Genomic DNA, 72,089 nt, shown 5'->3' with positions numbered 1-72,089 from the left:
TGTGTGGCCATTTCCTCAAGTCAGACAAAAGGCATACCATTAAGTCTAACCATTCTTAAGGGGAACAAAACCAATGTGGTCAGAAAGGTAGCATTCTGATTTTCTAATTTGAAGTAGTATAGTTATATGCTTGCATCCTCAGTTATACAGATAAACTATGCCCTGAGTTCCCAGGCCTAGCCTGCTGGTAAATAGATACAGACATGGAATCCAAGCAAATTTTATCTTCATGTTGCCTGCTCATGTAGATGACCTCAGAACCCTGACAGATCAGCTGTACTCCCAGCATATCTGTTAGATACCGCCCAGGCTCCTGCAGACCCCATAGTGCAGCCCTCTCCACACCACTCTGCCTCTGCTGTCTGTGCTGGAGGTCACTGTGGCTCAATGGACAACTTACACTGCTGCTCTCCAGCCTCTGGGAGGCCTGATTTGTTCCATGGTCTGCAGCAAAGCAGAGAGGAACATTCCTCACTCCAATTATGTCACACACTGTTACTAGTTCTGCTGGGACCCAATGCTTTGAGCTTTTACTGGAAAACACTTGTCATTTCTGTTCACAGTCCTCTCTCCCCCTAGGTCTAATATTTGCAAATGTGACACTAGGCAGGGGACAGAGTGAAGTGAATACTCCCAAAAGCAGAGCTCATGGCCTTTGTACCTGGGTATGCCTGGCTCCTTCCTTCTTGGGGATGGATTCTTCCCTAAGAAGTTAATCAGCCCCTCCTCCACAAGAATTTTGCTTGTTCATCTGACTCATTCCCCAGAAATGACTGACCATCTCCAAATCCATGGAGTTAACATAATAAACACAAGTGGTCTCAAAGTTTGTCACATGTTAGAATCACCTGGGCATCTTTGAAAAGTCCCTATGTCCAGGGAGTACCCAAACCAGAAGATCTTCGATGGATCCCAGACATCAGTATTTTTCAAGAGTTTCCAAGTGATAACAATGTGCAACTAAGCTTGAGAACCTGTGATCTAGACAGAAGCTGAAGTCCATGCTACAAATACACCTGACAATTCTCTTTTGTCTCCCAAGACAAACGAAAACAAAACTGAGAGATAACTCACTCTGGATAGCCATCTCCTCATTTTCAGATTATAAATTCATAGTCTAGATGCAAGGAAGCTGAGGAATATTTAATAGAAAGAGAAATGCAAATTAAAAAAACCAAGGAGTGTGAAAAGTCTCAATACAATCAGAAAAACAAATTTTATGCTCAAGTAAAACACATACCAGGAATCACCTACTCCCAACTTTGCTTTCCACCGTTTGTTTGTTTTGTGCTGAAATGATAAGTTTTGTAATGAAAGCATATTTCAGACTCAGCCTTCACAGGAAGCCTTCTACACTTTCTCTTTAAATGACAGCACTTAGGATGATGCATGAATTTCAAAGAGGCAACGTCCAAGCTCATCTCGGGTTTACTGGGGCATTATTATTCATGAAGCCCTTTCTGAGCTCTATTTGAGGATATCTGTAAGCTGTTTCAAAAGACCAGGGACCCCTACTGTAATAAACAAGTCATTTACATGGGGGAAATGAAAAAACCTGCCATGTCTGCCAAATGAAGGCAGATGTGTCTAAGCAGAGGAGGATTGATGAAGTGAGATTAGAGAAAGCTAAAGGCTGGATTAAAATACATCAAATCTGCCAAGTGATGGAGAATATACTACCAACCAACAGGAATGGATGTTAGTGCCTAGATGATGTTGCCATTGATTTAAAAAAAAAAAAAAAAAAAAAAAAAGCAGTACATATGAAAGCTTCAAAACCTAAGATTTAGCCAAATCACAGCCCAAGGATTTCAGACATCTGCCAGGTGCTGGTGAAGCATAACTGCATTTCTTGATGCTTTCTCCTCCAGCAATCAGAACAGCACAGGTGTCCATCCTGCTTCAATAGATAAAGATTTCTGTACTCTGCATCTGGTCCCTCAGCTTCTGGGAGAACTGCTCTGGCCTGATACATAGGCTGTGGTCACCAGCAGGTAGTAGCAAAGGGTACTCTGCAAGGTTTGTGCATTGCTTCGCCCACCTGCCTGTGTCTCTCTTACGGTAGCCTATCCTGGAACACTTCTCTTGAAACCTTCGGTTTCAAGTTCACTTATTTTGCCAGGCATAGTGGCTCATCTCTGTAATCCCAACATTTTGGGAGGCCAAGGCAGGAGGATCACTTGAGGCTAGGAGTTTAAGACCAGCCTGGTCAGCATAGTAAGACCCCCATCTCTACAAAAGAAAAATGTAAAAATTAGCCAGGTACGATGGTGCATGCCTGTAGTCCCAGATAGTGGAGAGGCTGAGGTCAGAGGATCGCTTGAGCCCGGGAGTTTGAGGCTGCAGTGAGCCATAATTACAGCACTGCACTCGAGCCTAGGCAACAGACTGAAACCCTGTCTCAAAAAAAAAAAAAAAAAAGAGTTTATCACTTACATAGCACTCTTTCTGTGCTGGACATTGTTGTAAGCACTAATGAATAGGAACTCATTCATTCCTTATAACAACCCTCTCTATAAGGTAGGTATGACTCTGTGATCTGAGTGACAGAGATGAGGAATTGAGGAATCAGAACCATGGTGAAACTAAGTACAGTGTTCCAGGTCACAAAACAAGTGAGCAGTGGAGACAGGATGTGAATGCAAGCCAACTCTGGCTTCAAAGCTTGTCTCCTAATGACTGTTCTCCACCTCCTTCCTGGCAGCTATGAGACCTGGTAGTATCTTGCTCTAGCATTGCCGTATGACTGTTAAAGGTCTAAAGCACTGGTTCTCACACTTTGGCATGCAGCAGAATTAATATCCCCTGGAGAGTTTGTTAAAACACAGATGATTGCGGCCCTAGAGTTTCTGAGTCACTGAGTCTGGGGTGAGGCCCAAGAATGTACATCTTTAACAAGTTTCTGGGTAATCCCTATTGCTGCTGCCTTGGGAACCACACTTTGGGAATCACTGGCCTAAAGCACTATTTTTAACTATTGAGAGACATTGGGCTAATAAACTGATAAGCTTTTGGATGTTAAAGGATCCCATCCTATGTCATTTTTATATCATTGGAAAGAAGGACAATCTCTCCTAGAAAGAAAAAGAAAAACTAAAGGATACTCATAAGATTGTGTATAGACTGAGAGTGAAGACACATGGTTTTGTTAGCTTTTCTGCTTTTAAGAAGGAAAAAAAATTAAAATTAGTGAGTACACCAGAAGGAAGTTTCAAGACTTCCTCCTAATTGGCAGGTGCAACTCTCCTGGGTCCTTGGCTGCTGGAGAAAGATTGGACTAACCAGCATCACCTGGTGGCCATGTGGCATTGACTCCACTGAAGGGGAATGAACATGGCCCTTGGTATTTGAGCCTTTCTACATATGTCCACGTGTATGACCTTGTTCATGTAATTAGTACATTATTATTGCTAGTTTGTCACACCCTTATTTTAAAAGAAAACATTATATAGTTCAATATAAGTAATCAGAATATATGCTGCACTTAGTCCTTCATTGATGAAACAATATTTACTGGAATTTTGTTATACACTCAACACTCTGGTAAGGACCAAGTGGGCACCAACCAAGTATAAAACATGGTCCTTGTCCATATAAAACTCACAGCACAGCTGGGAAGGCAAGTCACTCTCATTAAAACAGAAAAAAGCACACAAGAATCATAAGTCATGTTATCCATTATTTACAAAACAAATCCTTTTTTCTTATAGTTATACTATATTATTGTTTTCCTCATGTATTCAACAAATATGAATAGGGCCAAGTACTGCGCTGGACTCTGGGAATAGAAATAGAGACACGCTCCTTGCCTTTAAGAAGTTCACAGTCTAGAAAAGAAAGGCACTTAAAAAAGCATATACCAAACAAACAGGAGGATACAGCCAATCTGCCTGGACTCAGAGGGTACTGAAAAGTTTCATGGAGAAGGTGACCCTGAACTGAGGTCGGAAAGGTGAGTGGGAAATTGTTCAGTGTACAAGCTGTACACTGTAGAGGACTTAGCATTCTACTGAGGAATGGCACATGCAGATGCAGAGAGGCCTCACCAGAAGGGCAGATTCCAGAATGGCCAGTGAGGTTGTGTAGCCAGAACAGGGTGTATTTGAGGGAGCTGCAGTAGAAGCAGTCACCCATCAGCAGGATGGGCTTCATGCCACAGGAAGGCAATTAGACCTTCATCTAAAACAAAATGAGAAGCCATTGAAGAGTGGTAAGCAAATGACGTACTGTTGGGAGTATTCTGGGAGACAGAAGAGGGTGGAGTGAAGAAAGGTTAAGATACTGCAATCATTGTGGTGTAGGATGATGAGGGCCTAAACTCAGATAAAAGAAGGCAGATCACAGAGTTTATTAAGAATATAGACTCATTGAAGCTTCTATAAACATAGCTCACAAGGAACAGGGAGAAGTGTAGGACAGCAACGTTAAAAGAAAAACATTAACATAACAATGTGGAATAAATAAAATACACTATTTCTCTAAAATGAAATGCTACAATACCAAGACAGGAATGATGAAGAAAGGAAAGGATAATTAGAAATGAGAAGAGTAAAAATGTTTTAAGATTAATAAATTTATGGAATGCCAATAATCAGTATAAATCAACCTGGGAAAGCATTAGTCAGAAACCATGCTATAACAGTTGAGCACTGCAATGAATTTGGAAATTGTTCTTGTCCTATCCATATCTCTAACTTCACCTACGATACAAAAAGATGCCTTTCATCTTCAAAAGAAAATAGTTTCCTTTCCATTCAGTTTTTTTAAATGACCATCAACAAGTCATTGGCACAGACTTTGGAAAAAGTCTACTTACAGATTCTAAAATCTAATTTAGGCATAGACATCTATTCATAGATCTCTCTTCAGAATTTGAATATTAGATTGCTGGGAAGATGGCTGAATAGGAACATAACCAGTCTTCAGCTCCCAGCAAGATTGACACAGAAGGCAGGTGATTTCTGCATTTCCAGCTGAAGTACCCAGTTCATCTCATTGGGACTGGTTGGACAGTTGGTGCAGCCCAAGGAAAAATGAAAGAAAAAATGCTAAGGGCAGCCAGAGAGAAAGGTTGGGTTACCCAGAAAGGGAAGCCCATCAGACTAATGTTGGATATCTCAGCAGAAACCCTACAAGCCAGAAGTGAGTGGGGGCAATATTCAACATACTTAAGGAAAATAATTTTCAACCCAGAATTTCATATCCAGCCAAACTAAGCTTCATAGGCAAAAAGAAATAAAATCCTTTTCAGACAAGCAAATGCTGAGAGATTTTGTCACCACTAGGCTTGCCTTACAAGAGCTCCTGAAAGAAGCACCTAAACATGGAAAGAAACAACTGGTACCAGCCACGGCAAAAACAAACCAAATTGTAATGACCATTGACACTATGAAGAAACCACATCAACTTATGGGCAAAGTAACCAGCTAACATCATAATGGCAGGATCAAATTCACACATAACAATACTAACCTTAAATGTAAACTGGCTAAATGCCCCAATTAAAAGACACAGACTGGCAAATTGGATAAAGAGTCAAGACCCATCAGTGTGCTGTATTCAGGAGACCCATCTCACATGCAAAGACACACATAGGCTCAAAATAAAGGGATGGTGTAGTATTTACCAAGCAAATGGAAAGCAAAAGAAAGCAGGAGTTGCAATCCTAGTCACTGATAAAACAGACATTAAACCAATAAAGATCAAAAGAGACAAAGAAGGCCATTACATAATGGTGAAAAGATCAATGCAACAAGAAGAGCTAACTATCCTAAATATATATGCACACAATACAGGAACACCCAGATTCATAAAGCAAATTCTTAGAGACCTACAAAGAGACTTAGACTCCCACACAATAATAGTGGGAGACTTTAACACCCCACTGTCCATATTAGACAGACAACGAGACAGAAGGTTAACAAGGATATCCAGGACTTGAACTCAGCTCTGGACCAAGTGGACCTCATAGACATCTACAGAACTCTCCACCCCAAATCAACAGAATATACATTCTTCTCAGCACCACATCATACTTATTCTAAAATTGACGACATAATTGGAAGTAAAACACTCCTTAGCAAATGCAAAAGAACAGAAATCATAACAGTCTCTCAGACCACAGTGCAATCGAATTAGAACTCAGGATTAAGAAACTCACTCAAAACCACACAACTACATGGAAACTGAAAAACCTGCTCCTGAATGACTACTGGGTAAATAACGAAATGAAGGAAGAAATAAAGATGTTCTTTGAAACCAATGAGAACAAAGATACAACGTACCAGAATCTCTGGGACACATTTAAAGCAGTGTGTAGAAGGAAATTTATAGCACTAAATGTCCACAAAAGAAAGCAGGAAAGATCCAAAATTGACACCCTAATATCACAATTAAAAGAACTAGAGAAGCAAGAACTAATGAATTCAAAAGCAAGCAGAAGGCAAGAAATAACTAAGATCAGAGCAGAACTGAAGGAGATACAGACACTAAAAACCCCACAAAACATCAATGAATCCAGGAGCTGGTTTTTTGAAAAGATCAACAAAATACTTAGACCGCTAGCCAGACTAATAAAGAAGAAAACAGAGAAGAATCAAATTGATGCAATAAAAAATAATAAAGGGAATATCACCGATCCCACAGAAATATAAACTACCATCAGAGAATACTATAAACACTTCTATGCAAATAAACTAGAAAATCTAGAAGAAATGGAAAAGTCCTGGACACATACACCCTCCCAATACTAAACCAAGAAGAAGTTGAATTGCTGAATAGACAAATAACAAGTTCTGAAATTGAGGCAGTAATTAATAGCCTACCAACAAAAAAAAGTCCAGGACCAGATGGATTCACAGCCAAATTCTACCAGAGGTACAAAGAGGAGTTGGCACCATTCCTTCTGAAACTATTCCAAACTTAGAAAAAGAGGGAATCCTCCCTCACTCATTTTATGAGGATACCATCATCCTAATGCCAAAACCTGGCAGAGACAAACAACAAAAAAAGAAAATTTCAGCCCAACATCCCTGATGAACATCAATGCAAAAATCCTCAACAAAATACTGACAAACTGAATCCAGCAGCACATCAAAAAGCTTATCCACCATGATCAAGTCAGTTTCATCCTAGGGATACAAGGCTGGTTCAACATAGACAAATCAATAAACATAATCCATCACATAAACAGAACCAACGACAAAAACCACAATTATCGTCATCCCAGCACACTGGGCAGCTGAGGCAGGAGGATCCCTTGAGCCCAGGAGTTTGAGACCGGCCTGGGTAACACGGTGAGATTCTGTGTCTACAAAACATTTTTTAAAATGAGCCAGGCGCGGTGGAACTACTTGTCTATAGCCCCAGCTACCGAGAGGCTGAGGCGGGAGGATCACCTGAGCTGGGGAGGTTGGGGCTGTGGTGAGCCGAGACTGTGCCTCTGCACTCCAGCCTGGGCAACAGAGTGAGACCCTGCCTCAAAAAAATAAATAAACAAAAAATAAATAGGTGAAACTCCCTCTCCCTCTCCCTCTCCCCCCTCTCCCTCTCCCCACGGTCTCCCTCTCCCTCTATTTCCACGGTCTCCCACTGATGCCGAGCAGAAGCTGGACTGTACTGCTGCCATCTCGGCTCACTGCAGCCTCCCTGCCTGATTCTCCTGCCTCAGCCTGCCTGATTCTCCTGCCTCAGCCTGCCCAGTGCCTGCGATTGCAGGCGCGCGCCACCACGCCTGACTGGCTTTCGTATTTTTTTGGTGGAGAAGGGGTTTCGCTGTGTTGGCCGGGCTGGTCTCCAGCTCCTAACTGCGAGTGATCCGCCAGCCTCGGCCTCCCGAGCTGCCGGGATTGCAGACGGAGTCTGGTTCTCTCAGTGCTCAATGGTGCCCAGGCTGGAGTGCAGTGGCGTGATCTCGGCTCGCTACAACCTCCACCTCCCAGCCGCCTGCCTTGGCCTCCCAAAGTGCTGAGATTGCAGCCTCTGCCTGGCCGCCACCCCGTCTGGGAAGTGAGGAGCGTCTCTGCCTGGCCGCCCATCGTCTGCGACGTAAGGAGCCCCTCTGCCTGGCTACCCAGTCTGGAAAGTGAGGAGCGTCTCTGCCTAGCCGCCCATCGTCTGGGATGTGAGGAGCCCCTCTGCCTGGCTGCCCAGTCTGGAAAGTGAGGAGCGTCTCTGCCCAGCCGCCATCCCATCTAGGAAGTGAGGAGCGCCTCTTCCCAGCCGCCATCCCATCTAGGAAGTGAGGAGCGTCTCTGCCCAGCCGCCCATTGTCTGAGATGTGGGGAGCGCCTCTGCCCCGCCGCCCCGTCTGGGATGTGAGGAGCGCCTCTACCCGGCCGCGACCCCGTCTGGGAGGTGAGGAGCGTCTCTGCCCAGCCGCCCCGTCTGAGAAGTGAGGAGACCCTCCACCTGGCAACCACCCCATATGAGAAGTGAGGAGCCCCTCCGCCCGGCAGCCACCCCGTCTGGGAAGTGAGGAGCGTCTCTGCCCGGCAGCCACCCCATCCAGGAGGGAGGTGGGGGTCAGCCCCCACCAGGCCAGCCGCCCCGTCCGGGAGGGAGGTGGGGGGGTCAGCCCCCTGCCCGGCCAGCCGCCCCGTCTGGGAGGTGAGGGGCACCTCTGCCTGGCCGCCCCTACTGGGAAGTGAGGAGCCCCTCTGCCCAGCCAGCCGCCCCGTCCGGGAAGGAGGTGGGGGGGTCAGCCCCCCGCCCGGCCAGCCACCCCGTCCAGGAGGGAGGTGGGGGGGTCAGCCCCCCGCCTGGCCAGCCGCCCCATCCGGGAGGGAGGTGGGGGAGTCAGCCCCCCGCCCGGCCAGTCGCCCCGTCCGGGAGGGAGGTGGGGGGGTCAGCCCCCCGCCCGGCCAGCTGCCCCATCTGGGAGGTGAGGGGCGCCTCTGCCTGGCCACCCCTACTGGGAAATGAGGAGCCCCTCTGCCCAGCCAGCTGCCCCATCCGGGAAGGAGGTGGGGGGGTCAGCCCCCCGCCCGGCCAGCCGCCCCATCCGGGAGGGAGGTGGGGGAGTCAGCCTCCCGCCCAGCCAGTCGCCCCGTCCGGGAGGGAGGTGGGGAGGTCAGCCCCCCGCCAGGCCAGCCGCCCCGACCGGGAGGGAGGTGGGGGGGTCAGCCCCCTGCCCGGCCAGCCGCCCCGTCCGGGAGGTGAGGGGCGCCTCTGCCCGGCCGCCCCTACTGGGAAGTGAGGAGCCCCTCTGCCTGGCCAGCCGCCCCGTCCGGGAGGGAGGTGGGGGGGTCAGCCCCCTGCCCGGCCAGCCGCCCCATCCGGGAGGTGAGGGGCGCCTCTGCCCGGCCGCCCCTACTGGGAGGTGAGGAGCCCCTCTGCCCGGCCAGCTGCCCCGTCCGGGAGGGAGGTGGGGGGGTCAGCCCCCCGCCAGGCCAGCCGCCCCGACCGGGAGGGAGGTGGGGGGGTCAGCCCCCCGCCCAGCCAGCCGCCCCGTCCGGGAGGTGAGGGGCGCCTCTGCCCGGCTGCCCCTACTGGGAAGTGAGGAGCCCCTCTGCCTGACCAGCCGCCCCGTCCGGGAGGGAGATGGGGGGGGTCAGCCCCCAGCCCAGCCAGCCGCCCGGTCCGGGAGGTGAGGGGCGCCTCTGCCCAGCCGCCCCTACTGGGAAGTGAGGAGCCCCTCTGCCCGGCCACCGCCCCGTCTGGGAGGTGTACCTGGCAGCTCATTGGGAATGGGCCATGACATTGGCGGTTTTGTGGAATAGAAGCGGGGGAAAGGCGGGGAAGGGATTGAGAGATCGGATGGTTGCCATGTCTGTGTAGAGGGAGGTAGACACGGGAGACTTTTCATTTTGTTCTGTACTAGGAAAAATTCTTCTGCCTTGTGATCCTGTTGATCGGTGACCTTACCCCCAATTCTGTGCTCTCTGAAACATGTGCTGTGTCCACTCAGGGTTAAATGGATTAAGGGTGGTGCAAGATGTGCTTTGTTAAACAGATGCTTGAAGGCAGCATGCTCCTTAAGAGTCATCACCACTCCCTAATCTCAAGTACCCAGGGACACAAATACTGCGGAAGGCCGCAGGGTCCTCTGCATAGGAAAACCAGAGACCTTTGTTCACTTGTTTATCTGCTGACCCTCCCTCCGCTATTGTCCTATGACCCTGCCAAATCCCCCTCTGTGAGAAACACCCAAGAATGATCAATAAAAATAAAATAAATAAATAAATAAATAAATAAAAAACCACAATTATCTCAATAGATGCAGAAAAGGCCTTCAATAAAATTCAATACCTCTTCAGGCTAAAACTCTCAATAAACTAGGTATTGATGGAACACATCTCAAAATAATAAGAGCTATTTATAACAAACCCACAGCCAATATCATAGTGAATGGGCAAAAACTGGAAGCATTCCCTTTGAAAACTGGCACAAGACAAGGATGCCCTCTCTCACCCCTGCTTTTCAACATAGTACTGGAAGTTCTGGCCAGGGCAATGAGGCAAGAGAAAGAAATAAAGGGTAGTCAATTAGGAAAAGAGGAAGTCAAATTGTCTCTGTTTGCAGATGACATGATTGTATATTTAGAAAACCCCATCATCAGGCAGGGCGTGGTGGCTCATGCCTGTAATCCCAGCACTTTGGGAGGCCGAGGCGGGCGGATCACGAGGCCAAGAGAACGAGACCATCCTGGCTAACACGGTGAAACCCCATCTCTACTAAAAATACAAAAAATTAGCCGGGTGTGGTGGCGGGCGCCTATGGTCCCAGCCGCTTGGGAGGCTGAGGCAGAAGGGCATGAACCTGGGAGGTGGAGCTTGCAGTGAGCTGAGATCATGCTACTGCACTCCAGCCTGGGCGACAGAGTGAGACTGTCTCAGAAAAAAAAAAAAAGAAAAAGAAAACCCCATCGTCTCAGAAGCAACTTCAGCAAAGTCTCAAGATACAAAATCAATGTGCAAAAGTCACAACCATTCCTATACACCAATAATAGACAAACAGAGAGCCAAATCATGAGTGAACTCCCATTCACCATTGCTACAAGGAGAATAAAATACCTAGGAATACAACTTACAGGGGATGTGAAGGACCTCTTCAAGGAGAACTACAAACCACTGCTCAAGGAAATAAGAGAGGACACAAACAAATGGAAAAACATTCCATGTTCATGGATAGGAAGAACAAATATTGTGAAAATGGCCATATTGCTCAAAGTAATTTATAGATCCAGTGCTATCCCCATCAAGCGAACATTGACTTTCTTCACAGAACTGGAAAAAACTACTTTAAATTTCATATGGAACCAAAAAAGATCCAGCATAGCCAAGACAATCCTAAGCCAAAAGAAAAAAGCTGGAGGCATTACACTACCTGACTTCAAACTGTACTACAAGGCCATAGTAACAAAAACAGCATGGTACTGGTACCAAAACAGATATATGGACCAACGGAACAGAAGAAAGGCCTCAGAAATAACACCACACGTCTACAACCATCTGATCTTTAACAAACGTGACAAAAACAAGCAATGGGGAAAGGATTCCCTATTTAATAAACAGTGTTGGAAAAACTTGATGGTCATATGCAGAAAGCTGAAACTGGATCCCTTCCTTACATCTTATACCAAAATTAACTAAAGATGGATTAAAGACTTAAACAGAAGACCTAAAACCATAAAATCCCCAGAAGAAAACCTAGGCAATACCATTCAGGACATAGGCATGGGCAAAGACTTCATGACTAAAACACCAAAAGCAATGGCAACAAAAGCCAAATTGACAAATGGGATCTAATTAAACTAAAGAGCTTCTGCACAGCAAAAGAAACTATCAGAGTGAACAGGCAACCTACAGAATGAGAGAAAAATTTTGCAATCTATCCATCTGACAAAGGGCTAATATCCGGAATCTACAAGGATCTAAACAAATTTACAAGAAAAAAAACAACCCCATCAAAAAGTGAGCAAAGGATATGAACAGACACTTCTCAAAAGAAGACATTTATGCAGCCAACAGACATATGAAAAAAGCTCATCATCACTGTTCATCAGAAAAATGCAAATCAAAGCCACAATGTGATACTATCTCATGCCAGTTAGAATGGCGATCATTAAAGTCAGGAAACAACATATGCTGGAGAGGATGTGGAGAAATAGGAACGCTTTTACACTGTTGGTGGGAGTGTTAATTAGTTCAACCATTCTGGAAGACAGTGTGGCAATTCCTCAAGGATCTAGAATCAGAAATACCATTTGACCCAGCAATCCCATTACTGGGTATATACTCAAAGGATTATATATCATTCTACTATGAAGACACATACACACTTATGTTTATTGCGGCACTGTTCACAGTAGCAAAGACTTGGAACCAACCCAAATGCCCATCAATGATAGACTAGATAAAGAAAATGCAGCACATATACACCATGGAATACTATCCAGCCATAAAAAAGGATGAGTTTTTGTCCTTTGCAGGGACATGGATGACTCTAGAAACCATCATTCTCAGCAAACTAACACAAGAACAGAAAACCAAATACTGCATGTTCTCACTTATAAGTGGGAGATGAACAATGAGAACACACGGACACAGGGAGGGGAACATCACTCACCAGGACCTGTCGGAGGTGGGGACTAGGGGAGGGATAGCATTAGGAGAAATACCTAATGTAGATGACAGGTTGATGAATGCAGCAAACTACCATGGCACATGTATACGTATGTAACAAACCTGCACGTTCTTCACCAGAACTTAAAGTATAATTTTTAAAAAAGAGCTTGAATATTTTCTCATTAATTATGAAGAATGAGATTATGTGCAAATATGAATACATAAAACACATTAGCACTTTATTACTGTATTACCAGTAGTTTAAATAAAATGTTCATTTTTATTAATGACAAGAACCACTGTAATGGTACAGTTTATCATGAGTACATCTGGTAAAAATATAATTGTGTTTCTCCATAGATTTCTTCACTGGTGGTCAAAGCAGGGTTCATTAGGCTTTGGTAAATAATGTGTAACTGGCTCTGTCCCTCAGATTTCTGTGATGGAAACCTCAAGGAAGGTCCTACTCTACTACAATAATCCCCAACTATTTGGAGACAATTCATCAGGGGTGTTTCTGCTGTGATTAATAAAAATAATCTGATACATAATTATTTTTCACCTCCTCTGCACTCACTCTCAATCTGGTTCTTTGAGGTCCAAGGCAAAGCACTGTGTCATGGTGCATCCCCATCTCCAGCTGACACCCAGCAATGTAGTGTACAGAGGGACCCAAAACACCTGTTGTGTGATGGTCCCACAGGAGGGAAAGACCAGTGACAGTGTCTGTACTATGTCACAGCCACACTGGGGGTGGCCGACTGGACCACATGCAGGCACCCAAGCCAAACCTGTCCAATTAGAGCACTGCTTGTGTGTTTTCTACACTGGAGGTGGAGGAGCGGGGAGCTATGAGGAATGGACACTGAGAACTTGTGTCTCTCATTGATTTAGACCTTGGCACATGGGTAGGGACTCTCACTGAATTAAAGAAAGAATGAATAAATTGAGGCACTGTCATTGGCACATCTTGTCAGCCTAAAGTCGTCTCCCCTCAAGGTGAGGGTCTACAGGACTCTCATTTTATCATTCCACAGGTGACACCTACTCTATTAACCATTAATATATTTACATACAGAGTCAAATCTATATAAGCATGGTTTAGGTTTCAACTGGGATCCCACTACCTGACAAAATACACCCCAAAATGAAACAGGGTATTGTGTAAGGAAGGGAGTTCCTCAACTCTCAGAATATTTAGGCAGAGGCTGGAAGACCATCTGTCCCTTCCTTAGGAGGGAGGCTGGGTGAAATGACTCCTAAAGACATTTCCATCTCTAATGTTTTATTTTTCTAGTGACAGCAGAGTAATAAGTATCATATTTCTAGGTCTTCTAGACCTCAACTTAGCTGAGAATCAGGGCTTCCTTGTGGCAATACCAATTCTAGATACGTTTGCTCTGAAAAACCAATCGTAGTCTTCAGTTCTAAGACACAAATTTTTTGTACTAATATCTCTAAAATAGTGATGTGTCTTCTAACCAGTGACTTGTCATTGTTAAATTTCCAGCACTTCGCTTTTTATTCCTTAGTGGCATATAAAGATAGCATGCCTAACAATTGATGATGTCTTAGATTTAATTGAATATGTTAGGTCTTTCACAGGTTCCTCTGATGCAAGCATAGTCAATCTGTTCTGTTGTTTTTCTTGTGATTCTCGAATATGTATATATAATCTACCCTTTTAGCTATATACACACACGGGTTTTGCAGGCAAGCCTGCTGGATACTCTAAGTTCTCAGATGAAAATTTTACCCATCTTGAAAAAAGAAAAATTTTTTTACCCATCTTGTTAACAAAGACTCTTCTACTTCTTAAGTAGTAAGGGACCCAAGTCCCATCTAACTCTCTCCTTGAAATTTCTTCCTCACCAGAGAGAAACTAAAATCCAGAGAGAGATTCCAAATAATGTGAATCATTAAGCAAGCCACCAATTCCAGACCTTGAGAATTTCTAAACTTCCTAGGACTGGGGGCTTCCTAACCTAAATCTGTGAGCTGTAGGATATTCTGATTTTGAAATGGAGGGTAAATTTCATAAGAAGAAATGCTTGAAAAACAAAACGCCACATCTCTTACTCCCTGTTCATTTATATTCCTTCCTGGATTCCTATGGCAGATATGCCCCAAGGTGCCCCTAGTGAGTCCCACCCTTCTACAATCGCCTCCCTTGAGTTGGGGCAGAATCTGTGCATTGCTTCTCACCAATAAAATACTGCCAAGGTGACAGGATGTCACTTTAATTATGTTACACTATATAAGACCATCTTAGCCTACTAGAATACGCAAACAGCCATGTGTGACTTGCCTGTGGCAGGACCATGTGGCAGAGAATAGCCTCCACTCAATAACAGGTTAAGAAGCTGAGGCCTTCAGTCACACTGCAAGAAAATGAATCCTGCCAACAACCTGAGTGAGCTCAGAAGTGGATATTTTCTCAGATAAGCCTCCAGATGAGAACACAGTCTGGGGAGACCCTGGCAGAGGGACTAGTCAAGCAGTGCCCAGATTCCTGACCCATGCAAACTGTGAGATAATATGTGTTGTTTTAAGTGACTACATTTGTGGTAATTTGTTATTGCCATAGTAGAAAACTAACACAATCTCCCTTCTGCTCCTTTACCTCCTTCTTTCCTTTTTGTCATTGTGTCTGCAAACATTCATTCATCCACTAAATTTATACATATATTTAGAATCTACACTGTTTAAACAGAGGACAAAATGGACCAGGCTTCAAGGATACAATAAGGATTAAAACAAAGTATTTGCCCTCTTCGAATTTACATTCTGATGGAGGAAGACAGACAATAGACACATAAGCAACGATTTTTGATGATAGTGGTAGTTTGAGAAATAAAAATAACAGGGGAATGTGGTTTAATCCCCTCTTATGATTTGCTTTTAATTTTTATTCCCCTTTCCTGTCTCTTTTTCAGTATGGGTGACAACTCATTGGATAAAATAAAATTCATGCTATCAACATAGTATATGACCCAATAATTATTCATTTACACACAAAGATGAACAAGTAGTTGAAGGATAAATTATCGTGAGAAGAAAACGTTCCAGGGAGGCTGGAAACATAGAAATGAACAAGAGCTGGTACCAGGACTGTTTTTAAATAAGAAGGTTTTTAATTACATACTTCAACCAGCCCTCTTTTGGCTTTGCTTTTCTGCATAAAGATTTATACCAGCACATTCTGCACATGCAGACAACTTGCACAATCCCCACCAAGAACAACTAACTCTTCTCTCCTCCTCACCTCTTTCTCTCTGTCTTTTAACCAGTTGTATGCAGCGTTAAGGAATCTGGGAACCATGTTACAGAAGGATCAGGTGGAGGAATTTGAGTTTTTAGCTAAGCAGAAAGCTAAACCAGTGTGCTAATAGGAAATTTAAATCAATGGGCTCAAGTTACAAATAGGTTTCAGACAAGTCTAATTTCTTTAATAGTTGGAATTTGTTCAAAATGGAATGAGTTCCCTAAAAAACTTATCCCTGGTGGGATTCAAGCAGAACCTATCCACCTTCCTCTTATGGTTGTGAGAAGCTATTTCTCTATGGGCTAGAAAATAGGTCCTTTAAGGCCCTTAAATGACTTTAATCATGTAATCTGAGCTGGAATGTTAAAAGCTAGTGATGAATTAATTTGTTATCCCTCTGTATCTGGGTTCAGTTGCAGAAGACAGAATCTTCTCCAGCTACTTGAGACAGAAAAAAAAATTATTCTGTGTAATTAGGTGGCTGGCAGAAATGCCAAAAGAGCAGGCTCAAGGTTGAGATTTCAAGAACAACTTTTAAAACTACCCATCAGAACTTACCCTCCGAGAGAGCCTCTGCCACGTCAGAAAGCAAGCCAAGGGATCAGGGAGCGGCACCACAAATGCTGGTTCCAGTACCACACTGCCTCTGCCATAATTGGCAGCAGCAGAATGGAAGCACCTCCCTCCCTGTGTCCATGCCACCTTCCCTGTCCCATGGACATGTGTCTGCTTGGTGAAAGAGGGCATTTGCAGAGCCCAAGATATAAGAAACATAGGCTTCTGGTACAAGGGCGACTCAGTAGGATTGAGAGATACAGGGTTCTCCAAATCCTCCCAAATGTGGTAATTCCCAATTTTAGATTCCTACTCCTTCTCATAAATGCTCAACTTTCACAGGTGATCTGGTGAGGCTGTGAGCTCCACCTGTGTTGTAATTAATATACACCCCCTCCCCCAACACACACACAACAGACACTGCAGATGATTTTGATTATATAAACTCTGCAACAACAAGGGATAAGAGATTATTTTAGGGCAGAAGAAACTCACTAGTTCTCTAAGCCTCAAAATAAAAATTTGAAACGCCAAGTCTTTTTAAGTTTTCAAATGCTGTTGTAAGTAGCCAGCACATCCCCATGGTCCACATATTGCTATTGCAACTATATTGTCACTCAGTCCATGAGAGCCATGAGTCCAATTGGCACTTTTTCCAGATTACCCTGGAACTTATGTAACAAAGTTTTGTTTCTCCTGGTCATGATCTACCAGGAGCCCCTTCTGTACCGGTTACTGGAACCCAGGGGCCTTCAAACCCAACTAACCCATGGAATCCGCCCGTTTCCCATCCCTGAATGTTTGTTACCTACAATCACTTCTAGCAGTGATTACTCTGGGTTCAGGGCACACAGCAGAATTCATTCTGGCAAGTTTTAGTATAAAGGAACTTAGAATTTATTATTAGGTGACTTATTAAAAAAAAGCTAGCGTAATTGAGCTGAGCTCCCAGGAATGACTCTCAGAACAATGCAGAACTTGCCCTCCTAGACAACTGCTGCCTATGCTGTGATCAGGAAACTGGGATCAAGAAGCTACCAATTAGCACCAAAATTGCCTACTTCTGGTGTTATCAGAAATTAAGTATTAATATTTGCTTCTCAATACCCACAAAGCTGAAACCAGACACTAGGCCCTCTGCTACAGATGCTATAGAATTTTTTTAAGCACCTCCACAACTATATTTGCCTCACAGTGTTCACTTCTTCTAATCTTGCATGAGCGTATCAGCTAGGAGAAAGCTGGGTCATTTGTAAAACCAAAACACAAGGGAGTCTAAGAAATGCAGCATTATGTTCAGATTTGCAGCCCCTACCTTTCAGTTAGACACGATATCTGAGTCTCATCCTCGAAGAATCAGCAGCCCGGACATCAGGAGTTTTAAAAGCTTCTCAGGTGACTTAATGTTCAACCAGGTGAAAATCATTGACTCATCAGAGCCCTACTCAGCCACACATAGGCTGTCCTGGGCCAGAGACTTAAAACTAAAGTCATCACAAAGACTCCAAACATCTGTGTGATCAAGAAACTCATGGGAAGTGATCAAGAAACTCACGGGAAGTTTGTTTAGTGAAGACAACCCTATATGCAACACACTTGCCTTCTATCTGGCGAAATTAAGGTATACCTTCTAGTTAGAAGGATTTGCCTAACTTTATAAAACGGACTGGTTGGATTCACATTATGCCAATGTGTAGGAATGCTTCATCTAAACAAGGGATGTCCAATCTTTAAAGGCTTCCCTGGGCCACATTGGAAGAAGAATTGTCCTGGGCCATAAGGATAGCTGATGAGCTTTAAAAAATCACACGCACACACAAAAAACCTCATAATGTTTTTTAAAAATTTACAAATTTGTGTTGGGCCGCATTCAAAGCCACCACAGGCTGCAAATTGGAGAAACTTGATCTAAACACTTTTTACATCCATTACAAAATAATTTTTAGGAAACAATTCAGTTCCACACATGTTATTAGGATATACTGCAGGGGTTGAGTATAGGAACACCAATAAAAGTATTCCTACTGTCACAGACTCTACAACCTAGCCATGTAAAGTATTCAGAGAGCTTATATTTGCTTTTATTATTACCAACAGATACCATTTGTTGAGTATTTGCTATGTACTCAGTACAATCATTTTACAAACATTCTTCATTTAATCCTCACAAGAAAATCTAGTGATATATATACGATTCTTTCCATTTGGCAAATAAAGATTTTGAGGCTCAGAGAGTTAAGTGACTTGCCCAGAATCACACATATGGTAAGTATTAATGTTGAGAATCAAACCTAGGCCTTTTGATTGCAAATTGAACGACCACCTAGAATCCCAGTTTGAAAGGCCTAAGGCTAGATAAATGTCACTTTTGTTTCGCCTGGTGACAATTCCATTGTAAATATTCTGACTCCCCAAATAATCAAGTTCCAAATCACCTTGGCCCCACAGGCTGCAGACCTCATTTAATCCTGCCTGCTTTGCTGACTAGAGTGAGAGTATAGGGAATCAAAGGAGAAACCCCAGGCCCCAAAGCTCTACTTCTCTTTCAAAGTTTTGCAAGCCACAGGGACTTTGGGGGGTTATTCCTTCCACATTTGTGTATGACAAAAATGGATCATAGCCTGGAGCAAAGCTTCTGTGCTTGAGTTTGTAACAGAAAAATTAGACCAGTTTCAGCAGAGACTCTATAAAAACATCTCCAGAAGATGCCACAGCCATGTTTGTTTCTCCAAGGCAATAGTCTCATCCCTGGCTGCACATTAGAATCACCTGGGAGAATTCAAAACACCTAGTCGCAGACCCACCACCTAGATCATGCTGTAATCGCACTGGTGTGAGGCCCAGGTGTTGGAAGCTTCCCCAGCAGTCTCCTGTGCATAATCTGAGGATCACAGCTTCAGTGTATTAGGTGCTTCTTAGAACTGCCAACAAAATAAACGTGAATTTCTTGCTTCCTCACCAACAAGGACAGGGAAGAAGATACCAAGAGTAGCAGGAGCTCATAGATTCTTTCCCTAGCTCAGCTACTAAAGTGGAAAACAAACCATGCATGCCAAAGTAGGTCCTAGACACTTTAGAGCAAATAGTTGGCAAAATCACAACATGTGTACTGCAATAGCACTGGGAGAGCATAAGAGGACTTTTTAAATTGTTACGTCTTTAAGCACTTATCTATGTCTGACACAAATGATAAAAAAAAAAATAAGGTAAAAACATGCAAAATAAAAGCAAACTAAACCATAATGCAATGTGATTTCACTCAGTGCCATGGGAGTATCTGTTCATTTATTCATTATTCAATATGCACATACTGTGTGCCAGGCAGAGTCCACCATGGCCAATGCGGGTGAACAAAACAGTTTATCTCTACTTTCATCAACCTTACAGCTTATGGGAGAGATACATATTAAACAGATAAGGATGTATATAACTCTGTATTAGTCTGTTCTCACACTGCTATTAAGAACTACCTGAAACTTGGTAATTTATGAAGAAAATAGATTTAATTGACTCACAGTTCCACAGGCTGTAGACGGAGCACAGATAGAAGGCCTCAGGAAACTTACAGTCTTGGCAGAAGGCGAACAGGAAGCAGGCACAATTTACCACGGCAAATCAGGAGAGAGGAGAGAGAGAGAAGGGGAAAACGCCACACACTTTTAAACAGTCAGACCTCATGAGAACTCATTCACTATCGTGAGAACTACGAGGGGGAAATCAACCCCCATGATCCAATCACCTCCCACCAGGCCCCTCTCCTGACACGTGGGGATTACAATTCCCAATGAGATTTGGGTGGGGACACAGAGCCAAACCATATCAAACTCTAGGTCAAATATGTATGATAATTGGTAGAGTAGAAATGAGCAGGCTGCTACTCTGAAAGAAAATTAGTAAAGGCAGGGAGAGGGTCAAAATATAGATTTGGAGGATCTGAAAAGACAGACCTAAAGAGTGGCTGGGAAGAAACTCACCAGTCTAATAGCTTATGTAGGCTGAGGAAGAAAAGAGAATAACATATGAGGTATCCCAGAGGAAAACTGCAAAAAAAAAAAAAAAAAAAAGCTAAAAGCTTTTCCTCTAAGATCATAAGCAAGACATGTGTACCTGCTCTTGACTCTTCTATTCAACATACTACAAGAAGTCCTTGCCAGGGCAAATAGGCAAGAAAATGAACAAAAAGTACCCAAATTGAAAAATAAGTTATATTGTCTGTTTGCAGATGACATTATTTTATGTATAGAAAACCCTAAAACCCTAAATACTCCACCAAAAACTATTAGAGCTAATAAACAAATTCAGTAAAGTTGCAGGATACAAAATCAACACGCAAAAATCAGTAGCATTTCTCTATATTAATAATGAACAATCTCCCCAAAATTAAGAAAACAAGCTCATTTACAGCAACATCAAAAAGAATAAAATACTTAGAAATAAATTTAACTAATAAGGTAAAAGATCTGAACACTGAAAATTGTAAGGCATTCAGGAAAGAAATTGAAGACGCTAGGCCCAGTGACTCACACCTATAATCCCAGCACTTTGGGAGGCTGCAACAAGAAGATTGCTTGAGGCCAGGAGTTCAAGACCAGCCTGGGTAACCTAGTGGGACCCCGTATCTAAAAAAAAAAAAATTAAATTAAAATTGAAGAAGACACAAATAAATAGAACAATATCCTGTGTGCATGAATTGAAAGAATTAATATTGTGAAAATGTCCATGTCTCCCAAAGCAATCTACAGATTGATTCAATGTAATCCCTATTAAAATTCCAATGACATTTTTCACATTAATAGAAAAACAATCCTTAAAATGTGTATGAAACTAAAAAGGACCCCTAATAACCAAAGCAATATTGAGCAAAAAGAACTAAGATGGAGTCGGGCACAGTGGCTCACGCCTGTAATCCCAGCACTTTGAGAGGCCAAGGCGGGTGGATTGCTTGAGCCTAAGAGTTCAAGACCAGGCTGGGCAACATAGTGAAACCCTGTTTCTACAAAAAATACAAAAATTAGCTGAGCATGGTGGCATGCACCTGTAGTCCCAGCTACTCAGGAGGCTGAGGTTGGAAGATCACCTGAGCCTAGGAAGTCGAGACTGCAGTGAGCTGTGATCACACTGCTGTAATCCAGCCTGGGTGACAGAGTAAGACCCTGTCTCAAAAAGAAAAAAAGAAAAAGGAACTAAGATGGAGGCATCACACTGATTTCAAACTATATTACAAAGGTATATTTATCATAACAGCATGATACTAGCTGGGATTTCAAACTATACTACAAAGGTATAGTTACCAAAACAGCATAGCACTGGCATAAAAATAGACATATAGACTAATGGAACAGAATAGGAGCCCAGAAATTTATCCTCTCATATACAGTCAACTAATCCTGAAAGTCTTCAGAAGTACACAATAGGGAAAGAATAGTGTCTTCAACAAATGATGTTAGGAAATCTGGATAGCCACATGCAAAACAATGAAATTGGACCCTTATATTACATCAAAATGCATTAAAGTTTCTTTTAGGAGTTTTACAGTTGCCCCTAAAAGAAAATGGGAAAACTCCTTCACATTGGTCTTGGCAATGATTATTTAGACATGACACTAAAAGCATACAGAAGCAAAAATAAACAAGTGGGACTACACCAAACTAAAAAGTTTCTGCACAGCAAAGAAAACAATGAAAATGAAAGGGCAATCTACAAAATGGGAGAAAGCATTTTCAAACCATGTGTATGACGAAGGTTTGATTAAAATCCAAAATATATAAGGTACTCACACAATTCAATAGCAAAAATCAAATAGCCCAATTAAAAAATGGGAAAAAAACCTGAATAGACAATTTTTCAAAGAAGACATACAAGTAGCCAACAGGTATATGGAAAGGTGCTCAACATCACTCTACAGCGTGGTGACTATAGTTAGTAACACTGTGCTGTTTACTTAAAATTTGATGACAGCATATTTTAAGTGTCTTCACACCACACTCACACACACACACACACATACACACACACAGTAACTATGGGTAGTGATGAATGTGTTAATGAAACATTTTTTTTACAGGAATGCAAGGTGGGGAATGCAGAATCGCCAGGGCCCCTCACAGAGTCTTGGAAGGGCAAGGGCAATAAGAAGCCTTGAGGGTTAAGCTTGATTGGCTTCATGGTAAGCCTGCCTAGATACCTCTATTTGCATCCTGCTCCTATTGCCTTGAGTTGGGTGAATGCTTCCCAATGGAACTGCCTAATTAAGACCTAACACTCCCTTCTAACCACACTCATTCCCATTTGGGCCAGCATCCAGAAGAAAGCAATAGTGTAGGCAGTCAGGACTCATTTGGTCTTTAACAAATGTACATGTATTTATTAGATTAAATCTTAAAGTATCATCTTCATTGACTATTATAAAGCACTTAGCAGTCTATGGACATGACCCAAGGAGTATTTCACATCTACTGTGTACCAGATTCTGAGGCTACAGCTATGAATTAGATAGACACACTTGTTGGTCTCAGAAATTGAGCATTTTTCATCTGTCTTAGCAATTTTTGATAAAGAGAAAGCTGAGATTGTGACATCCTATAAAAGCAGGACAATCTCCAAGACTTTCATAGAAAGACTGACTTGTGAGAGAAATGGGTGCACTTGACCCCCAGGATTCTGCTGCTTGCTGCATCTTTGCAAATTGTGTGTGTGTGTTCATATACACATATATATTATGTACAATAAACAACCATTCCTCTGTGTAAGACAGTTTAGGTGGAGTTAGCAATTAGTTAAGTTTGATTTTATAAGTGGAAATAGAGCCTGGATTAGGAAGTAAAGGGCAGAATTTCTGTAGGTGGGGTTGTGGTCATGTGGTAATGGTCTTTTTCAGCAAAGAAGGCTAGGAGCAGGATTTGGCTATGGCTGGCTGAAAGCTGGATTCCTGTGAGCTGATTCTGAGTAACCAACTGCCCTAAAGTAACTCAGGTGACTAATGACTGTGAGAGAGAAATGGGTCAGCTCTCATTTTTTAAAAAACGCTTTTAGAGGGAGATATATCCTCAATTATTATCATTTATCTACTTACTGCGTAAAAGTAAAGTGTAGGTTAATACGAGTTCAGGTTGAAGGTTCAACGGATTGACTTTGAATGCCCCTGCAATGAGGGCAAGTTGAAGAGTTTATAAGTTTAAATACCTTGGACACAGAATATGAATCATTTAAAATCTTCTGCTGTTTTCTCCCTTTCCTCTTTTCCTACTGTATAGCAGTATCTCAAATGGCATCTGTTCAATGACCTCCAAATAGTGCCTGGACCAGAATGATATATAGTAGTTTCTCCCAGAGTAATCCTAATCATCATTGTCTCAACTGGCTGAAGTACATTCAACACACCCAAAATTCCTGTTGTTTCCTTCCAGTATGAATTAACTTTATAGTGCCTAATTACCTGGTGCAAGGTAAATGCCTTTAATAAAATGCTCTGGTGTGATCTGTCTTTGAGATTACTCTGACAGATTTTGGTATATGACTCTAGGTGACCGGGGCTCTGTATCCTTACATGTCACCTCCTATTTTTAGATAAAACAGAAATATAAGGTAATTTGGAATATATTAGGGGCATAAAGAATCTAGAAAACCACACCTTAGAGACTTCATCAAAATGAAGAATGCAAAAGAAAGTGATTTTGCTGGAGTTTGGCTTTTTATTTCTTAACTTTGTGCATAAAACAATTCCTTTGAGCCTGCAGAGTTGGGTCTAAAAAGTACCATTTATTCTTTAATATTTATTGAACACCACATAGGTATAGGGCATGACTCTGAGAGACACACAGAAACATAAAATGCAGGCTCTGCCCTTGAGAAACATAGTCTGCTTTGGAAGCACAAGACAGGTAGATGTAGGAAATATAAATTGCAGGCCCAGCTGAACACCATGAGGAGCACAGATAATTTGGGTCACAGGAACTCAAACACCAATCATAGTCCCTAAGAGCTTTTGGGTGGACATTGGTGTTGGAAAATATTGATGGAAAGGAAGGGGGGTATTTGGGTTAAAGTATAGACTTATAAGAAGATGGATTTTAAGCAGTTGAGGTGGTCAAGGGAAGCACAAAACATACATGGTTTGTGTTAGGGTTTGGCCAACAATATAACACCAGGCTTGGATGATATTTGAGGATGACTCTCCTGTGGGTACCTCCTTCACTTCATCCCATCACTGGAAACCTGTCACCAGCAGATGCCTGGTTGGAGGAGACATACTCTTCTCTGAGCCAATGCTTAACCTTCCCCAGCTGCTAGGAATTGCCAGAAACAAACCAGATAGTATTGCAGAGGCCTTCCCTACCCTGTTTTGAAATTAAAGTTCTCAAATATTGAAACGTCATTAATTCAGCCATTATGAAGATGCCTTACTTTCCATAATATCAGAATACTAATGATCTAAAAAGTTATTAAAAGGTAGAACTCCTTTATTTGAATAAAAGTTATGGGTGGCAGGAAGGGAGAGCATCAGGAAGAATAGCTAATGGATTCTGGGCTTAATACCTAGGTAATGGGTTGATCTGTGCAGCAAACCACTATGGCATATGTTTACCTATGTAACAAACCTGCACATCCTGTACATGTACCATAGAACTTCAGATAAAAGTTGAAGGAAAAAAGATTCAAAACAAAATAAAAGAAAATAAAAACTAAAAGAAAAAGAAAAAGAAAACCCAATCAGAGAGCAGCCTAGGACCAAAAAACTTACAACCGCACAATTACCATCAGGACTCTGGGAAACTATACAGTGTAAGTCCTGGACTCTCCAGGGACGCTGCATTGGTCCAGCCTCCTGACCTCTCCCCTCTCAGGTCCCAGGCCCTTCACCTCCTGGGCTCCAGGGTGCTCATCTGCAGCTGCAACCCTCACTTCCTGAACAGTCCTAAAGCTATCTTTACTTGTCTCATGGGTCACTCAAGAAACCTAATACCATGGTATACTTCCCTGCAAATGCCCTTTTATCTTCTGAGAGCACAGCAAATATTAACATTTTTTTTTCCTGGAGAATACCCCTTAGTATAGGGTGTAATGCCAAATTCCACCAAGAACTTCCATGGAGGCATCAGGTATTGTCCCAAATGTGCCCCACACTAACCTCCCACAGTATCTAACATCTAGTTTCTCCCCAAATTCCCCCAAAAAGGGACCTGCTGCTACACTGGCCATGATGTTGGCCAAGTGTGAGAGTCAGGGTAGATGACTTGCAATTGGGATTTTTCCAGTCAGCCCTCTGGATCCATTTTCCACCCTTCTCTGCCCTGCCATGTACCCCCAGAAGACGGCTCTTTGCATGGCATGATCGGCACTTGCCCTCTCTCTGCCTTCCAGTTGAGTTCAGCCAATCCTCCTACTGACAGGAGCTGTGAGAGGTGTGAGGCATTTATTCCCTTCACCCCTCCATGTCTGGTTTGGCTTGGGTAGTGGTTGCTTTCCTCTACACAGGGCCACAGCTTTTGCCTGAGGCCTCTAATCAGCTTTAGGAATAGTTCCCACTCCTTGACAATTCAGGTCTAAAGACAGTAACGATGTCTCACTGTTGCTGATCCCAGGGAGCTTCACCTTTGGGTGTGCCATCGGATACCTACCAGGGGCAATTCAGGGTGGTGAAAACTAAAGGATCACCCAAGCCAAAATCCACTGAGGGAAGCCAACTTTCAAATACATGGGAGAATAGGTCCTAATGTCCATACCAAGAGTCAGACCAGGAATCAAAGTAGGAGATGCAAAGCCAGAAGGCCAGAACCTAGAAAAGATAGGACCAAATACACCCAGTCAGAAACAAGCAAAAGTGCTGCCAAAAGGATTGACAATGGGAAATTATCCTCAACTATCTAGCAGCAGGTATAAATTGCCTGAATAATACAGACTAGCTTCAAGGATGAGGGACACAATGAATCCTGTAATTCCCATGTAAGATTTAGTTTTTCCTTCTCCAAGAGCTGAATATTATGATACACATGCCTCAGGGAAGAGCTTTAAGTCAAGGGATCTAACCCTAATGCCCAAGATGTGCAAGGGTATGCATTTCTGGGCAAAGAGTCCATAGCATTCATTGAATTTGAAAAGGGATCTAGGGACAAAAATGATAATCATTTCCAGTTAAACCTATTTTACCACTCAGCGTTATTTTTTCTTGGAAAATATCTCAGCTCCTGTCTACTATCTCAGCACCAACACTGTGTACCAGAAGGATGGTACACCTCAACTCTGCAGAGACAGAAGGTCCTCCTGACCTTGCCTTTCTCTTTCATTTCGCTGTTCGAGTTGTATTCTTTATGATAAAACTGTAACCATCATAAGCATGGTGGCTTCAGAGAGCTCTGAATTATCCTAGCAAATTATTGAATCTTAAGGGGATTATGGGAAGCCCCAGATTCATAACCAAATAAGACAAAAGCATGGGTGGCAAAGGCACGACCAGGACTTTTGGCTGGTATTGGAAGTGGGAACAGCCTTGTGGGGCTGAGCGCCTTAACCCATGAAGTCTGTGTTAACTTCAGGTAGTTAGTGTCAGAATTGAATTGAACTGTAGAACACCTAATTGGTGTTGGAATGTAACACTGAACTGGAATCAGCCAGATTACAGGTTGGAGTCTGGGGAAACAGGACAAAAAGAGAATCCTATTTTGTACTGTATTTTGTATTTTTGTCCCCCCAGGGGGACACCTGTAATTGTGATTGTTGAGTGTTAATGTGTTTGATTTTGAAGATCAGGATGTCTTGAAAAGCTGGGACATGCTGGGGCAAAGATGCAGTAAGTGCTAAAGGCTCTATCGAGGAAATAAAAGTGATTTTCAGAGTTGACAATGGCTGGCACTGGAGCAGCGTGGAGATGCAGAGCTGTGGCAGGGGAGCTTGGGGAGCCTGAGACAGGAGAAGGCTTGCAACAGGAGCTGCAGGAGAAGAGTTCCTGGAAAGGATCTCTCTGTGGCCTTGGTATGACTCAAGAAAGGTATGACTGATACTCCCAGCTTGAGCACACCCTGCTGCTTCTCTTGACAAAACTCGACCACAAACTAAGCTTCTAGAATGGGTTGTGGACAATTCAAGAAGGGGCTACATTCTGCGCTGGGGAAGTGTAGACCTAGGGAGATGGAAAATGTGTGAGATATTCAAAGCAGTAAAGCAGTAGCAATATAACACCAGACAAGAAGTGACCAAGAGAGCTTTAGACTACAGAAATCTATTAAAATATTGGTCTTGGACTTCATCCATGATGTGGATGTATCTGAAAGCCATTGCATGTGACTTTCACAGGACAGGGTGGAATCTGACACCCTCAGTGAAATAACTTGAAAAATCTGATTACATGTGAGAATGACATGCCTTGCCCTGTTCACTGCTACTCATTCCAGCGGAGTAGCAGTGCTGGTCAAGAAGAGGGGCTTTTCATTTCTGTTAAAAGATGCAGTAGAGTTCCAGCTTCTGGCAATGATGGAATAGTTTGATCCATCCTTAACCTTCCTGCAGATAGCAATTATTAAATCTGGACAAATTATTTATAAGACAACAATTACCTGAAAGCATTGTGGAGTGACCAAATCATGCAGACAGTGAAGGAGATTACCTGTGAAGAGGGCACCACAATGGGTGAGATTTCTGAGTTTGTAGCTTTTCACTTAAAGGCCTTCTCCAATAAGCAGTGGGTAGTAAAAACCAAAAATTGGTACAAGGTCAAATAGGAAATCTGAAAGGCCCTTTATCTATCAAAGAAATTGAATTTATAATCAAAAGCTTTCACAAAGTAAATTTCAAGCTCAGATGGTTTTACTAGCGAATTCTATTAAATCTAAGGAAGAAACTATCAACCTTACACCAACTCTTTCAGAAAGCAGAAGAAAAAAGAACACTTCCCAAATTATTGTATAAAGCCAATAAAACCCTGATACCGAACTTGGCAAGGACGTGTATGAAATTTATTACAAGAAGATAAAGATTAATACCCCTCATGATCATGTTCATAAAAATTCTTAACAAACTATTAGCAAGTTGATCCATCAATGTATGACAAGGATAAGATCATGACCAAGTGGCAATTACAAACAGGAATGCAAGCTAACATTTAAAAATCAAACATTTAAATTGACCATATTAACAAAATAAAGTAAAAACTATATACATGGTCATCTCAATAGACTCAGAAAAATCACTGGAAAAAATTCATCAGCCATTCATGATTTTAAAAGTAAACAAGGCTGTGCATAGTGGCTCATGCCTGTACTTTCGGAGGCCAAGGTAGGAGGATCACTTGAGCCAGGAGTTTGGGACTAGCCTGGGCAGCATAGTGAAACCCCTTCCCCATAAAAAAGAAAAAGAAAAGGAAACAACAACAAAAAAGCCCCACAACAACAACAAGGACATTTAGTTAACTTAGAATAAAGGGGGATTTACCTCACATGTTAAAGGACATCTATGAACATCTTTAAGCTAGCAGCTTCTAGCAATCTTCAAAACAGGCATGAAGATTGGAAAATAAGTAAAACTTACCCTATTCATAGATGACAAATTTCTATATAAAAATACCCTAGGGAATCTAATTTTTAAAACTATTAGATCTAATAAATGCAATTAGCAAAGCTTTAGATTCAATGTAAAAATCAATGCATATTTGTGTATTTCTGCAGCAAAAAAGAACACGGAAAACTATTGTTAAATGAAAATTTTTCTCAAAATAATATACAGAATTCAACTCAATCACCATCATAATTCCATAGAAATTGATGAACTTATTCTAAAATTTATATTAAATTACAAAAGGCCTAATACAGTCCAGAAACAGACCCATACATACATGGTCAATGGACCTTTCTACTATAAATGAAAGCAGTTAATGGCCAAAGATCAGATTTTTCAACAGATATTGCCAGACCCACTTGAATATCCATAAAGAAAGAACTCAATCTTGACCTCTACTTCACTCAATAAACAAAAACTAATTCAAAGTTGATAGAAGAACTAAATAATGAATAATATAGGTTTTACAAGAAAGCAGAATAGCGTCATGAACTTGGGGTAGAAAACCATTTCTTAGGAGGAGAAAGCAGTAAACAAAAAAGAAAAAAATGGTAAGTTGCTCTTTATCAAAATTTAAAATCTTAGTTCACCAAGACACCAGTAAGAAAATGAATGGGGCAAGGCATAGATTGTGAGAAAATGTTCTTAAAATATAGATCTGAGAAAGGTCTTGTATTCAGAATATAGGAAGAATTGTTGGAACTTCAGTCCTAAAAAGACAAAGAAATAAAAGATAGGCAAAGGCACTTCTCAAGGAAAAAAATACCAAAGACCAAAAAGCACACTTGAAAGTGCTCAACTTCAGGCTGGACCTGATGGCTTAAATCCCAGCAACTTGGGAGGCTGAGGTGGAAGGGCGGCTTGAGGCCAGGAGTTTGAGGCCAGCCTGGGCAACACAGCAAGACTCCATCTCTGAAAAAAAAAAAAGATCTCAGCCTCTCTGCACAATTATTATTCAGGGAAATACTAATTTAAGCATGAGATATCGCTGACATCCCCACTAGAATGAAATTAACAAGAATAAAAATACCAAATCTCAGAGAAGGTAGGGAAAAACAGACACTCATATTTTCTTGGGATAGAATATGAATGGTACAATCACTCTGGAAAAAAGACAGTTAAATATACACATGCTATTACATCTAGCTATTCTATTCCTCCGTATGTCTACGAGAAGAAAAAAAATGTATGTTCACAAAAAGATTTATACACAAGGATCATAGCAGCTTTATTTACTAACAGCCAAAAGCTGGAAACAACAAAAAAGCCAACAACTGGAGAATGGAAAGACATAACGTGGAGTATCCGCACAATGGAATAGTACTCAGCAATAAAAAGGAATGAACTACTTACACAATGACATGGGTGAACATCACAGATATTATGCTGAGTGAAAGAAGCCAGATCTAAAAGACGACATACTATATGATTCCCTTCATATATATTTCTAAAACAGACAAAACTAATTTCAGGTGAAAAAGAATACAGGTAACCTATAGAGAGGATGCAATTAGGTAGGATATGATGGAACTTTCTGAGATAATGAAATGGTCTATATTACGAGGAAGATGTTGTTACATGGGTTCATCCATTTCTCTAATGTATATGGCTGAGATTTATGCATTTCAAAGTATGTAAAATTTACCTTAACAAAAGAACTCTTTTAACAACATCACTGCTATGGGACGTGGATTGGAGATTACTTACCGATCATATAATAATGGTAGAATGTTGATAATTTTCAAAGCTAGGTGATGGGTACATGGGAGTACATTATGCTATCACAATTCTTTTGTAAATGTCTTAAAGTTTGCATAACCAAAGTTTTTCAAATTTACTGGAGTTGTGAGTAGCCCTTTCACTTTTTTTGTTAATAAAACTGAAATAGGAAACACCACAACCTAAAATTCCAACCATTGCTGTCTGAGCTCTCAGATCAGAGGTAGTGATGGTGTTGTAGGAGGGAAGAGAGGTGAGAGAGGTGGTTAGGAGAAGGTGGACTCACAGGATCCTAGGAGGAGTGGAGAGGGTGGGTGGGAAAAGGAAGATGAAAGGGAATGGGAAAATGGAGGTGGTGGTGGAAGAAGATGAAAGAGTCATGGGGACACTGAGCTCCCTGGTTTAGGCAACAGGAGCAGAGGAGTGAAAAGAGAGATGTAGTCTTGGGACACATGTTCAGAGGACAGGGCAGGGTGCTGAGGCAATCCCAGAGCAGTCCTGGGTCAGGGTGGACCCTGAAAAGGATACCTTCTGTTAGGGTTGTGCAGTGGACTAAATGTTTATGTCCCCCAAATTTGCGTGTTGAAACCCTAATCAGAATGTGATGGTATTGTGAGGTGGGGCTTTTAGGATGTAATTGTCATGAGGGTGGAGCCCTCCTGAATGGGATTAATGCCCTTATAAATGACCAGCAAGCTAGCTAGCTCTTTCCACCTTGTGAGGATACAACATTGCTGTCTGTAGACCAGGGTGAGACCCTTACCAAGAACCCAACCCTGCTGGACCCTGATAGTGGACTTCCCAGCCTCTGGAACTGTGAGAAATAAACGTTTAAGCCATCTGGTTTATGGTATTTTGTTATAGCAGTCTGAGCTAAGACAGGTCACCTACCTATCATCTGAGTTGTGTCCCTGTCACTAAGCCCCATTGAGTTCAACTAAGACATTTTCCCTATAGGGTCCTTGGTTTAGAGGAAAGAGGAAATGCCTTCCTTCCTGGGCCAGTAGTGTCACCCTGGATGTCCTAAGCACAACAGCAGAGTACACTCAAGTTTACGGAGAAATGCCAAGCCCTAGCCAAGCCTGCCCTGTGATGAGCACCCTCACACACCACATAACGTATACCCAGGTACCCTCTGGCATGGAAGCCATTATCCACATTTTCAAGCTGAGGAAACAAGCAGAAACTAAAGTCTACTTGATCTGAAAGTCAATCACCATGTGTCCCTTGGTCTGGGCAGAATTCCTTGGTCTGTGACACTTAACACCTGCTTTTTGTGTTCTCAGCAGCAGCCTGGGCATGGCCATGCGAGCTCCCAAAACACAGTTCCTCGGGCCCATCAAACCTCCCCAAACCCATCTCAAACCCCCCAGTATTCCTTCACCTCCTCAAAATGAGCCCTTCCCACTCCCTGACTTTGCACAGGCTGTTCCCTTACCTGAGTGTTCACACTCCCTTTTTGCATGGCTGGTACCTTCTCAGTCCTCAGGTCCCAACTCACATCCCCTCCCCAGGGAGAATTCCCATCTGCGTTTCTTCAGGGGCTTCTCCCTAATATTTTTTTTTTTTTTTGAAGCTCTTACTTGTTTCCTTCAGGACAGTTACACTATCTGATAATATTTTGTTCCAGAATGTAAGTTCCTGATGACAGGCACCACCTCTGTCTTGTTTAGTGGGAATTACCCACTGGGATTACTTCTTGTTAAGAAGTTCTTTTAAACACAAAACAGGATGGCTAACAGCTTTCCAGTTTTCTTGCAGTGAAATGTCTTAAACCTCAAACAAAGAATGTGGGCTCTGGATGGGCCCTCTGCAGAACCACAGAAAAGCATGGCATTGGTGAAGATTCTCCATTTCCCAATGAGGCAGAAACTGAAATATAAATGAGCTTCTGCCTCTAATCCTGATGATGATAATGATGATGGTGTGGTGGGGATGGTAGTGATGATAGAGGCACTGATGACAATTAAGTTGCCTTATTACATGCCAGAGACTTCATACATTATCTCCAACCCTTTGAACTACCCTGCATGATGGAGATATATACATACATTAGAAAACTATAATTCAAAAGATACCTGAAGTCATTCTATGTCTAAGATAGACAAATGTCACGTTGACACTGTTACAGCCTCATTCTCCCAGAGGTTTCGGTTACAATGTTCTCTAAAGAACCCATTAAAGGCCCAGCGCGGTGCCTCACGCCTGTAATCCCAGCACTTTGGAAGGCCGAGGCAGGTGGATCACAAGGTCAGGAGTTCAAGACCAGCCTGGCCAACTTGGTGAAACCCCGTCTCTACTAAAAATACAAAAAAAAATATTAGCCGGGTGTGGCGGCAGGTGCCTGTAATCCTGGCTACTCGGGAAGCTGAGGCAGAGAGAACTGCTTGAACCCCGGGAAGCGGAGGTTGCAGTGAGCCAAGATCACACTACTGCACTCCAGCCTGGGTGACAGAACGAGACTCTGTCTCCAAGAAAAACAAACAAACAAACAAAAAGAACATATTAAAACATACACACACATAAATACACCTCCACTTCTCCCACTCTCCTCATCCTTCACACTGGAACAATAATAAGCCTCCAAAACCATATTGAAATCAAATAGTAGATTTATTGGCTGTCTCTGTAATACAATGTGGTGAAAACATCTTAATTCAGGACATCTTCCACCTTGTTTTGGCTTCCAGTTGTACTGCAAGACCAGTGTCAGGCACATAGGCTGATTAATCAGTGGACAACAGAAGCAAACTGCTGCTGGGTTACATGTCTACGTGATCCATTCCACAGTTTTAGGAATTTTTTTTTTCTTTCATAGCATCTTCCTCTTTTCAAATTCCTTCAGAAACAGAAGAGAGAGAGAAGAGAGATGGAATGAATAAAGATAAAAGATCCAAATCACATTTAGGATCAAAATGATTTTGAAACCTATTATCTTTAGGATCCCCTGAACAGTCAAATTACAGAAGAAAAATGTACCAGGATGAGGGTGTTTGAACACAGAATAACAGCTTTCAAAATCAGTCTGTGTCAGCCTGAATTTCACGAAACAGATGCAGAGCTTCAACTTTACATTTCCTAAATCCAGAAGCAGAGAGGGAGGTTTTGAATAATATTTATTTTTTCACAGCAGTATAATAACAATAATTTTGGGAGCTGAGAAACTTCATTATGCTTCTGTAGTGCTATATACATGAACCCTTCTAAGAAGGCAATGGAAACAGGTTTGCTCAGTTTCTCAGAGAATAAAGCTAAAGACAGATTGTTACAAGGATTTGAACAAAATGTCAAGAACCTTAGAAATACCTGAAACAAACAAATATCTTAAGCAAAGTAGTGTTTAAGGAAACAATACCAAAAATCATATTTTTCTAGATTGTAACAATTAGGATAAAATGTGTAGATCCCTGCTGCCACTTACTGGAAGAAAATGGTAACACACATCTCCAGTGTGAATTTAAGCATTTGCTTTTCTCCTTACCCCTACCTTCAAATAAAATTATTTCTCACTCTCACTAAGCACCTAAATTTCTTTCAAACACTTTGGCACATAGTGTTATATTCCAAGAGCAGGATCATGCAAAGATCAATAAAAAAAGGAGTCCACTTTATTTATCTCTAAGACAAGGGCAAAGAAGACCACCAAATCAGGATTTTGAAATTCTCTCTGAATGCTGTTCCCTTCTAGGAAACCAACTGGTACCTATTTTTAGCATGCTTAAGAGGAGATTTTTTGTTGTTTTTTGCTTTTTGTGTGTGTGTGGCAGGGGTATACCATCATAAAAATAATGAGGGAGAGAGAGCCTTAAATGATCACTCAAAGAGACAAGCTGAAAATCAGTGCAAAGAGATTACAAAAGACATCAAATTACTTAGAATATTTTAACCCATAATGTCCTATTAAAAAAGGAAAAGCAAAACAAACAAACAAAAAACCAAAAACAAACCAAAAGAATGGTTAACAATGGTATCACAACATAGCCAGGGCCAATCTCCCCATCCTCTTTAGATCTCCCTCCACCCCAACTCCTTCTTCATCCAATTTCCATTTCTTGTTACTCAGCCTCCAACCTCCTCTCCCTAGAAACAGAAACCCATGGGGTCAGGGTGGCTATATCCCAAAGGAAAAAACAAGTAACAAAACATAAAGCAGTTCTCTGCACAGCTACCTTCCAAACCCTCAAAATGGAAATCATGACACTTATGATCTTCAAGATGCTTTTTGTGTATGTTGTATCTTGCCACTTACAAAAATAAAAATCCCAATGTTTAAAGAAGAAAGCTTTAAAATAAGAACATTATTCCTGGCCATGCCTAATTAGGGCACTAGGACATTAATAGAGTTGATACAAACTATTAAGCTGCACATCAGAAAACCAATTAAGTCCCAGAAGCAAAGGCCATGATTTCCAGGTATCCAGTGTGGCCACACACAGAGAAAGCCTGCAACCTCAGAGCACCTGGGCCACTGTTGGAGCTCACCTTGTAGATCGTGGTTCCCAGCTGTGCAGGAGACATACTGACCACAACTCCTGCACTCTGAAGGGCAGAGATCTTCTCTTTAGCTCCACCTTTTCCTCCAGCAATAATTGCCCCGGCATGACCCATTCTTCTCCCAGGAGGAGCAGTTAAACCAGCAATGAAGGACACTACAGGCTTGGAATTTGGACCCTAGAAAGAAAGTAATATTTTAAATGCTCTAATGAAGAAGTCAATCAAAACGGGACCTCAAATTCATGACTCTGCTGGTAAATGGTAAATGGCTTGGGCAGGGGAAAGCCCACCATTCATCTTAGGAAAACCAACACAAATATTAAACCATGATTGAAACCACTGCATTCTCCTTTGAGTTAACTTTCCATACAAACTCAGGAATACAACACTGTGCCAATGTCCGTATCTGTTCAATATAAAACTTCCACTTCACAAATACACATGACGCTATCATTTGAAAAGTAAAAGAGCATACTGGAAAATATGATTTGCGATAATAATAATTTAAGACACAAGACTGGGTTGCTTTACTTCAACCTAATATTATGCCTTAATTCATTATTAGTTCACCCTTAATAAATGTGCTAAAAGAAAAAGATGAGGTGGGAAGTATACTGGAAAGGACCTAGGACTTAATTTTCTAGTAACAAAAGCTGCATGACCTTGGACAAGGCTTCTTGAGAACCAGACTTCTGCTTCCTCATCTATGAAATGAAATGGCCAAACTGGATTGATGCCCAAAAGCCCTTTCCACTCTGGAATTCTGTGTCTAAGAGGGAAGATCAGAATTGGTTTTATTCAGCAAAAATCCATTCTAATGTACAATCTCTATATACTAGATTCTGAGGTTTAAAAAAAAAAAAACAAAGAAAATATAAAAATTTCTGTACTCTAGACATGCAAAGTAGTTGAAGAAATAATATAAAATATGTATATACCTCAATCCATTAAGAGATACCATAGGCCAGGCATGGTGGCTCATGCCTGTAATCCCAGCACTTTGGGAGGCCGAGGCGGGCAGATCACGAGGTCAAGAGATCGAGACCATCCTGGCCAACATGGTGAAACCCCATCTCTACTAAAAATACAAAAATTAGCTGGGCATGGTGGCTCGCGCCTGTATTCCCAGCTACTCGGGAGGCTGAGGCAGGAGAATCGCTTGAACCCGGGAGGCGGAGGTTGCAGTGAGCTGAGATCATGCCACCGCACTCCAGCCTGGCGACAGAGCAAGACTCTGTCTTAAAAAAAAAAAAGATACCATAAACTAATATATGAATATATGACTAAGTTTCATAATTAATGGTAATATCATGTTCATAACAGAAGTCCAGAGATAATAAGGAACCAGGTAAAACAGAGAGGACTGAAGAAGGCAGAACTTGAGCACAAGTGGAACCTGAGAGCTTTCACTTAGGTACCATCATCTTCCCCTAGACCAGCAGTTCTCAGATCATTTGGTCTAGGGATCCCTTATACTTAAAAGAATTATTGAAGATCTCAAAGAGCTTTTGTTGATATGTATTATATCTAATGATATTTAGTATATTAGAAATTAAAACAAATTTTATAAATATTTGTTAATTCCCTTAAAAATAACATTTTAACACTTTAAAAACCATTCTAGTGAGAAGAGTTGCGTTATTTTACCACTTATATTTTCAACTCTTGAATGTTTAACTTAATGAAAGATAAATGGATTCTGATAAATGCTTTTGCATTCAATCTGTTGCAGTATGTTATTTAAGCTGAAGTATAAAAGGAAAATCCAGCCTCACACAGATATGTAACTGGAAAAGGCAGAAGTATTTTAAATGACTGCCTTACAGATAATTGGGAGTATTCTTCTTTGATACTAACCAAATCTCTCAAGTGGTAATTTCTTACAGGTTAGGTGCAATGTTGGAATCTGAAACCATAGCAGTGAACTTTCTGTCCCTTGTTAATTTAAAACTCATTAATCTGTCTTGCACTTTGAGTGATCTTTTAACCACAGTGATTTTGTAACATGCATTCCTCAGTTAGGAAATATGTATGGGTTCACTGAGTTATGCAGATCTTCCAAATGCTGACATGTTTCATCATTTAATAACAACAAATCAGTTGTCAGTATCACCATCAAGCTCATTAGAAAAGCCTCTAGGTAGGAGGAAGCTGTCAAGCTCACAGTTGCAGATGCAAATTTTCTAAAATTTTAAATATTCACTTGAAAGTTCAAATGTTATTATTAGCAACAAATACTATCAACTGTTTTCCTTGACACAGCAGGTTTACTTTGTTTATTATTGAGAAGAGATCTGTCTGAATTACCAGTTCGTCTGCCAGTCATTCTTTCAAGTAAAATTGGTGTCCCACGAAAAGGGCAGCTAGTTCAGCTCACAACTCAATTGTGACAATGCTTTACTTCCCATTTTATCACAAAATACTGACTCCAGGGTAATAATTTAATAAAATTAATAATTTGCATTGCTTCATCAAGGACACTCATAAGTGAAACTTGCTTTTTTTTTTCTTTGCACTGTGAGTAGTACATGGCAGTGAATGACTGCTACTCTGGTTCGACTGACTGCCCTGATTCCCACTAAGATGCAGCATGCAAGGAGCTACATGGTCAGACACTGCTTACTCCTGCCTCATCTGCCACCTTTCCTCCCTTTCTCCTTATCTTCCAGTAACCTCAGAATGCTCTAGCTCTGTGCCTTTGCTGAGAATGCTCTCCACCCCCCTTGGATGCTTGGCAAACTCGTACTTAACTTTTAAGATCTGACTCTAGCTTCCTCTTCCCCATAAGCCTTTTCTGTCTCTCCCTCCCACCCTCCCCACAAATGCCCTCATAGGTGATCATCTCATCAGTGACCCTGTTGTGCCTTTTACACCCTTCTACTATTAAATTCAGCACACTGGCTATAACCTATTCCCCGTGTGTTCTTCTACTAAACTATGAATTCCCTGAACACAGAGGTTATATTTTCACTAACTTCGGTATGCCTGGCACCTACTGTAGTACCTATGGTATAGAATTAAAAAGAAAAGACTCCACAAATTATTTATTCATTCACTCATAAGATCTACATAGAATATGAGAAACTCATGTTTGAGTGGCATTAATTTGTATTTGATTCCACTCCCCTGTTCCCCAAAAAGTGGGAATATTGTTGCACTAGAAAGGATCAAGACTTTGTTGAGCCTAGAATGGCAAACAAATTTGCATCTGTCCCATTAACAAAGAGCCATTGGAGGCTTCTTTGTTTTTGTTTTTTAAGTGGAGAGAACTACAACTAAAAGACTATGGGGAAGTGTAATCTGAAAATAGGACACAAAAATGATGAAAGGTATGTCTAAAAACAGAAAGGCCAGTTAGAATGCTATCAGTGTAGTCTGAGCCTATGCCCAGGACTGATGACTCTTTGTCCTTAACTCCTTCAATCTGACACCTCATCCTTCCATGGTGAAATGGAGAAGTCAGACAAACCTGGGTATGAATCTCACCCCAGTTCGTTTGCTGTATACCTACCATTGTCAAGTTACTAATCTTCCTGTACCAGTTTTCTCATTCATAAAGAACAAAAACAACTTACCAAAGCATCAGGATAAAAGTTAAACACCAGAACGTTTGCAAATAATTATTATCATTGTAATGATAACAAGAAAGGCAGCAGCAGATCATGTTTATCGAGTGTTTACACCAAGTATTACACTAGGCACTTTATATAATGCAGCATCTGAACTGCTTAACTTAGAATCTTGTACACATTAGGTTCTCAATAAAAATTAATTCCATAACAACTAACCAGGAATAGGAAACATGTTGCCAAATGAAACAAAATGTCTATGTTTCATTTTTCCCACTAAATACTAGGCTATTCCAGGGATTCAGAATTGGGCCCAAATACATTTTAAATTCAATTTAACACAGCATAATGCTGTATTAACCGAAACTTTTTTTTTTAAGGAGTCAGTTTTTACTTATATTTCAAACTGTACAACTTTCTGAACACAAGGGAATCTAACATTTTACTCCAATCCTTAACAATCTACTCTTCCATTTACATGACCTGTATTGGTGCCCACTGTGCCAGGGGACTGGGCGGGGCACTGAAGTTAACAGTTCCCTGCAGTCCATAACACAGTCTAGAGTGAAAGTCAGATACTAAGCATTCCTTGCAGAAGGAACAAGCAAAGGCAAGTGAGAATGAAAACTGGCATATCAGATGGAAAACTGATCTAAAAGGGAAGGTTTGGATGGTATGTGAAGGACTGGAATACCATGCTAAATCTGCCTTTAGCTGACACATAATGGGAAACATTACATGGGAAACACTGTCTGATGTGAACCAAGGACAAACAGCACCAATACCCATGTTTCAGAAGGGCAGATAATTTGGGTGGCCATAAACAGAATGGCCTAAGAGTAAAGGGGGGTGGTTGGAGAAAATAAGAGAGATGAAGAAGGAAACCACTGAGATGGTCCAGATGAGATGGGATGAGGACCCAAACCAAAGTAGATGGACTAAGTACAGACAAGGCTCTGAATCCAGACAAACCTCTGATGTCTCAGAGACAGATCTTGGTAACTGAGTAGAAACAGGATAAGAGAGAAATAAAAGTTAGTTCTCAGGTTTCTGCCATAGAAATAGGCACAGAAAATAGATCCAGGGAATGATAAAGAGGAGGAAAACCAGAAAGAAACCAAGAGGATGGAGAGGATGACGAATGAATCAAGGCCACTGGTGACCTCTGTGCAAACACAATGTCAGGAGAGTAAGAAGATTCCACAGCAGCCAGTGGCTCAGTAAGAGTGCTTACTAAGTGCCGGGCACTACTTTGCTATACGTTACTAAGTCATTTAAACTTCGCAGTCCTTACAATAACTCTAGGAGGCAGGCACTACTATATCATCATTTTTCCAATAAGGAACCTGAGGCAACGAGAGATTAAGCATTCCCAAGGTCATATAGCTTCTAAGTGACAGACAGGAGCCTGATTGCTGAGGATTCAAGAATGAATGAAAAGTAAGGAAAGAGAATGAGAGAATGAGGGTAAACCTGAGTCATATCTAATATGGGAGTTAGGGCTTAAAATCACCACAAAAGAAAATCAAGTATATTCAAAATAGCCCTTGAAAATTCCTTAAAACACAAATAAATATGCCTTGTTTTGTGTAAACCACGCTGTACATGATATTATTGGTTCCTTTAACTCTCCAGTATTATTTTATGTGGCATTTAATTCATTCACTGGTGGATTTTTTTCATACACATAGAGAGAAAGTGATCTCCACTCTCTTGCCTGGTCCCCTGAAGAAAAATTTTCACTCATTCCTCAGTATAAGAGAAATTCTGAAAATCAGTTGCTTGATTTTTTTCCCACAGTTCTCTGACACAACAATGGCCACAGCACAAATTCACTGAGTGGGGGCTGGTGGCCACCACACTGCTTCAGTCACTACCGCACCCCCATCTCTCCTTTCACCACAGGAACAGGGCTTAACTCCCTCAAGCTGAATGAAATGATGACATAACTCAACACTACTCCTTTACATTTAATTCTAAGTGAGAAGCAACAAGGAAAGCCTCCCCAGGACATAGACAGTAAAGCTTTTCTACTTGATCTCTGAAGGGAAGTGCCATTCCACAAGGAAAGTCTAAAACTGGAGGGAAGCCAGAGCCTGAAAAAAAGCACAGGGGATAGGATCTTTAGGTCAGCCTTGAAAAAGAGAAAAAAACACTTATTTCCCTCTGAGATCGGGAGAAAGAATACTGGTCACAGGTGAAAACCAAGTCTGCAGGTCAAGTGCGGGCTCTCGGGCTGATGGCCTGAATGTATCTGTTCAGCAGGAGAACGACTTACCTACCACAAAGTGTGGGGTGATGCCTGGAGAGGAGAGTTCAGAATAGAGAAGCAGAGAATCAACCCAGAAATAATACAGAATTGTCTGAGTGTCCAGTATAGAAGGCCCTGCTCAGAAAGTTTTATCTTTCATGTTTTCTCAAAAAATTCACCTTTGAAAAAATAAAAATAACTTCTGAAACAAGCCTCTGATATTAAGAGCAAAGAGCTATGTTTTTCCAAACCCAAACTTACTGAATTATGTTGCTTCAAAAATTCTGCAGCATTCTCTTCTGCATTACCACCAATTTCACCAATCAATATGATGCCTTCTGTGGCAGAATCGTTCAAAAAGATTTCGAGGCAGTCAATAAAATCTGTTCCATTAAAAGGATCACCTCCAATGCCTGAAAAAGTTGAAAAATATCAATAGCTGGAAATTTAAGGGTGAACCATGGAATTTAGGTCAATGAATGTTTTTAACTAGTTTGTCGTTTTTCTTACCCTTCTCTCTAATATTTTTAAATATATCATTGCTCTTGCATTTAATATTTAAAAAATCACAAAATGCTACATTTATTTCTGTTGGTAATATTATATAAATGCTAAATGGTGGTTGGTTCCTGATATTCTAGGAATATTCTAGGGCTGTAACGAAGACAACCCTCTTTTTGTTTTAGCTCCTTTATCAAGCCTCTTGTGTCCCACAAAATTATTCCCAGATAACTCCTTAGAAATGAACATTTTAAGAAAATGTGTATCTGTGTTGCATGCTGATGTTACACCAGAGGAAAGAATAAACATTTAACAAATTTCTTTGAGTAAAGAAACTATTTGATGAAGTATGCTGCAGATAAATCACCCACAAGTTTTAAGACACAAGTGCCAGTGAGTGACAGTGAGTACCCTGACTGCTCGTGTTCTGGATCCAGAGTGGATGATGACAGAGCCTGCATATCAGAGCCATACTACACACCACATTTAAGAACAAATTCTTGGACAGGGTTAAAGTAAATGTTCCCTACAGACAGGCTGCCGTTTTTTATTTTTAAATTACAAACGTACTGAGGGCAGGATTGATTTCTTTCTTTTCACTGCATCTCTGAAAAATGGAGTGGAAGAAGAGAAGCGGCATTTATTAAGTGCCAACCGTGTGTCAAGTCCTATGCTTTGGCACACGTTAGATCTGTCATTTCCTAATTTTCTCAACTTCTCTGTGAGATAGGCATTATTATCCTCCACTTACAAATTCAAAACTGAAGCTGGAAAAGAAGGAATCGGTAAGCCTGTTTCAAACCTTTTCTTATTCTCTGTCACACTAAAAAGTATCTTCCACTTATATTGTGCTTTGCATGTACAAATGCTCAATTAATGTTTTCAATATTTAATTTATGAATTTGAATCTTAATAAAAACACTCCAGAGCTATATGTTACTTTTTCGTAAAGATAATTCTAAAACATTAACAGGTATTCTAAGAACTTGAAAGAATATTTATTAATATGAAAAGGAGGAATTTGCCTTGGCTTTTGGCAACAAATAATGAAATTATTTTAAAATGTAAAAACTTGTAATTTTTACTTTTTCAAATGGGAGGCAGTATAGTGTGATAAAAAGAGAGGTTCTGAGGAAATGAACCTTCCTTAACCTTGACTTTCTCACCAATAAGGCTCTAACAGTACAATTTTCCAGCTCAGAGGCACCTGAGAGGCTTCCCTCAAGAATGAGACACTGAATGGCAAAGAATTCAGTAACTATAAAGCACTGATGAACATAATGGCAATGATAACAAAAGTCCTAATATAAGGAACCATTTCTTCAGAGCAATCAAACCAAGTGATGTTTTCAGGCACCAAGGTGCTCCGGGAGCCACGTGTTCCAAGATGTTAGTTCTTCAACCTAGAAATGAAATCTTGGACCATGAATCTTGAAACAACTACAGAATAACTTTACACTTAAGCAAATTAAATTTGAGATCGTAACATCCTTTTCATAAGAGTATCAAAATCTTTTGCAAATAATAAAATCAATAATTATTATTATACTCATCCAATGAAGACACCACACTCCAATAAAACGATTTTAGCAAAAGTCCCTCACCAACGCACAAAGACTGCCCCAATCCAACTTGCGTTGTTTGGTGAACTGCTTCATAAGTCAGGGTGCCAGATCTGGACACAATGCCTTAACGAAAGAGAATTCAAAAATATTAGATTGTGTTTCTATGTTAGACTAAAATATGGTAAACTAAATTACCAAACACTTCGAGTGACTAACATAGGTATAAAATTCATTCCATGATTTGCCATCAAAATCAATAGTATCTTCAAACGATGAAATGAAAAGGAAAGGCTTAAATTCAAGCAGGGGGGTTTTTTAATTTAGACAAAGGAGAAAGTATATTATTAGTTAAGGTTATTTTATGACTATAAAAACAATGCAAGAAAGACTTAAATTACCTCTTCTGAGAATCTTTATGAAGAAGCTAGTATCAATATAAATTTGGTAGGTACAATCATACCTACAGTGGCAGAATGTAATAGATTAGACTTATACTACCTTATGTAGTCTGGGTATTTGTCCCCTCCAAATCTCAGGTTGAAATGTGATGCCCAGTGTTGGAGGTGGGGCCCGGTGGGAGGTGTTTAGGTCATGGGGATAGATCCTTCATGAATGGCTTAGTGACCTCTCCATGGTAATGAGTGAGTTCTCACTCTGTTCCTTTACATGAGAGCTGGTTCTTGAAAAGATCCTGGCCTCTCTCATTCCCTCTCTCACCATGTGACACGCCTACTCCCCCTTCACCTTCTGCCATGAGTAAAAGATTCCTGAGGCCTCACCAGAAGCTGAACAGATGCTAGCACCATGCGTGTATAGCCTGCAGAATCATAAGCCAAACAAATCTCTTTTACTTATAAATCATCCAGGCTCAGATATTCCTTTGTAGCAATATAAAACAGAATAATACAGTACCCAAACTATTAAACCATCAAAACTAGCATTAGTCACATTTTAAAATACTACCTATCTTCTCCACAACTATTTTCCCAATGATTTTCAACCAATATATAGGCTTTAAAATCAATATAAAGAAAACTGAGGAATAAGGTCAAGATCCCTCTGCAATCAAGTCTCCCACCTAATTTCCTTTATAAATGGACCTGTGTGAAAGCACTTAATTTCACATCTGGATTAGGTGTGCGCCGAGGGAGGAGAGCCAGTGGGGGCCAGGGAGGAGTGACAGTTAGATGTCTTCTCTTGTAGTTTACTATGCTTGGCTGAGCTTTCAGAAAGGTAATTTATTCAAAGCCACAATCTATGTAATACTTTAGACAAACAAAAAAATTAATCCAGGGTGTCCATGGTTTACTTTCCTTAAACTCCTGCCTTGGAGCAACTCTGAAGAACTCAGAAGACCCTTTTCCAACAATATGATCACCCTACCAGGGCAGGTAGAATTCTTGTCAACCTGAGACAAAAACCATAACTACAAGTTACCTCAACTTCCGTACTGCATGTTTACACTCTTAAACAAAGTGCTATGTCACCATTATTGTATACTAATGCGTACTAAGTGTGTGACCTATGCATAAACACATCTTCTCACTATGAATTTGGGCACACAATAACTTCAGGTTCTACATAGCAAATTCAAAGTCAAATTCAAAGAACGGTGTGTACGTAACTTAGTCATTGCTAAGCAGACCCTACAGAACACTGTCAGATTGCTCTTTTAGATGCATTTCACTAGACAGTGACAACTACATTCTCGACGATGCCTCATTTCACGTGGAACTCTGCTCTAACTCGCCAGCCCAGCAGAGTCCCAGCTTCCCTCTCCAGACTTGTTTCTTACTATTTCCCTACCTAGTGAAACTGGGTTATTCCTCATTGATATTTCATGCTCTCCTATCTTTTCATATTTGTTCTGCTTAAGATGGAGTGTTTCACCTCCACCATCTGACAAAACTTCTAATCATCCTTCAAGGTCCACATTAAATGCTACTTTCTCTTTGAGGTCTTTCCTGATCACCCCCAAAGAGAAGTGAGATATAATTTCCTTCTCTAAATCTCCTCAATGCTTTCATATTTCCTACTGCCCTCATTACTAAGAAATAAGCAGAGGTTATATCTTCCCTACCACTGTGAAAGTATTTCTGGGGTAGAAACAACTTCATTCATTGAATGGTTCACTATTAGCCCTAATGTTACCATAAGACACGTAAGAATGTTAGGCAGATGGCCAGAAACAAGCAAGCAGGGGAGCCCTGGGAAAAGTCCTGGAGGCACTGCCTACTGACCGTCTGCAAGAAGGCAATGACTACACTGGCTACTTCTGGCCTGTGGTCGGGATCCACTGGCCCTGAAGGGGACTTATCAGGCCCTAGCCGGAGATAATCATGGTAGGGACTTTCCCTGCTGACAAGCATGTGCACTCCTCCAATAACTTGCCCTACAGTGGGCTTTTGTTCATTATAATAGTAAAAACCACATCCCTGTGTGGAGATTTTAAATGCTAATGAGACATGCGAGGTGTATACTAGCATGTACAACTACAGAGCATGTAGCATGTACACACAAGGAGACTGCTTAAAACATGGTTGCAACTGATACCCTCTCATGCCCCCCTCATGAATAATCATGCAATATTCTCATAAAGAGGGTCCCCCAGCATTAGCTGCTGCTGGCTCATCCTCTCTTTCGAGCAGCCTGTTCTGAATCATCTCTCAGGGTGTGCTGTCTCTTTAAATAAACACTGCCACTACTGTTTTCCAGGAGGTCAGCCAGCCAGTCAGCCGTTCCTCTCTTTGAATGCATTTTATCTTCCTTCAATAAACTCTGCTACTTAACCCTTGTTGTGCATCTCTTGGTTGAATTTTTTCTTCTAAGAAAACAAGAACAGCAGTTCTTGCAGTACAATTCCAGTACCTTCCGGTAACAAGAGGGCTCATTTCTTGTCAACTCTTCTTGCTCCTGAGGTCAAGGCAGGTACTGATGGCAAATACTGAGGACAGAGGGAGGATCATGAAGAGAACACTGAATGGCCTACAGCAACCTACAGGTAATTATTTTTTTCTAGTGTTACAGCAAACACTACTAAGTTTGAGGTCACTTTTAGGTAATGCTAACTTTCAGCACTGTTAAGAATTATATTAAAATCATAATAATGCTTTTTAAAAAAACAAAAATTTTATCAAGAGCAGAAATCCTGAAAAGCTGATCTAAAATACTGATTCTACCTAGCTTTAACAGGCAGATATTTATATTTGCGTTACAGAAAGACTGCCTTGGGATGGAACGAACACAAACTTTTTATTCAGAAGGCAAGACAGTGCCTCCGATCAACAGCTTAACATCTCTAAGGAGACTACCTGCTGGCCTGAGCCCTGCCCTCGAATCTGCCACATAACATGGCCTCCTACTGCTGACACAGTAAAATGGAATGACCCATCTGTAAAAGGTCCATAAGGAAAAAAGGGAAGGATAAATTTCAAGTTTTAATTTTTATCTAATAATCTTGGCTTGGCAAAATAAATTCATAGTCAGGCTTGATCAACCAGCCTGAAATTTGAATATCCTGACCACACACTGATTCTCCAATTAAGAACAATGTTCTCCTACCACCTGGTTCAGTAAAAGACCACCAATGGTGCTTGAGATTCTATAGCAGCTACCTTCTTCACTAGACTATAATTTTCAATGGGTCAATAAATAAGAGTCTTCACAACCCCTATATTCCCAGCTTAAAGCACAGTTCCAGGCACAGAAGGTAAACATATATGTTTACTAAGTGAGTTGAAACTGAAAACTCATCAATGGAGTAAGACCACCCTCTTAAGTGAAATTTAATTTTAATAGTTTTAAGATTATTCACTTACTGAACCCTAATGCATAACAAATGACAACCACCACAACTTCTACCCCACGTATGTCTCATTTATCACTTTCCCCCTATTCTCAGTGCCTTTGTCTCATCCACATCTTCTGTCTTCAACACGGTCCCTCCCCTCTATGGGACATTTCATCATTGAGAAGATTAGGTGGATAATGCCTACCTACTTATGTAATGGTGTATTCCTATCAAAATCCCAAGAAGAGTTTTTATAGATACAAACAAGATCACTTTTAAATAAATATGAAAAAGTAAACTGCATATCCAGCAAAGTATTAGTATCTAGAACATACAAAGAACTCTAAAAAATAAACCATAAAAATGTAAACAATCCAATTAGAACATGGGCAAAACCCAAGGAGGGGCATTTCACTGAAAAAGATAACAAATGGAAAATAAACTTATTTTAAAAATCTATAAAAAGATAATCAATATCATTAGCTATTAGGCGAATACAAATTAAAACTACAGTGAGCTATCACTAAACACTTACCAGAATGGCTAAAATAAAAACACAGTGACACCACCAAATGCTGGCAAGGCTGTAGAGAAACTGCATCATACATTGCTGGTAGACATGGAAAATAGCACAGCTACACTGGATAGCAATTTAGCAGTTTCTTAAACTGGACAGCAATTCAGCAGTTTCTTAAAAAACTAACATGCAAGTATCATACAACCCAGCAACCATGCTCCTGGACATTTATTCCAAAAAAATGAAGACAATGTTCACACAAAAACCAGTATACAAATGTTTATAGCAGCTGTAATTGTAATAGGCCAAACTGAAAACAACCCAGATGTCTTTCAACAGGTGAATGGTTAAACAAACTGAAGTACATTCATACCATGAATACTCCTCAGTAATAAAAAGAAACAAACCATTGATACACAACAAGCTGGATGAATCTCTAGAGACTTATTCTGACTATAAATAGGCAATCCCAGAAGGCTACATTCTGTATGATTCCACTTATATAACATTCTTGACATGACAAAATTATACAATTGGAGAGTAGATTACTGGTTGTCAGGAACTGAGAAGGGGGTGGAAGCAGGAGGCACGTGACTAGAAAAGGGTAACATGAAGGATACTTGTGGTTATAGAAAAGTTCTCTATATTGACTGTATCAATGTCAATATCCTGTTTATGAAATTATACTACAGTTTTGCAAGATGTTAACCATTGGGCTAACTGGATAAAGGGTGATCTGTCTGTATTATTTCTTACAACTACACATGAATTTATAGTTATCTCAATATAGGCAGTTTAAAATTTTAAAAGAGGCCAGAAGAGTCAAGTATGTGACATGTGGTTGAGAGTAACAAACTGTCTATCATAAGAGAAATAAATAACATGGTGCAGTTAAATATCATCAATTTGGAATCCAATCACTTTCTTCGATAACACTCAATTAGCAGATATGCAATTATATTAGCTGTTATTAACAAAAACTGGAAATCCATTACACTATTATACTGCTATTACATTACATTATATTCCATTCAGAAATATCCAAGGGACTGAAAAGTCCTTCCTTTCCCTTAACTCTCAACCTAAGGATCTGAAGTCAAGGAGGCTATTGAGACTATTAGCAATGGTACCAAAATAGGAAGAGTTGGCACAAATAACCATCTTTCTCTCCTCACCCCCTCAAAAATCTTGTAGTGTTGAGAAGTGAAGCCAGCTGGACTTCCTGGGTTGAGTGGGGACTTGGAGAAATTTTCTGTCTTACAAGAGGATTATAAAATGCACCAATCAGCACTCTGTAGCTAGGATTGTAAAACGCACCAATCAGCGCTCTGTAGCTAGCTAGAAGTTTGTAAAATGCACTAACCAGTGCTCTATAAAAACCCACCAATCAGCGCTCTGTAGCTAGAGGTTTGTAAAATGGACCAATCAGCACTCTGTAAAATGGACCAATCAGCAGGACACGGGCGGGGGACAAATAAGGGAATAAAAGCTGGCCACTCCAGTCAGCAGCTGCAACCCACTCAGGTCCCCTTCCATGCCATGGAAGGTTTGCTCTTTCACTCTTCACAATAAATCTTGCTGCTGCTCACTCTTTAGGTCCATGCCACCTTTAAGAGCTGTAACACTCACCGCGAAGGTCCGCGGCTTCATTGAAGTCAGCGAGACCAAGAACCCACTGGAAGGAACCAACTCTGGACACAGTGTCACATATTTTCTTCTTTTTTTCAAAAAAAAAAAAAAAAGTCCTTTTTCAAAGGAATTAAAAGCAGTCTCCCAGACGACTGTCTCATCAATGGGTTATGACCATTCACAAAGGCAAGGTCTAAAGGACTTCCCTGAACTTCTCTTGATTTTCATTTTTTAGGTTTATGCGCACCTTAGAAAGCAGAGCAGTGATCAGAAAGGCAACTCAGCACAGAGCATTCCTTCCATGCTCACCTTAAGACCACAGCCTTCAAAACAGACCCAAGAATATAAGAAATATTCAAATATGTACAAGAGCATCAGTGATACATGGATCTGGCCCCACTGGAACTCAGATGGCCTATGGAGCTCCCTGAAATCTCTCTTGTAAATGAAATTATCAAGTACTGCCACTGGCAGCAGGGCTGACAGCTCCAAGAGACATTGGTAATAAAGAAAAATCATGATCTTTAACCCAATTCTGTAAACGGCACAGCCGACACTCACCCACTGTGACAATTAATTACCCTTATTAGTAGCCATGGTTTATAGATAGAGAAAAATATGGTCAATCATCTTTCATGACTGAAAAACAGTATAGTTTAGAGAAAGTTTGGTGTAAAGCCTAAACACAAGCCTAATGTGGCTAACTTTGAAATGTTACTTTGGCTATTTCCTCAAGGAACTAACCAAGTAGCAGTGCAATTTTCCTATGACGGGCCATCTGAGTTGCCTTTCTGATCACTGCCCTGCTTTCTAAGGTGCCTACAAACCTAAAACATTTTGAGAAAGTTTGTGATATCTAAAAGAACAAGGTAATTATTGAGCAGGTATGTGAATGGCCTTATAAGCACATGAAAAGGTGCTCTACATCATTAGTCATCAGGGACACTCAAAACCACAAGAGATACCATTTTACTCTCAGTAGAATGGCTACATTTAAAAAGGCTAATAGCCGGGCATGGTAGCTCAAGCCTGTAATCCCAGCACTTTGAGAGGCCGAGGCCAGCAGATCACCTGAGGTCGGGAGTTCGAGGCCAGCCTGACCAACATGGAGAAACCCGTCTCTACTAAAAATACAAAATTAGCTGGGCGTGGTGGCGCATGCCTGTAATCCCAGCTACTCGGGAGGCTAAGGCAGGAGAATCACTTGAACCTGGGAGGCGGAGGTGGGGGTAAGCCGAGATCGAGCCATTGCACTCCAGCCTGGGCGACAGAGCAAAACTCTGTCTCAAAAAAATGAAAAGACTAACAATACCAAATCTTTGTGAAGATATGGAGCAACTGGAACTCTCCTACATTAATGGTGAAAATATAAAATGATATAGCCACTTTGCAGAACTATTTGGCAGTTTCTTATAAAGTTAAATATACTTGACTTATGTTCATATGAACATGACTTAGCAATTCCATTCCTACACATTTTGCCCAAGAGAAACGAAAATGTTTCCACAAAAAGACCTGTATACAAATGTTGACCTAAGCCTTGTTTGTAAGGCTCAAACATGAAAACAACCCAAATGTTCATTAATGGGAGAATGAATGAACAAACTGTGGTATAATTATACAACAGAATACTCCTTAGCAATAACTAAGTTATAATAGTTAATGAAATTAACTACTGATATATGCAAACACATGGAGTAATCCACAGAGTGCTGAGCAGAAAAAAATCTTTAAACTCCCACCACCAAAAAAATCTTCACTGATACTGCAGAATTGTAACGGCTTCTCAAATAAACTCATTATATTCAAGATACAGAATTGATAGACTACAAAACTTCCCTGGTAAATTCTACTCAAGTCAAATTAATTAAACTTGATTTGCAAAGTCAAAAATTCTTTGTGAGTTTTGAGGGTTTAAGGCAAATAACGTTTTAATCTATAAGAATGTAACAAACAAACTCACCAATCCTTCCTTTTTTGTGAATATGGCCAGGCATGATGCCAATTTTACATTCTCCAGGCTGAAAGTAATCATAGTTTTCAGAAATGTTAAAAAAAAAAGTCACTCACAGGTCATACACACAAATACACTCGCATTCACTCAAAGCTGTTTAGCCTTGTGAGAGGCTTAATCTGAGTTTCTTTTTGTTTTTTTGCACTCACATTGATGACTCCAGGGCAGTTGGGCCCAATTAGCCTTGTCTTTTCCTGGCGCAGCAGTTTGTGCTTGACTCGTACCATGTCCTGCTGAGGAATTCCTTCAGTGATACACACAACCAAAGGAATTTCTGCCTCAATAGCTTCATTAATGGCAGCAGCAGCAAAAGGCGGAGGAACATAAATGACAGAAGCCGTTGCTCCTGTCTGTTCTTTGGCCTGAAACATTAACGACGAAGCACCTTATTATTTGTTAAATCATAAACATTGTAAAATAAATTCAATACCATCATTTTAATAATGTCTTGGGGTAAGAAAAGGACACTACCCAGAGACATAGCATTCTTCCCATTCTCAAATTTGCTACACTGTCAGAGTAGAACAGAATCAAGCATAGCCCTTTCTCAGCCCATTTGAATGCCACTGTGAATTGAAAGCTTCTGTGACATCTCACTCTCTATGGCATGTCAGTAAACCTGAAAGCAGCCTGACAGTCAACAGAGTCAAAGAATGCCAACATATCATCCACAAATGATGCCGGGGGTTAAAAATAAATTTTTAAAACTCTGTTCAAGATGATAACAGAGGGGGAGACACAAAAAACATTAAAACTAGTATGGAATCAAAAAAAGTCACATCATGGGGATGTAGGTACTTTAATGAAAAGTACCTACATTACATAGTTTTCTACCTCTAAAGTCTACAAATACTGCCAGAAGCTATACTGTGACAACAGCAAATATTGTGCTGGGACATCATATGGATGAAAGGTACCAACCCTACTCATTCAAAAAGCCCTTTGTAAGAGCAGAACGGGTGAAAAATAAACAATATCTGTCAAAAAACTTATAGAATATTCCAAATGTCACAACTATTTGTGTCACTATAAATTATAAATGGATTGCTTAGCAAGAAGAACTTTCTTTAAAAAAAAAAAAAAAGCAAAAAGAGGCTCATGACAAAAGAAAAGTCTACCTAGAGGAATTGTAAAAAAAAATCTCCTCTCTATATTTTGAGGTTATAAAATCAGCCATAATAGAATTTAAGGCAGGAAGGACTTTAAATTTGTGCTTTAAAAAATGTAATGCTTTAAAACATACCTTAAAAATATGCAAAAGAAGAGGAGAAGAATACATTTAAGGCTGATCAACACATCATCCCAAAGAACTAAGTTTATTTCCTAGATTTTAAAAATTAAATACCCAAGAATTTACACTATAGTTTCTTTTAAATACTATTAGTTTTGTATATATTCATATAAGAGTAAAAAGAGAATGAAAGACTACACACTGAGCTTAAATTAGCTCCCTACAGAGGCAAAATCTGAGATTTCGAAAACACTGTAAAATTTAACTTTACTTACTTTTTGTATCGTCTGAATTTTTACAAAAAGTACCTATCAGTTTTGTAACAAAAAATTAAAATTTAATTTAAAAATCATTTTAAAAGGTAACTATTAAGAAATCAGCAGTTTGAGGAGAATCTAGGACACTGTGATTTGTAAATCTGACTCTACAATTTAGTTTCTTCACACGGGACCACTCTACTCCAAGCCATCCTAAGCCTGCCACTTAATCAGTTGTGAGACCATGGGCAAGATCTCTAACCTCTTTGCACTAGTAACATCGTTATCTTTAAAATGAGGATGATAACAGCACCTACCTCCGAGGGTTGTAGTGAGGCCTGAACAGGGCAACTTGAATGAAACACCTAGCACAGTGCCTACTGCATAGTCCCCACTCAGGAAGAATTAAGGGGTGGTTGCTGACATTTGTACTACTAACATACTGGAAGAAGAAAGGTAAGGAAAGTGTAAAAAGCCAAACAGAAGCCTGGCCACAGTACTTCCTCCCTTAATAGCTGATTCATACCTAGAAACAAAAATAACACACTGGTTTTGATGGCAATTCAAATTTCTCTAGGTTACTGAATTTTCAAATAGCAAGTGACTCTACCAAAAAAACATAATTAAGATCTCTACCCAAAGAATGCTCGCTCTTCCCTTGCTTTTCTTGTCTTGCCAAACTCAGATACCACTAATTACCTCCTTCACAGTATTAAAGACAGGTAAGCCCAGATGTGTCTGGCCTCCTTTCCCTGGAGTGGTTCCTCCAACGAGTTTGGTGCCATATTCCAATGCCTGCTGGCTGTGAAAGGTGCCCTGAGGGGAAAAAGCACAAGATCCATGAGAAACAGCAGACTGGTAAGCCCAAGAGAAGCAAAAGCAATCTTAGCAACTTAGGAAAAGAAAAACAAATAGGTTAACTATTCCCAGACAATAACATATATTTACTAAACATAGCTTTGAACCTTGAAGCAAAACAAGCCTCTGAAAAGCCAAAATAGCTATAAACCAGGCCTCTTTGATTCCCTGTTTTCAAATTTGGCTGATAACCAGAAACTCCCTGTTTCTCAACTCCTCATGTGCTCACACTCCTCAGTTTAAAATCCATGGTAGATCATTACCCTCCCACAACAACCTTGGCTTTCTCTCACTTCAACTTAAATATCTGGCAAAACCACAACCTGGGTCAAATCCAATTTTTCCCCTACTCTAAGCCTATACATGTGCAGCCAAAAAGTGGCTAGGGGAAAAAAAACAAAAAAACATGTCAACTGGTCTCATTTTAAATTAATGATCACTCACCTTAAGTAAGCCTTTAATACTGCCCACCCACCAACCTGTATTTCTCTATCCATTCACTTTTCCTCCTCAACCTCAGCATTACTGACATTTTGGACAGGATGATTCTTTCTTATGAGAGGTCATCCAGTGCCTAGTGGGACATTTAGCAGCATCCATGGGCTCCACTCATTAGATGCCAGTAGCACACCCTCCTAACTCTCATAATTCCATCCAGTTAATGACAACCAAAAACAGCTCCAAGGACTGATTCATTTTCACTAGGCTTCTGGGGCTTGACTTCCCCTGGTTTTCCTCTTCTCTTTCTCTCTCCTTAGTATTGGGGGAAATTCAGCCAGATATTGGGCAAAATTCACCCCCGATATTTCACTTAGGTTCTTTTCCATATTCCCTAAGTGTCAGCTGGTCTGAGAAATAAAGGGACAGAGTACAAAAGAGAGAAATTTTAAAGCTGGGTGTCTGGGGAAGACATCACATGTCGGCAGGTTCCATGATGCCCCCTAAGCCGTAAAACCAGCAAGTTTTTATTAGTGATTTTCAAAAGGGGAGGGAGTGTACAAATAGGGTGTGGGTCACAGAGATCATGTGCTTCACAAGGTAATAGAATATCACAAGGCAAATGGAGGCAGGGTGAGATCACAGGACCACAGGACCACAGGACTGGGGCGAAATTAAAATTGCTAATGAAGTTTCCAGCACGCATTGTCATTGATAATATCTTATCAGGAGACAGGCTTTGAGAGCAGACAACCGGTCTGACCAAAAATTATTAGGTGGGAATTTTCTTATCCTAATAAGCCTGGGAGCACTACGGGAGACTGGGGCTTATTTCATCCCTACAGCTGCAACCACAAAAGATGGCCGCCCCCCGAAGTGGCCATTTTAGAGGCCTACCCTCAGGGACGCATTCTCTTTCTCAGGGATGTTCCTTGCTGAGAAAAAGAATTCAGAGATATTTCTCCCATTTGCTTTTGAAAAAATATGGCTCTGTTCCGCCCGGCTCACCGGTGGTCAGAGTTTAAGGTTATCTCTCTTGTTCCCTGAACATTGCTGTTATCCTGTTCCTTTTTCATGGTGCCCAGATTTCATATTGTTCAAACACACATGCTCTACAAACAATTTGTGCAGTTAATGCAATCATCACAGGGTCCTGAGGCGACATACATCCTCCTCAGCTCACAAAGATGATGGGACTAAGAGATTAAAGTAAAGACAGGCATAGGAAATCACAAGGATATTGATTGGGGAAGTGATAAGTGTCCATGAAATCGTCACAATTTATGTTCAGAGATAGCAGTAAAGACAGGTGTAAGAAATTATAAAAGTATTAATTTGGGGAACTAATAAATGTCTATGAAATCTTCACAATTTATGTTCTTCTGCCGTGGCTTCAGCCGGTCCCTCCGTTCAGGGTTCCTGACTTCCCACAACACCTTAGACTTCTCTTTTTCATCTAAATTCATGCCCTTGGTGATGTCATCCCTTATCATGGCAATACATATCATCCATATGGTGACCCCTCCCACATACACAAAGACACATACACCCCACATATCTAAGCCTTGAACTCCATATTCACATTGTCAACTGCCTACCTGACACCTCCACTTTGAGAACTAGCAGGCATCTCAAACTCAACATGTCCAAAACTGAGTTCCCAATCACTCCCCTCCACCTACCCCATCTCAGTTAAAAACAACTTCACGCCTTACAGATAATCAGACCAAAAATACTGAAGCCATCCTTGATTATTCTCTTTCTCATATGTCCCATATTAGATCCATTAGTAGAGCTTATTTCTCTATCTTCAAAGTATAATCGACAACTCCTCCCCCTTCTACTGCTATCACCTTGGTCTAAGTCACTTCAACTCTTGAAGGGTTATTGCCCTTGCTCCCCTTCAATCTAATCCCCACAGCAGCCCGAGTGATCTGGTCAAAACATAATGAAGATCACGGCACTCCTCTAATCAAACACTCTGATTGTCTTAGATTTCAGTCAAGTAAAAGCCAAACTCCATATACTGGCCTACAAGTCAATTTACAAGCTGTCTCCCCACATCAGAATCCCGTACCTGCCTACTTATTACACTCCAGCCACGCTGGCCTTGTGGCTTCCACACAGCAGGCACATGCCTGCCTCATGGCCTCACTGTGCCCTCTGCATGGAATATCCTTCCCTAAGATATCCACTTGGTTCACTCCTACATCTCCTTTACATCTTAATTCAGAGATCAGACTTCCCCTGACCACCTGATATAAAATCACCCTCTCCTCCATCCTAACCACCAGGACTACACACACTCCTCCTTTCCCTGGCTTATTTCTTCCATAGCAATTATACTTTGTAACATACCACATAATATACTCATTGATTTTGTTGAGATATTCCCCACCAACCACTAAAATGTAAATTCCATGAAGACAGTGATTTATGTCCACTTTGTTCATTGCAATATGACACCTAAATCAGTATACAGTAGGCATTCAATAAAGAGCTGTTGAAAAATGAACGAATCTATGTGATCATTTCAAGGACCTTCAAAATGCGGTCCCAACTATTCATGTTCTGTTAAAGGAATAAAAATCAGGGCCTTAAGAAGGACCTCAGAAATTTTCTGATTCAAATTCTTTTTCAAAATAGGAAACTTGGCCCCAAGCATGTTAATTAATTTGTCTAAAGTCAGGGGCAGGGTTTTGAAAGAACCACAGGCCAGTGCTCTCTCTCTCTTAAAGCAGTGCTATTCAAAGTATAGTTTGGAGACTCTTGCTGCTCTGCAATGAGATAAGAGGAAAAAGAAAAACAACAAAAAAAGGAAGGAAGGAAGGGAGAGAGGGAGGGGGAAAATCTAATTTTTAAAAAAGTAAAAATGTTTGCAATTTAAAAAAGTAAAAATGTTTGTATGACATTGCTACAGCTTTTACTGTATTTTATAAAAATATTGATCTACATTAGACTGAAAATTAAAAACAAGCACCTACACTGGTTTTTTGCTACAGACACTGAGAAGCACTGCCCTAGACTACACTGCCAGGTAAATTCAGAAGTACCAAATTTTAATCCTAAAGTAGTGCTAAACAGGAATAACACATCTATTCAAAATAAGCTTATGTTTCTTAGTTTTACCATCATCACCAGCCAGTACAATGTTAGGAACAGTAATCATTTTAGCAGCTTATAAACCCAGTAAAAGAAACAAGATGACACCCACTGGAAAACTGCATTGCTGAAACATACTCTAAAAATGCAAGGATTTTTAATTCATATGTGGAACAATGTGTGTACTGAGAAAACAAACTAATGAGACAATATGCAGATTTACTGTGGAAGTAAGTAGACCTCACCATTATCTCTAAAATGAATCTGAATCAACAAACCTGAGGCAATTAACGCTCTCACTTACTTTAAAAACAAAAACAAAAAAAAGGAGAGTGAATGAGAAACAATGTTAACTGCAGGTAACTGAAAAACACTGTAACTACCTCTGGATTTAAATATTTAGGCAAACTATCACCTTATTTAGAATATAGAGACAGTTCTGAATAGTGCTTACACCATGGGCAATGGTTCTTACAAAAAAGCTCACAGCTTAAAATGTCACATAATCATATAATATTTGGCAAACAGAAAAAATTATATATAATAAATTTATGTGGAGAATTTGGGTTAATCAAACATTTGATTATATGCTAATCATATTAATATATAACAAAAAACAGGCTGGATATAACATCAACTGGGAAGGGGATAATAGAATGCACTTCAAATCTTGGATGAAGATCTACTTTCCTTAGAATGTATATAAGGGAAGTGGCATACATAAGATTATTTAGCTATCAGAATAAACATTTTTTTTTTGAGACAAGGTCTCACTCTGTCACCCAAGCTGGAGTAAGTGGTTCAATCATGACTCACTGCAGCCTCAACCTCCTGGACTCAAATGATCCTTCCACCTCAGTCTCCTGAGTAGCTGGGACCACAGGCATGCACCACCACACCCAGCTAATTTTTCTGTTTTTTTGTAGAGATGGAGTCCCACCATGTTGCCCAGGCTGGTCTCAAACTCCTGGGTTCTAGCAATCCTGCTGCTCTGGCTCCCTAAAGTGCTAGGATTACAGGTGTGGGCTACCACATCCTGCCATTTTTACAAGGAACAAAGTTTCACGGTTTTATGGGTGTTTCATTTTTTGATATTGGATTTTTTTTTTTTTTACAGTAATAGAGGAATGGAAGAAGAAAAAGAAGGTCCACTGCAACATATTCGTGTGCTCAGTTATTTCAGAAAAAAAAAACAAAAAACAAAAAGCAAAAGGACCATTTTACATGAAACAACCTGCTAACTGCAGTCTATAGGATTTGGCCCACTACCTGGTTTTGTAAATTAAGTTTTATTGGAACGCACCCAGGCCCATTCATTGACAATATTTTCTATGGCTGCTTTTGCTGTTAAAATACTTTTGAGTAGTTGTAACACAGACTATATGACCCACTAAACCTAGTATGTTTACAATCTGGCCTTTTGCAGAATATGTTTACTGACCTCTGCTCTAGATTACCAAAATACTGAAGAATTGACATGACAATTCTTTTAATTACAGAAAAATCATTAACCTTAAATTACCAAAAAAAAAAAAAAATTGACTGCTTTTATCTTGCCATATCTCCTTTAATAATAAAAAAAGGGATACTTTGGGTTAAGACACGTGGTTATACTCTAATTGATTTGATAGTATTACCTTTTAAAAAAATTCTGTGCATCTACTATGGTGGAAGAATAAATCTGTTCCAATGTTTTAAAGTTCAATTTAGCAGTAGCTATTAAAATTGTAAATACACAGACCATGTAACATCCAATTTTACTTTTAGGTATCTATTTTATAGAAATATGGATTCTATATATATTATATGCTGGATAACGTTATATAAATATATATAGTTCTATATGATGAATACTACAAAACACATATTATATAAATCTGTTTGCATGCACAAGAAAAATATCTGAAAGGATACATGCCAACTTGTTAACAGAAGGAGTTCCTGGGGAGTAGAAAGGTAGGAAAAAGGAAAGAAGATTCTTATGTGGCATTTTATTATAGAATTGCATCACAGATATATTTATTTACACTTACACAAAATCTATGAAAAGAACAGGAAAGAGTATGAGATAATGAATATAAATAAATGACAACAAATTAAAACACTTCAGGCAATTCTGCCTGCTAGTCCCAGGCCATCATCCCAGAGAAAGTATAAGATGAAAAAAGTCAGTGGGCGGGTTCTTCCGCTTGTCTCAGTATCCATGAGCCTCTCTGGGTTTGAGCATTTCTCCACACTGAATATGGATTCTGTGTTTAACAATACGGTTTTTTGTCTGTTTGTACAAAACCTAAACACAAGAATCTAGTTGACCTAGTGCTTAGTCAAAGAAACAGTGATCTGTTTCAACACTGGAGGAAAATCATTAGTGTTGTATTTGCTGAAAGAAAGTGTATGGGCCTCCAAAACAATATACTCCTAGTAAGCATACAATATACTCCTTTGCAAGGTAAGTTTAAACACAATTTTTATGTTATAGGCTGACAATAGCAACTAACCTCCTCCTGAGATACAACCCCATTGCTGTACAGTATATTTTTCTGCAACAATCATGTGTTATTTTTGAGATATTAAAAATAAAAAAATAGTTAATTTGTTATATCTCTAGTCTACATTTGAAAATAAAAATCTAGATATACATACCTGTTTGCCAGTGAAACCCTGGCAAATAATCTTTGTATTTTTATCAACATAGAGATGTTTCCGAGAAGCTGTGTAGGAACAATGCCGAATTCCATTCTGCGGCACTAAGAGGTTAAAAAAAAAAAAAAAAAAAAAAAAAAGACACATTATAATTTTCTAAACTTTTGAACAATAATTCAACTTGATCACAAAAAAAAAATTCTTTAATGCACGCGCTATCCTGTGATCACGGCAAACCTAAATGCCACCTTTTAAATAAGACACAGTGACCACAGAAATAAGAAAAACAGACAAGACATTGTTCCATTCTCCAGGATCCTCTCTTTATCAAGAACCACGATCTTGTAGTTTTTTTCTGAACTGAGGGAAAAAAAAGCTAATGTTTATCATTTTTATTTCCTAGAAAAAAACTGGGGCTCAAAGATAAATGGTTAAAATTAAATTCAGGGACTGAAAACAAAATGTCACCCCTATTAACAATGTTTACTAAACAGCCACGTTTCCCCACTTGACCCAAATTTTTAAAGCCTAATACCTTTAAATAGGTAAGCTAAGAGGCAAACTTTGTCAGGAATACAAGTAAAAATCACTCAGCAACTCATTCTCTAGTAAGAACAACATATTAAATGTTAAGTCATAGGATAAAACTTATCTAAAATATACTACAAAATCACTTAATCTCTTCTGATATGAACTCATGTATAAAAGACACAGGGAAAATAAAACAAATAGGAAAGTAGACAAGACAGGAAAAAGCTTGTTAGGAAAAAAAAAAAAAACCCTAGGTTATTGCAGCAACCTACCTAAAAGAGAAATTGAGAAATCTAAATAGTTACTACAACCAGCTCCCCACATTTCAAAACACAGTAGGAGGAACATAGATGACTTAAAATTTTGGGCTACCTTCTAAATGTCCATTAATACTAACAACCTGACTTCTCTGTGGCCCATCCCTGGCCCTTTCAAAGTAGCCAGGCCTTCTACCTATCATTGTGGTAGCCCATGAAGCTAGCCCAAGAAAAGAACATAAGGAGTAATCTCTATTGAACAACAAAAAAAGAACACCTGTCACATATTTGCCCAGAGTCCACTCCATGCTTTCTGCCTTAAATCACTGCCTCATACTCACCTAAGTCCTGACCTCACACTCCATAACTGAAAGAGCAACAACATCTGCTTCTGGAGGAAGTATATGGAATCCCTTACACCTCTAGGGAGAAGACAGGCCCAGATTTAGCCCTTACCACCTGGATAATATTTGGTACACACAAAGAACTGCTACGTAACAGGCAGCTTTCTCATACTAGACTGTGCTCAACAAGGGGCCATGGGCTTTGCAGGTCAAGTTCTGGCACATCAGTCACAGCTAAGCATCTGACTCTAGGCCAGTGGACACAGCAGGGATTTATGGCCTGAGACCCTGTCCCTACTGAGCTGTGCAGCACAGCCCACCCTTGCCAGTGCTGCATTCGAGACCCATTCTTGCCCTTGGCTCCCACTTCTCCCAGCTGAACACCTACAACCATGGTATTTGTGTAGAAGCTACACCCTTTCCTGCCCTGCTACAATTTCTGACTAGTGGAATTGGCTTTACCAGTCCCTCCCATTGCATCTTCAACAAATGCTCATATCATATCATATCATACCATATGTTTTCAGACCAGAAGGTAGAAGATTTGATTATAAGATCAGATGTTATGATCAGGATATCTGGAGTCCCTACTTGTTAACATAAAATACTTTTTGTAGGTAAAGTTTGGTTCTGCACAAGTACTCCTATACTCACTAACTTAACAAAGATCAGACAATTCACTTCTCCTTCCACAGGAGCAGAAGTCACCCTGAGAAAAGGCAGGTCTGTCTGTGTCCCTAAAGCACGGCTCCAATAACAGACCAACGAAGATCTCTGCTTTCTCGTAGTAACTCCAGATCTCCTGGATCAATTCTATGGAGCTCGAGATTTTACAACATCAGATCTTTGGTGCTCATAAAAAGTGTATCAGAAGTGTGATAAACAGCAGCTTACCTCCCAATCCCCTAGCCTTTTAGTGTTACTCAGCCTGTGCAATGCCCCTGAGAGCCTACAGCATCTAATTAACTAAATCTTGGGAAACCTCTAATGCACAGGTGTAGATGTGTGTGCGCTCATGCATGTGTGATCTCCCCATCTACACACCAGGCCTGGGCTCATACAGACCCACTTCTAGATAAGCTGGAAATAACAGACTATTATCGTCTTACAGGCAAATCCAAGAAATGTATTCAATGGCAAGGAAGTGAAATTCCTGATCACATTCCATCCTGACAATAAACCTGTATGATGCCAGACAAGGTTATCATCTGGTACTGAAATGTGAGTCCGTTCATTGATTCAATCAACATTTGAGGAGCACCCATACCAGGACATAATGTCAGGTGTCAAGGATAAAGTGATGAATGACAGTGTCTCAGCCCTCAAATAATTCACAATCTATCTGAACTGATATAAAAGTGGGCCATAACTGCGTGGTGTGTGAAGTACTATAATAATAAAAAAAAAAGCCTTGGGCATTTGGGGTGGATAAACTCCCCACACCTATTCAAGGTAGAGAAGTCTATGAATGTGTAAGAGGTGGGGAGGGTGACAAAGCCACCAAATTACTACAGTAAGTGACTTCCTAAAGTGAAATTTAGAACACAAGGCATACATTGGTGGCCAAACTATCTTGCAAATATCTCTTACCTTTCAATTAAAGATTTAATGTCCTCAGCTTTCTGAGAATTTCACTTACATTGATCCATATAAATTAACATTTAAATAAAACATTACACAGTCAAGAATTCCTACATCTTCACACGATATACATGATTTATGAGTATACTGGGGGACTTTAAAAGGGATCTGAGATTAAGAAGAATAGAAGCTACAAACACTTTCATGTGGGTATACAATAAACACCATCACACACTACATTACTGAGTGCACACATATTCTTACTCTTTTCATCACGTTATTTTTAAGTGAAATTATCTAAGCTTAAATTTATTTCAAGACTATTTCAAGTACCATCTAAATACTTTTCGCACTGCTAACTGTAAACTCCATGAGTGTCAGGACCATGTCTTACTCATCTTGTCTCCTATGGTATATGGTCAGTGCCTTACACACAGTAGGTCTATGGGAAACATTTCACTGAATTCCAGGACAAGAAACAGGGTCTCCAAAAGAAACACTTATACCAAGCTAAACACCATAAGGTTCGTCTCTTTTTCAGTGAGTTGGAAAAAGTCAATCTTGAACTCCCACGTATCAGGAAAGAGGGAAAAGAACCCTATATCTATTTTTGTACATATAAAGATCATAGGTTTCCCTAAAATTCATATAGAGACTGCATGGAAGTTCAGCCCTAAAATGCTGCTGGCGGTCCCCAAAGCTACATTAATCTAGTACAAATGCCATGCTGACATTTTTTTAAATAAATAAAACCCAAAAGCAATAATACAAATTGAATCTTTACCTACATGAAAAAAGCAAGCATTCAGACAGAGTGAAACACACCATAGGCAGAGTTAAAGGCAATGACAGACCAGGGGAGTGTTTTCATAACATTTAACAGACAAGGAATTAACGTGAGCAACATGAAGAGCCAACAAAAAGTGGAGCCCAAAGCCTAAGAGAAAAACTGATAAAGGCCATGAACAAGAAACACAATGGATGACAAACTGCAAATCCATATATGATGAGATGCCTAGCTTTACTAATAAGAAGAAAATAAGTATTATTATTATTTTTTTGAGACGTTGTTTTACTCTGCAGCCCAGGCTGGAGTGCAGTGGCACGAACCCGGCTCACTGCAACCTCCACCTCTCGGGTTCGAGCGATTCTCCTGCCTCAGCCTCCTGAGTATCTGGGACTATAGGCCCACATCACTACACCCAGCTAATTTTTTTGTACTTTTAGTAGAGACGGGGTTTCACCATGTTGGCCAGGCTGGTCTCAAACTCCTGACCTCAAGTGATCCGCCTGCCTTGGCCTCCCAAAGTGCTGGGATTACAGGCATGAGCCACCATGCCCAGCCGAAAATAAGTATTTTAAATTAAATATTAGAGCAGGAAAGGTGAGGTTGGCCACCAGGAATAATTTCTGATGGCGAATGCTGTAGTTGCCACATCCTAGGCCACCTCCTTCTTTCCAGATTCTTAGAAATTGTCCAGCTTAACCTTGGGACTGCGTCCCAGGAGCAGCTGAGAACATCATCGCAGGAATCAGACAGGCCTGGTCTTGAGTTTATGCTCTGCCTTCCAGCAGCCATGTAACCCAGAGCATACCTTTTGATCTCCCTTAGCCTTAGTCTTCCCATCTAGAAGTGGAATAACAGCTGCCCCTGGGAGGCTGTGATATTAATATGAAATTACTCCTTAAATTGGCACCAGGTAGCACAGTCTCTGGTACACTCCCAAAACTGGGTTTACAACCCTACATGAACACAAAGGCAAATCTATCCCTAAAAAGAGAGAAAAAATAGTTCATATTTTAAAATCAAATAAGTCTAGCCAAAAATGTTTTCTACGTGTCCTTGTGCACATCTTATATGTTTATTTATAAACATACTAATCCATGTCTACATATAATGTGCAGTATGCACAAATATACCTCTAAGTTTTTAACATATAATACATTTGTAAAGGCGCAGCCCTCACTGTAAAACACGGACAATAATAGTATCTCCTTCATAGGCTGATGTGAGAATTAAATGAGTTAGTAATATATAAAGCATTTAAAACAGATACAGCAAGTGTTATATCCCTAAGAGCTTTTTATTACCGTTATTATTACCGATGCAGAATGAGCAGACCAAACTGCTTTGAGATGTTGACTGTGACAGGCTATCTGTCAGGTGCTAGGGATTCACAGGTGAACAAGACAGGCTCAGGCCCTACCCACATGAAGTTTCCTGCCCTGTAAAAGAGCTAAACATTGCACAAAGAAAAACAAAAATACCAACAGTACAAACTGTAATAAAGACAATGAAGGAAAGAGGCTGAGTAATCTGAGAGAGATGTGTTTTCAACAGGGGTGATAGATTTGTACCTGTCAGCCACATACTGGTCCTCTTTACCACAGATAGTAACACATCATTTATAAAATGGCTGGTGGGATGAATGATGCAATCCATGGTCAAAGAGCACCTGCCCAGGAGAGACTCAAACCATGGGCCTTGTATGACCAGTACCATGCTCCTAACTAATAACCCAAGGCTCTATTCATGAAATACTCAATACTCCTTCAACTCACCTCTCAAACTGTGTCCCTGGTAAACATTTATTCATGCACGTACTCATGAATTTAACAAATGTACACTTATTAACCATATGTATTATGCATATGTAAGACACAGGCTACTGCAGTCTACACCTACAGGACCTTATAATACAGCAGAGTAGCTAGCAGCCACTTACCCCTAAACTCCAAACAACCCACTATTCAAATGTTAAATTATATATTCATTTAATATTGACTTACGAGTGAAGTTTAATAAGCTGTAAGTACCATATTTCATCAAATATAAAACACCATTGATTTTTAAGAAGTACTATTAATTACTGGTAAAAAAGAAAAAATGAGGCGGGCGGATCACCTAAGGTCAGGAGTTTGAGACCAGCCTGACCAACATGGAGAAACCCCGTCTCTACTAAAAATACAAAATTAGCCGGGCATGGTGGCACATGCCTGTAATCCCAGCTAGTCGGGAGGCTGAGGCAGGAGAATGGCTTGAACCCAGGAGGCAGAGGATGCGGTGAGCTGAGATTGTGCCATTGCACTCCAGCCTGAGCAATAAGAGCAAAACTCTGTCTCAAAAAAAAACATATATATCAGTAATAAGACACATCCTAATGTAAGAAACGTTATAATGTAAAAAAATGTGGGTCTATCACGCCTGTAATCCCAGCACTTTGGGAGGCTGAGGTGGGCGGATCACGATGTCAGGAGATCGAGACCATCCTGGCTAACACAGTGAAACCCCATCTCTACTAAAAATACAAAAAAATTAGCCAGGTGTGGTGGCGGGTGCCTGTAGTCCCAGCTACTGGGGAGGCTGAGGCAGGAGAACGGCTTGAACCTGGGAGGTGGAGCTTGCAGTGAGCAGAGATCACGCCACTGCACTCCAGCCTGGGCGACAGAGCAAGACTCCGTCTCAAAACAAAACAAAACAAAACAAAATGTGGGTCTATGGTATGCCAGTCCCCTGATGAAATGAAATTGTTGCCCTGTACTTAAATTATTTTTAATATTCCCAATTACATTTCTATGGAGAAACAAATTTGATGTCAGAAAATCAAATCACTTTCTCATGGCTACACTGGTACATCTGAATCAAGGCTATTTTGTATTTATGAAATAAAGATTTGGTTGTTACATGCAATGGCAACAGATGCTAGTATCCACAACATCACTGTTGAGGATCTCATTTTCCAAACTACACTTTAAATGCATCTCTGATTCGAAAAACAGGCCTACGCACTTGGCAAACACGGGGAAAAGGAAGGCAACACCTTTGAGCAGGATAGTCACCTTCTCAACACATCACTGAGACTGCCAAAAAAAAAATCAGAGCTTCGAAAAAAGCTTAAGTTATCACATGGTACATGCTGGTGGAAAGGATACTGCAGAGTCAGAAGACCTGGGTGCTAGTATCACTTCTGATACTCACTGGAAACTTTTGGGATTTCCTCATCTGCCGTACAAAGGTATGGGACCAGTTGGGTTTTAAGGTTTACTTTCTGGCATTAAAATACCAAAATTCTGAGGTTCAAAAATACTGGCTTTTATTCCCTATTTATTCTAAAAGATTCAAGTTACAGAAACTACTGACCAGTTTTAAAAAGACCTTGCATTACTTTATGCTTCTCTTAAAACTTCACTATTTCAACTTCAAGGGTGCTTATGAAATCCTTAAACTTTCTCACGGAAGAAATCTTTCTCATTTTTCATTGTATTTTCTCTCTCCACTTCAACTGGATCCTTTTCCTTTTTTCTCTTTTTCTGAGACAGAGTCTCACTCTGTTGCCCAGGCTGGAGTACAGTGGCACGATCTCGGCTCACTGCAAGCTCCACCTCCCGGGTTCAAGCAATTCTCCTGCCTTAGCCTCCTGAGCAGCTGGGATTACAGGCACCTGCCACCACACCTGGCTAATTTTTGTATTTTTAGTAGAGACGGGGTTTCACCATCTTGGCCAGGCTGGTCTTGAACTCCTGACCTTGTGATCTACCCGCCTCAGCTTCCCAAAGTGCTGGGATTACAGGCATGAGCCACCGTGCCAGGCCACTTTTCCTTTTTTCATAAGCTATAAAACAGGGCTCCGGAAGGCATCTACCAGTGTTCACTTGAGTTTTTTCTGTGGCTGTTAACTCTAATCAATATTGCAACACTATGACCTTCAGCAAGTAATGTACCATAAGTTGAAACTTAACAGAGGGAACAAAATTCCCTAACATCTGTAGCTCTATTAGCTTCACAGACTAAATAATTTCTGGTCCCTTTAAAAAAAAAAGTTTGCAAGGTGATGTTGTAGCTGCTATTTTTCTAGTGGGAGTGAAAATGGGCTCGGAAATGTGGCATGGGAAAGAGGAGTTAGAGTTTTGTGAATTTAGAGGTGTTTACACATTAAGCATTGTTGTCTGTAACCCCTCTTAATATAGAATACATCTTGGTTTAAATCTCAGACCCTTAATAACAAGTTAATCACATGACTTGAATAATTCAAGCCCACTCCAGTAACAAAACTAAACCAGATGGTCACTCTAGGGCCAAATGATCCTGGGAGTCTAGGAAGAACACACTTCCAGTTCTGTGGGAAGAGGATTGAGAGGACTGCTAAGGGTGGAGTAAGGAACTAGATCTTTTAGACACTCTTCCTTTATTCTCTAGATTTTTCTAGACAGCAGACCTACCTGAGGCTAGGATCTTTCAGAACCTCAGACTAGCAAGACCACAGAAGCGAAAGACACAGGTGGGCAACTTCTTCCTAGGGTTTCCCACCACAGTGGCTGTGCTGCACATCTGATCTTCTACATTCTAACCCACTATCTATTCAAATTAAGCTGGTTTAAAACCATATCCAATATACTTCATTCTTGGTGCTCAAACTTTATTGACCTGAGTGATTACTGGGTATAATGAATTCTTTTTGTCCTTCTGCCTACAACACTCTCAAGAATCTCCAGAAAGCTTTACCAAACAAACAATTTCATACTTGCTAACGTTATCTAGCCAGACCTTTGTCCTCAAGTGATTGGCAACTAAGTGTTAGCTATTGAGTGCACACTCATCAATGTACACTTTCAGAATGTAATCTTCTCAAGAAAGGAATTAAGTCTCATAAAATATTCAGTACAAGCAGAATTAAGAGCAAAGCGGAAAAAGAAAACTAACTTTGAGTGTTTATTACATACGAGATGCTTTATATAAATTGCTCCACTTATTCTGCAGTGAACCCAGATCATCCTGTACATCATCATTGCTAAAATGCACATTTTTTTTCACTTTTTAAAAAACCAGGATACATGTGACAACCACTGGTGTGTCACAGTTTTAATAAGCAATCGTTCTTCATTGTTAGTGGTAAACAAAATAATGGTCCACCTTACAAGTGATGGTGCTTCAGGCCCCTTAAAATGTGTTAATATTTTCATGTGATTGGAAACACTGAAAAACAGATTAAGTGTCCAGGGTTATTACACAGACTGAAAAGGGACTAGCCAGACTTCAAACCCTGATGTGGCTGATGCCAAAGTTTCTTTCTACTATAACCTACCTGACAAGCACAGAGACTTTGAATATGGCAAGAATTTTCCATAGTCAGCGTGTCTCAAAGACTAGCAACCTTGGGTACTAAGTTTTCGGGAACGGATGTGTCCACAAATTGCCTGGTGGAGACACTGCAAATAAGCTGGTTTAGGTCCCAGCCAACCATAAGCTTCTAGGAGTCTATGCGGCTATGCCGACCCCACTCCGTGTGCAGAAACCATCTTTCCCTGACATACAATCCTGCAGAGGGGGAATTCGAAGTGCAGGACCTTTCCGTACTAGGGACAGCCTCATCCCCCAACTTCCTACTGAGACACTCTTCCTCTACCTCTGAACCCAGACCCTTACCTTCCCCACCAAGTTCACCTTGGACCTCTTCATCCCCATCTCCAAATAAGGCCAGTCTAGACGCCACCCCCATCCTGTCATTTGTCACCGCGGGGCCGAGAGCAAGCTCCCAAATTTGCAGGGCTCCCGGACCCGAATCCTGGCTCAGCCACCCAATATCTCCATCTGCCAGCGGCCTAAGTCATGCCCCCCGCCCCACGTATCCAGCAAAGCTCCTTCCACCGTAGGGGTCCCCGACTCGAAGCCGGAATCCCAAGCGGCTCCCAGGCCCCCGCCGAGGTCCAGCCCTGAGGGCCCAGCCGCGGCCTGGGCCAGGAGGTTGGGTCCGGCGGGGCCAATAACCTCCGGGGGCCAGGAAGACAGTACTGCCTGGACTCACGGAGGAAGCTGCGCGACAGGAGACGGGCGGCGGCGAGGCCGCTGCTGCCGGAGACCATGGTAGCGATGTCAGCGGCAGCGGCAAGGGTTGCGGTCATCCGCCAATGACACTCCCAGGCCCCCGGGGACCTCCCAGGGGCAGAGGCCGGAGGAGGCAGAGGGTGGCCACAGCAGTCGCCGGAACAAATTTCCCTTTACAGAGGATTCTTCACGAAACAGCGGGAATGGCAGGTGAAGACAAAGAGGCATCCTATCGGAGAGGCAGATAATAACTCGGCTCCTTCCTAGAAATGTGGGTTTGATTAACATTAATTATAACAGCAGCTGAGGGAAAACCCCACGCGAGACTGGCCAGCGCGTGGCATTGTGGGCAATGTAGTCTGACGGCAGCGACTGGTTCGTAGCTTTTGAGTGAGGCGGCGGGAAGAGAGCGAGGGAAGAGCGGCAGTGAGACCGGGGAGACAAGGGACTTGAAGACTAGGAGGGGAGAAACAGCGAGGTGAGGTGCGAAGAGCAGTGCCAGAACTTTGTATCCCAGGCCCATCTCCTTCCCCCTTCGTTTTCCTCTTTTGCTATTAGAGAGAATAATATTTCTCACCGCGTACCTGTGCCTGGACCCGGAAGGGTTGCCGCTGGGGACGGGAATTCGAACTGGCACTAGTGGCCTGTGAAGGGAAAGCTGTGATGAGAAAGACCAAAACCTATCTTACTGACAGTTAACTTCTTGGAATGTGAATTTTTTTAGTTAAATAATCATGCAGTCTTTGACTAGCACTAAGTGCATGAGTGTTTATTCCCTGAGGATCCTAAGGGCTGAAATTCGAGGTCAAATGTGACTTTGCTCCCTGATTGGACAAACAGTTCCCTCTTCTGTAACAGCTTTAGAAGGAACCTCAGAGAGTCCCAGAGTCAAAAGGTAAACAAGAGATGAAGTAATCTGCGTCTCTGCCGAAAATCGTGCTCCTGAGATTCCTCATCAGAATTGTCAATAAAATTGCAATCCTAATTTACTTAGGTAGTCATTATAATTGGCACTGAGCTGTGGGATGGATGAGTGGGATTACCCCAGGAGATTGCCCAATACTTCCTTTATGATCCAAATATTGTCATTAACAGGTTGGACTTCACTGCAAATAAACTCCTCCCTCATGGATCATGTTCTTGTGATAACTAAATTCCTCAGAGTTAAATAGTATCAGTGGTTTCCAGATATATCCATTATAACAAAATGGACATTTTTATGGCAAATAAATAGAAAATCCCTTGCTATTTTAAATAGCAAAATTCTTCCTGAGCTGTCGCTTGATAAGTTATATGTTTAGTTTCATTTAATTGATAAAATGCATGATGACAAAAAATATAATTTCAGTACACTTTTAATGAAAATTTGTATTTCCATGAAGACGGGGATTTTTGTTTGTTTTGTATCCTGGAGTATCCCCAGCACCTAGAACAATGCCTTACACAAATAACTCATCGTTGAATTGAATTGATATATATAGGAGAAATAGTAGTATATAGATTATTTTTTGGATCCACAGGCAATGTTTGATGGACTTAGGATATTTCAACCTCTTGTAATAACTGCACCCCTGTGGCAGACCAGGTCTCACTAACGCAGGCCTCCATAACAATGTTTCAGTGCTGACTGAGTGGTTAAGTTAAATATTAAAAGCCAGTGCCCTTATACAAAGGCTGAGATGTAACAGAAACCCACCAAGGGTTTTGCCTAGGCCTTTCCTGGGCCTTAAAGCATGACAAATTAATGAAGAAATTCTTAACAGGACCCATTTAGGATTAAACAAGTTTTATTGGGTGTCCGAAGAAACTCCCCAGGCCTCCACAAACAAGTTTATTGGAGGTCTGAAGGAACTCTCCAAACCTCTGTGATTTAGCAGGGGATAAGATAAGGGTAATCACCCCAGCACCTAAACCCATGTAGATTAAGTAAATTTATTGAGGCTTCAGAGGATGGTCTTCAGTACTCAGACCTTAGTTATAGATTAAAAGAAGTTAATCACTTATGTCTTTAGATAAATGCACACTTACATGTAAACATATAGCTTAGAAGGTATATAAGCTCTGGAAAACTGTAATTTTGAGTTGGTCTGATGATAATTTCCAGGCCTTCTCCCTGTAATCGGTTGCAGAAATAAAAACTCTCTTCCTCCCCAGTTCATCTACATCTCATTATTGAGCCACAAAAAATAGCAGCCCAACCCTCAATTTGGTCCGGGAACACCCCTACCTCAATTCTGTAGCTCATAGGTAGGGGACAAGCACACTAGTCAATACCACACCACTCATCTTTATATGCAGATTGAGTTTGGGAATCAGACAGGTCTGGGTTCAAATTCCAACTCTGCCACTGGCTACATGACCTCTGGGTTTCAGGTTTTATTACTGAGATGGGTATGAAACTCCCTATTTCATAAGAGTGTTGTGAACATTTAATACATTTAGTATATAAAGCTACTGTCACCTTGTACCAAATAGTCGATAATGGTAGTTATTATCATTAAAGAACTGTCTTTTTTACATGGCAGGATCATGTTTTAAAGGTTTTAACTAAAGTGAGTAACCAAATTAGAGTAGGATATTTCTATTTGTCTCAAAACTTTGTCTAAAGCTCTAAAGCTGAAGACAACAAGCCTTACCTCCACATCCATAAGGAGGGCAGTCTAGGAGCTACTTCTCTCTGAAGTTTGATAGGAAGTGGCCAAACTTGTCTTTGAATTCTCACCCCCACATCCCAGCCGGCTCAGATAAGCAAAAGACTAGAATTCACTGTATGAGGGTGTGAAAGGAAAATAAATCTCGGGACCCCAAAGTCATCAAGCCAAGAGAAAAGTCCAGCTGGGAACTGCCTGAGGCAAACCTACCTCCCATTTTATTCCTAAATAATATAGCTACAAAGATAATAAGCTGCATACCTCCCTCACAATTTGCCCACAGGAAATTCCTGGTGGATAAAGGACAGGCAGAACTCAGTCATCACTCTGAGGCTCACCTGAGACAGATGCATATCTGATTGCTCCCTCTGCCCTATTGTTTATGTAAAAAG

The 72,089-nt window shown here is 40.8% G+C and overlaps 1 protein-coding gene across 2 annotated transcripts; it reads right to left on the bottom strand.

Annotated features, from left to right (window-relative positions):
- Positions 1-33,245: 33,245 nt before the first annotated feature.
- On the bottom strand, positions 33,246-69,410 carry SUCLG1 (succinate-CoA ligase GDP/ADP-forming subunit alpha). Of its 2 annotated transcripts, none has more exons than XM_001164971.5 (9): positions 69,027-69,410; positions 59,511-59,614; positions 53,169-53,285; positions 51,131-51,343; positions 50,931-50,988; positions 43,071-43,154; positions 41,227-41,378; positions 35,134-35,322; positions 33,246-33,490 (listed from the first exon to the last, which is right to left on the bottom strand). In XM_001164971.5, the coding sequence occupies exons 1-9, from the start codon at positions 69,121-69,123 to the stop codon at positions 33,464-33,466; spliced, it is 1,041 nt and encodes a 346-aa protein (XP_001164971.2). In that variant the 5' UTR covers positions 69,124-69,410; the 3' UTR covers positions 33,246-33,463. The 2 variants fall into 2 exon arrangements, with proteins under 2 accessions (XP_001164971.2, XP_009441016.2); XM_009442741.5 differs by lacking the exon at positions 69,027-69,410 and adding an exon at positions 68,648-68,864.
- Between the last annotated feature and the right edge of the window lie 2,679 nt (positions 69,411-72,089).

This window comes from Pan troglodytes, chromosome 12, assembly GCF_028858775.2.
Source record: "Pan troglodytes isolate AG18354 chromosome 12, NHGRI_mPanTro3-v2.0_pri, whole genome shotgun sequence".
NCBI classification, from domain to species: Eukaryota; Metazoa; Chordata; class Mammalia; order Primates; family Hominidae; genus Pan; species Pan troglodytes.
This window is presented reverse-complemented; position numbering and strand designations above follow the sequence as displayed.

Coding starts and splice junctions, on each gene's coding strand:
- SUCLG1 (XM_001164971.5), bottom strand. CDS start 69,123: ATGACCGCAACCCTTGCCGCTGCCGCTGACATCGCTACCATGGTCTCC. Junction 50,989..51,130: donor ACTGCCCTGGAGTCATCAAT/GTGAGTGCAAAA, acceptor GATTACTTTCAG/CCTGGAGAATGTAAAATTGG. Junction 43,155..50,930: donor TCACAAAAAAGGAAGGATTG/GTGAGTTTGTTT, acceptor TCTTTCGTTAAG/GCATTGTGTCCAGATCTGGC.